Source organism: Mercurialis annua, linkage group LG8 (assembly GCF_937616625.2).
Source record: "Mercurialis annua linkage group LG8, ddMerAnnu1.2, whole genome shotgun sequence".
NCBI lineage: Eukaryota > Viridiplantae > Streptophyta > Magnoliopsida > Malpighiales > Euphorbiaceae > Mercurialis > Mercurialis annua.
Genome location: NC_065577.1, coordinates 32885409 through 32957497, shown reverse-complemented (window position 1 = coordinate 32957497; position 72089 = coordinate 32885409). Strand labels below are relative to the sequence as shown.

The 72089-nt window shown below is 32.9% G+C and overlaps 6 protein-coding genes across 8 annotated transcripts in view; 3 read left to right on the top strand and 3 right to left on the bottom strand.

Moving 5' to 3' along the window:
• Window positions 1-1375, bottom strand: part of LOC126660746 (acyl-CoA-binding domain-containing protein 4) — a 6449-nt gene extending 5074 nt beyond the window's left edge. Inside the window, exons 1-2 of one of the 2 annotated variants that reach the window (XM_050354404.2) lie at window positions 1203-1375; window positions 1-61 (exon numbers count right to left, since the gene is read on the bottom strand). The exon at window positions 1-61 is cut by the window's left edge and continues 97 nt beyond it. In XM_050354404.2, coding sequence (XP_050210361.1) covers window positions 1-20 — 20 coding nt within the window. In that variant the 5' untranslated portion in view covers window positions 21-61; window positions 1203-1375. The remainder of the gene's footprint in view (window positions 62-1202) is intronic. The other variant, XM_050354405.2, reaches the window with a different exon arrangement.
• A 33338-nt stretch (window positions 1376-34713) lies between these two features.
• LOC126660877 (putative glycine-rich cell wall structural protein 1) lies at window positions 34714-35651 on the top strand. The gene has a single exon (XM_050354577.2). The coding sequence runs from the start codon at window positions 34847-34849 to the stop codon at window positions 35465-35467; it is 621 nt and encodes a 206-aa protein (XP_050210534.1). The 5' UTR covers window positions 34714-34846; the 3' UTR covers window positions 35468-35651.
• A 1338-nt stretch (window positions 35652-36989) lies between these two features.
• Window positions 36990-40210, top strand: LOC126661926 (PKS-NRPS hybrid synthetase cheA-like). The gene is made up of 5 exons (XM_050355807.1): window positions 36990-37070; window positions 37379-38727; window positions 38813-39036; window positions 39123-39506; window positions 39600-40210. The coding sequence occupies exons 1-5, from the start codon at window positions 36990-36992 to the stop codon at window positions 40208-40210; spliced, it is 2649 nt and encodes an 882-aa protein (XP_050211764.1).
• A 440-nt stretch (window positions 40211-40650) lies between these two features.
• On the bottom strand, window positions 40651-43282 carry LOC126660189 (protein MAIN-LIKE 1-like). Its single transcript, XM_050353538.2, has 6 exons — window positions 43244-43282; window positions 43003-43167; window positions 42474-42711; window positions 41425-42389; window positions 40930-41343; window positions 40651-40824 (listed from the first exon to the last, which is right to left on the bottom strand). Exons 1-6 carry the CDS (start codon window positions 43280-43282, stop codon window positions 40651-40653), a joined length of 1995 nt encoding a protein of 664 aa, XP_050209495.2.
• Window positions 43283-52680: 9398 nt separating this feature from the next.
• LOC126661923 (pentatricopeptide repeat-containing protein At1g52640, mitochondrial-like) lies at window positions 52681-54651 on the top strand (the record flags this gene model as incomplete). Its single annotated transcript, XM_056104164.1, has 2 exons — window positions 52681-53335; window positions 53593-54651. Coding segments are annotated over 2 exons (1542 nt in total), but the record flags the coding sequence as incomplete, so codon positions are not given.
• Window positions 54652-54981: 330 nt separating this feature from the next.
• Window positions 54982-64203, bottom strand: LOC126660660 (protein BTR1). 2 transcript variants are annotated; one of them, XM_056103967.1, is made up of 9 exons: window positions 64078-64203; window positions 63855-63989; window positions 62794-63032; window positions 62599-62705; window positions 59949-60142; window positions 56525-56589; window positions 55721-55807; window positions 55573-55634; window positions 54982-55484 (listed from the first exon to the last, which is right to left on the bottom strand). In XM_056103967.1, exons 2-9 carry the CDS (start codon window positions 63940-63942, stop codon window positions 55388-55390), a joined length of 939 nt encoding a protein of 312 aa, XP_055959942.1. In that variant the 5' UTR covers window positions 63943-63989; window positions 64078-64203; the 3' UTR covers window positions 54982-55387. The 2 variants fall into 2 exon arrangements, with proteins under 2 accessions (XP_055959942.1, XP_050210213.1); XM_050354256.2 differs by lacking the exon at window positions 64078-64203 and having other exon boundaries at window positions 63855-64031.
• Window positions 64204-72089: the final 7886 nt, after the last annotated feature.

Genomic DNA, 72089 nt, shown 5'->3' with positions numbered 1-72089 from the left:
TTAATCTCCTCTGTTCCCATAGAGGCTGTTTGTTTTTAATCAAGCTCTGTCACCTGAAATTCTATACAAAATCAAAAGCATTAGTTTCTGAACGATTTAGCAACTTGTTTAGGCTTATTGCATAGTATCAAAATGCCAAGTTGTACTTCAGAACTGGGATACTTTACAGTAAATTTATCAGGATTTCGAAAAGGTGAGCTAATCGCATAAGCTCACTCAAAGCCGAACTTTATCTTTAACCAACAAACATAAGTTAATGATTATGAAAGAAGATTAATTTCCGAAATTTTAATGCTTATGAACTTCTAGATCAATAACATATAGTTCTTTTGTCCATTTCACAATTGTTCACAGATCCAATTCCCCATCTACAGCATTTTAACATTATTTAACAACTATAAACTGCAATAAAACAAACTAAAGATTACACAAAAGTACTCTTTAAAGCGAAAAAGAGAAAACAGCCACCAAACGAACTAGCCTACAACAGCCAGGAAAAACAACAATCTCGACTACCATGAAATGGCATTGCGATGGATGTCTATGCATATGTTGTGTTAAATTAAAATAAAAGAACTGGACCAAGATTTATCTGACATACCAAAAACCAACGGATTGTGAGTGTGCAGTTAATTGAATTTTCTTCAAACGTTTAAATTAGTTGCCATATAGTCACCAAAAAACATGGTTTCTATATTATAATGCAGTTGGTCTTTCTGACCCATATGTAAGAGCAATTTCCAAAATCAAAAACGCATTGCCCCATAATTTCCGCAATTAAGCAAAAGACAAGGTAATTCACCTACTTACAAGTTATTAACTTCATAATTCCATTTATATCCTGTCTATCCAAAACTATTCTATATTCACCACTAATAAAGCAAATTCTCATAAGCTTTTCTATATATCTTCAACAATGCAGCAAGCAAATGCTAACTCATAATCAAACCCCTCTATAACATGCTGATTAAAAGCTGGCTATACAATGCTTTTTACATAATTGAGCATTTGAATTAACAAATTATATCCCATTAATCTTGTAATCAGAGCTAGAAATATCAAATCAGTAACGGTAAAGAAATTCATATGATAAATAAGCTAAACGACAGCTCGTACTAGATCCGATAACAGCAACTTCAATCTCAATCTCAGTAAAATGATGACTGATCAACGAATTAAAAGCACAATTGAATTGCATTTACCTGAAAATAAACGAAATCAGGGAGAGAGATCGGACCAAAATGTCCAGCAGATCTGACACTCAGACAAAATAAATGATTTGATTTCCGTTGAATAGGTTATCAAAATATTGGATCGGACACCGATAACCGTTTAGAGAGGTAACTAACTCAGGATTTTGGGATTTTTTATTTATTTACTCTACTACACTACTATTTAAACATCTTTCTTATTTTGTTCCACACAAGAAGACTAAATAATTTTATTTTAAAAACAAAATGTATACCATGTATAGGGGTGTAAAGGAATCGAGCTACTCGATGTTCGTCTCGATAAATATTTGATGTGTGTTTTTTTATCATAAATGATGAGGCTGAATTATATTTGTTTGTTTAAACGAGATGAAAATGCACATCAGGGCCGGCCTTAGATGAAATGAGGCCCTAGGCGGAGTCTGTTTAACACGTATAAATATATATTTAATTTTTTAATAATAATAGATTTTTTTACAAATAATAATAATATATAACATGTAATTTATTATACTAAAATAAATACATAAAAAGTTCAAAATATAATTATAATTATTATTTTAAATACTATATATAGTTCTAAATTAATAATAAAAAAATAATGATAATAAATAAACTACAAACACTAGTTTGTAAAATAGGTAACGGAGTTAGGAGAATATTAAAAACATTTTGAGAAACAATAGGGATGATATATATATATATATATATAATGTTTAAAAGTAACAATTTTTATTAAGGTAATTTCCATTAAAATTGTCTTGATTTAAAGATTTGGTAAAATTTAAGGCTTCTAATAAATTTTTATTGACATTATAAAATATGTTAAGATTTGATACCATTTAAAATAACTATGTTGACATTTTAATTTCACTAAAAGAAGATATGTTAGACTTTTAATTAAGGTATAATAAATTATATGTGTATAAAAAATTTATGTGGCCCTAATAATTGTGAGGCTCTAGGTCTAGGCCTTAGTGGCCTAGCCCTAGGGTCGGGCCTAATGCACATATTGGTGTTCGGCTCGTTTACGTTTACAAATACCTTATTTAATTTAAGTTCGTATAAGATCTCGATAAAAAGTTCAAGAATTAGTTTGTATAGAAATTCGATAAAAGTTGGGAACTAGCTAGTCGTATTTAAAGTAAATATTAAATATAACTTTAATATTATTATAACTATATTGTCATAAATAAAATTGCAATTTTGAAAATAAGAAAAAAAAAAGAAAGACTACGTAATTTCGGTCTATGCTTGTATCTGTTCGTTTAGCTGCTAAACGAACTACTTGTACTAAAAGAAATTTAGTACTCATTTAGCCGATAAAGGAACGGAGACGAGCTAAACACATACCAACATGAACGTTCATGTAACAAGTCAAAATGAACACTTTAATGCAGAGGCGAGGTCAGAAGTTATATTCAAGGGGCGAAATTCTACTTGGTTTAACAATATATGGTGCGATTATTTTTTAAGATTTCTTAAGCCAAAAGATTATTCATTTTCAATTGTTTAGATAAAATAACATGTCATTTGATATAATATTTTTTTAATAGATCATTTGATTGTTTTAAAATTAAAAAAAAAACATATATCAATTTCTTACCAATGTGAGTAGAATAATTTAAATTAAATAAATGGTAGTGCAACTTTTTTAATTTGATGGTGGAAATTGAAAATGAAAAAAAAAATCTGCAAAAACACGATAATTAGCAAATGTAATCCTATTTTTACAGTCAAAAGTTTGATTCTTGATAAATACGATTTGCACTTTTTCTTTTTCAGTTTTATTCTTTTAATTTTTGATAAATACGATCTCTGGTAATTCTTACCCCTAATTCCATTTCTTCTCAAATAAAACGGCAACTGAAGGCAGAGAAGCAAACGTCGGACCACTCTAACAGTGACCGCTCCAGACAACAGCAATGAACCGCTCCTCCAGACGATAGCGGTGGTGCTCCAGCTAAAACTGGACCAATTGGCGGTGGAGGGAGTCAAAAACACCGGAGATAATGGCGGTGGAGAAGCATTGATACCACCACCGTTACTACCGTCGCTGTTATCTGGTGAGTGAGGAAGAGGAGGAGTCCAATTAGAAAATTGAAAGAGGTCTGCCATGAACAACCTTACACTTTACTTTAATCCACATAAGAAGAACGAATTGTAGAAGTTGAATTATTATGGCATGTTTGTTGATTATTGGTGATTCAATCTCATTAATAAATTTTATTTTGAATATATCATTAATAAATCGTTAGTAAACTGTTGCTAAATTTCATTTGTTGTGGTTAACCAATGGTGTACTGCTAGTACTACAATAACCTTGATTTTAGTACAATGTTAGTAGACGTTGGGTCAACCGTTGGTAAACTTTGTAATATTTTTTATTTTAAATATGGTTAATAAATAGGTTGTAAACCCTTTGATAAACTTGAATTGTGTATTTTAAACAAATTATATTTTTGTAAAATTAATAATTTTGCTTTTAGAATACCGTTAGTGAACCGTGAGCAAAAACTTATAGTAGATAATTAATTTTTAGTATATCGTTAATAAATTTTTAGTAAATTTGAATTGTGCATAAAAAATATAAATTATTCTTTAGTATACTGTTAGTAACCTGTTAGTATATTGCTGGTTAACCAAAATCGTATTTTTGAGATTAAAAAAATATTTTTGAGAATAATAAAAGTTATTTTTGTAAAAAAAAACTACAAATTGTATTTTTCGAAAACAAACTTTGACATTGTATTTTTGAGAATATTTTAGTTTCTTATAGGTACTTATCTAAAGAGGCGGAAAAAAAAAAGAGAAACATCCTATTAAAGTCTGGCCGAAGTCACTAAGACTCTTCAATGTATTTTTGAGTACCGTTTTTGAATCTAATAGCTTAAGGCCAATTAAAATTTAAAAATTTAAGGCCAAACTCATCGAGGCTCCTGTACTTTACACTTTTTTTGCGTAGGTCCTTATATTTCATTTTTGTATTATCTGATCCCTCTACTTACCTATTTTTTATTTTCAGTTCCTTTTTGAGTTTTTTCCAGTCCTTTTGTATAACTGGAGGAAAAAAAGATTATAAGTAGAGGGATTGGATGAAAAAAAAATTGTAAGTACCGGGACTGAAAAAAAAACTCAAAAAGAACCTGAAAATTAAAAATATATAAATAGAAGGGCCAGATAATATGAAAATAAAATATAAGGACTAAAAGAAACAAAGTGTAAAGTACAGGGAAGTGTAGATGGGTTAAGCCAAAATCTAACTACTAACTCAGTTAAAAAGAAGAGAAATAAGGTGATGACCCATTAAGTTATTTATTCATATTTTCAATTTTAAAATTTATTCTAAATTTAAATGTATTTTTAATAATAGTTAAAAGGATAGATTGGCCCATTTGTCAAATAAAAAGTGTAAGAAAATTAACTATTTTTATGTAAATTAAAGGCTTAATAACCGAAACGACCAAATATTTAGCGCAAGTTTTAAATTTGTCTAAATTTTTGAAACGTCAAGATAGTAGCTAATATCGTATTATATTGTTTCAAAAAAATCTCAAGTCGAAAAGAAATGTGTTGATGCTAATATGTCATTGACCTGAACCCACATTTATTTGACTTGTATAAAACAAAAAATGTAGATAATGATTCAAAAGAAGCAGACGTTTAGCAAAAGTTTACACTATGTCCAAATATTTAGCATAAATTTTCATTATGTTCAAATCTTAACATATTTTCCATACATGACATATATGTGGGTGTCCACGTCAGCAACACAGCATTATCAGCACACTTCTTTTTGGGTTGAAATATTTTTGAAACGATATAATATAATTATGGACATTATCGAGAGATTTTAAAGATTTTGATAGAACATAAATTTTCGTGAAACATTTGAATTTCCTTGGCCATTAGGCTTAAATTAAAAGAGAAAAATTTATAAAAACCCAACATGTGTCAAAATATTCTCAAAAATACTAATTTAAAAATCAAAGTTGAAAAAGTGAGTAGCTACAAAAATTTGCCAAAATAAGTTAACAAATTGCAGAAATACGGTGTCCTTTCAAAAGGAAATAACAAACTGAGAATCAAAATCTCCTAAAATATCTACCAATATCAAATTGAGATAATATTGTAAAATATCTACCAATATCACATAAGATCTTTGAAAATCATTGGTTGAAATAATATTGAATCAAAGAAAGAATTAGCAGATGTATCAATTATAAAAAAATCAATTTGATCAAAAATTCATAGATGATGGAAACCTAATTCTACATAGTAATATTATAAATCGAGTCCTTTGAGATTCACCCATCGAATCGAACCTCAGGACTCTTCGAAGAGTAATACGTCAAGACCTTAGTTCATGCTAAGTAAGACTGAGTCCCATAAGATTCGCCACTTAGAATAGAATCCATGCGGATTCACCTAAAGAGCAATGACTGAATCCCACAGGGTTCGGTAATCAGACTTGGTAAGGATATTCAAAGATATAAAATTCGAACACGATTCAGCCACAATACCGATAATAACAGAGATTCTAGAAGATCCAGATTTTCTAGAAGAACAAAAGATATTCTCCTATTTGGAGTTATATTTCTATTCAAGAGTATGATCATATTTAGGAGACTTATTTCTAAATAAGACTCATATACTAAATAGGAACCCCTTTTCTATTTGAATTCATACGCTAAGTAGTAATCGCTTTCTTATTTGGACTCTACAAGATGTTCCTCTATACTCACTATAAAAGGACTTGAGGTTTGCCTATATCTAGATTGAATATATAATTATAAATAATACTCTTTTAACATCAATAACGACTTAAACATCGGAGTGCTCATTGGACAACCACTGTTCGATCAACAATCTAAATATTATTCTGCAAGTTTACACCCGTTCAGAAGATAGACTCCATCAATTGGTGCCATATATGGGAAAAGCTTGAAAAACTTCAAATCAGAAAAGCTTTTCTAAACCAAAATACACATTAAAGAATGAATTCCAACATGACTAACCCCAAGAACGACCAACCAACGAGAATGAATAACTCATATCTAATAATCACAAAAGAAGAGAAAATCCAGCAAATGGAAATAACGGGAAAGATGATAAAAAAAAAAGAAGTCCTTTATGAAGAAACTCTTCTATAGAGAAAAGCAGCAAAAAAATTAAGAAGAAACAAAAGTATCACCATCTAGAGCAACCCATATGATAAAAGGAGGAGGAATGAGCAATTACCACTACGAGAAAAGACAAAGAAAGGAGACATATGACACGAGGGAATTCCCTTTACCAAAAATAACATTTAACGCATAAGATTTTGGGCGCATTAATGGCCCGCATAACGATGCTTTGTTGGTGATAATGACCATTGAAAACTGAAACAAAGAAAGAATCTTAATAGACGAAGGAAGCACAATAAATTTAATGACATAAAGGCATACAAAGGCCTCGGAAGAACAACATCATAATTCAAATGAATCGCCATCCGACTCACGGGATTCGGAGGATCGCCCATTAACCCCATGGGTATAATTGTCCTAGTTGTGAAAATTGGAAAGGAAAGGAAGGATAAAGATATCGCCATACTATTTAACATGGTGGATAACGATCTACCTTACAATGCCATCTTGAGGAGGTTGTTCCTTCATGATTCGGCAACTGTGACTAGCATAAGGGCATTCACCATGAAAATCCCAACTGAAAAAGGAATCATCACAATAAAAGGAGACCGGGAGATAGCCAAAAAGTGTTATGACAGATATGTAAAATAATCCTTCGAGATGCTACCGATTGAAGAGATCCTAAATCATCATGTTGACGAGAAGGATTGTGAACCCAAAGGTCAGATGCTGAAATTGGAGTTGGGTGAAGAGAAAAAAGTAAACTTAGGGGTCGGCATAGCCCAAAGTTCAAAGATTAAATTATAGTAGTCTTAAAAAGGAACGCATGAACATTCGCCTCAAAAGCCTTAGAAATTATTGGGATTGATCCACACATCATAATCCATGAGCTTAATGTAGATGAAAATGGAACTCCTGTGAAGCAAAAGAAAAGAAAAATTTTAGCAGAGAAATAAAAGATAATCCCCGATGAAGTAGAAAAGTTGATGAAACCAGAATTTATAAGAGAAGTACATTTCCTCGAATGGGTAGCCAAAGTAGTAATTGTAAAGATAGAAAACAGAAAGAATTCGATGTGTGTGGACTACACCGATCTAAACAAAGCATGCCTAAAGGATAGTTATCCGATATGCATCATAGATCAGCTCGTAGACTCAACCGCAAGACACGCCATGTATAGCTTGGGTGATGTTGCACAAAGCTACCACCAAATTCCAATAAAACATGAAGATCAAGGAAAAACATCATTCATCACCGATGGGGGAACATACTGCTGTGAGCGGAGCAGGGTTCGGGGGCCGCTCGCCCAAGGCTTATGGCTGACTTCTCAATCTGGAAATGGTTTGAAAAATGAATTCGCCACCTAGTTCAACTAGGAAATGTCTTTTAACCGACTAGATAACCTTACTCGCCTCCGGTAAGATTATCATGCATCGGACCAAAGACTAGAGTTCGTGGACCTCCGTGAGACTCTTGTGCTTGGCTTATCTGTTACCGGCTTTATTTACTGGACATATTCATATTTATCTCATCTCAACAGTATATGCAGTTCACAGGATATGAAAGTTGTAAATAAACATGTATGAAAGTAGTTAACACGTTTGACGCACATATGACTCGATCTGGACCGACATTTGAGGCAAGTAGTAGGTACTCCTAAACATACATCTAACATTATAAGTTTCTAGTAAGTAGCAAAACTCTGGCTGGTCTGGATATTTTACATGCGCATAACCTAAACCGGTTGCAAACGTTTGATTGATTGATTTTACTATGTGAGACTTGAAAAACCTATACAACTGTTTACTACTTTTTTGTATTAGTCCTATGATGTCTAAGTGATGGGCTGGAATTGCATTAATGGGTCAATTTTAGGTGATTAGTCTTTTAACCGATTATTATTTGATTTGGAATGCTTTTAGAAAGCGATAAACAATGCTGACATGCTCAGGGCAGTTTGATATACATACAAGGTTAGGAATACTTTTAAACCTCGTTGACTTTGAGTGTCTTGCACTCGCGCGGGTTTTGACCATCGGTCTGGTCGGAATTGGTTCTCAGTCAGATCACGGGAGTTGTGCTTCTCGTTAATCCGGTTCTACTGGTTTGATCCGGAGTCGAGTCCGAGTATGGGTTAGCCCAAAATTGGCTCTAAAAGTTGATGGTTTGCTGGACCTCGTGCTCGTGGGTCCGGTTAATATACTATTTTACATATTTGGAATTTTGGGTCCGTTTTACATCGGGTGTGATATGTTACAATACAGAATATTATTCTATATTAAATTATCTACGTCTGGGTTCAAACTGGGCCTGATTTGGAGTCCGGATGAGCTCGGAAACATATTTTGAAGTTCGGATCTAATATAGAATGATCAGGAATCGAATCTGGGAGGCTGAGAGCGACGCACACGGCGCCATTTTAAGCTACCGGCATCGGAAGGATGAAGTGGCGGCGCCGCCAGTTTGTTCTGGTGGTACCGCCGGTTACAGCGGTGATGGCGGCGGTTTTTGACAGCAGTTCTGGGATGTTTGTTTTGCTTCGTTCTCACTCGTTTCAAGTTCGTTTCTCATGCAAAAGTAGTCAAAATCGCATAAAATCGAATAAGGAATCCAAATATGGCATAATCAGAGTGTTTAAAGCGCATTTAAACAAAAATTATTTCTGGACAGCAAGAACAAAATTTGGTTTCACATGGCTAACAGAGCTAAAATCACTTAGAAACATGCATTCTAAGAGCTTTAAACTAATTGGGTTTCTATATTTGGGATTAATCATGGTTAATTACAGTAAATTAACATGTCTATCATCGAATTTCACGAAAATTTATTAAAAACACCGAATTGATTAATATAGCAATTTTGATGGAAAATGCAATAAAACTATCTAAACATGCATACTAAGCGCAGAATCACAAAAATTATGGCAATTAGACATGTAAATTGATGGCAAATCAAAGGAACATAATAAGAGGATCCTCGGAATTACCAGTTTGAGTCCTTGGCTCGTTTGCTGGCGAATTGGATGCGGAATCCAGGGTTTGTGTGCCACCCTTTGCCAAACTGGCTTAAGGTTGTATTTATAGCTGTCTAATTAGGTCTTAGGGCTTCCTAGAATCTTCTAGAATCTTTTAGGATGAAAGTATGTGAAGTGATATGTCATGGGGAATCAGGATTAGCTTTAAACTTTATTTAATCAATTAAATTCGTGTTATGGCTTGATAGCTAAGTAAAAGAGTGCTAAAAGTGCATTTTGGTGTCTAAAAGCGTTAAAAAAAGGTTTCTTGGGCCCTATAGGTTTTGTCATGGTCAATTCCGGTCCGTAAAATTTGCAAATTGACCATAAACTTCTAAGACATTGCAATTAGTCCAACTTCTGGACTTAGATTACAATCTCTTTAGATTTTTATAGGCTACTTACGCCTAATTGCGTTTTAATCCTCCAAGTTTACAGCTATACACAAATTACGCCTGCTTAGATTCTAGCAAGCAAATCGAAAGCTCGTCATCTGGATAGATTTCTCTGGAGATCATCATTGGACGCTTCAATTCCTTATCACTTTTTACCTGTCCGAAAAATAGGTATATACAACTGCTACAACGCTATGCCTTTCGGTTTGAAAAATGTGGGTACAACATACAAAAGACTCATGAACTTTATGTTCAAAGATGAGATTAGGAAAAGAGTCCAGATGTACGTGTACGACTTAATAATAAAAAGTGAAAAGGCATTAAATTATGAAAAAGACTTTGAAGAAACATTCAAGATTCTAAACAAATACGGGATGAAACTCAACCAGGACAAATGCGCGTTTGGAGTTAAAGGAAAAAAAAAATTTGGGGTTCATAATATCTCAGAGAGGAATCGAGACGAATCCATAAACAAATAAAACAATAATGGACATAAAACCCCGAAAAAATATTAATGAAATCCAAAAATTGAATGGGCGATCACTGACCTCGAAAGGCTCATGTCCTACTCGGCAAAGCGATGCTTGTCCTTTTCCAGAGCTCTTAAAGGCTCTCAGAAATTCAAATGGGATGAAGAGTGTCAAGACAAAGAATTAAAATCAATCTACTACATTAGCTGAGTGCTAAAACGAGCAAAAATCAAGATATCCATATATAAAAATGGCACAATGGTAGCAGCCAAGGCGAAAAAGCTAAAACACTACTTCTAGAGCTACATAGTGGTGGTAAAATAAATTAACCCCCTAATAAAGGCGCTACAAATACCCTAGTGCAACACCCCCGTAAAATTAAAGGATTAAATTATTCCATGTAAAGAATAATTAATAGGACAGGAGAATGTAAATTAATTTATGGTGTCTCTGAAAATATGAAATAGTTATATAAGTTAAAATATTAAATTTGGATATTCATATTTTAACTAACGGGAACTAAGAAACACTTATAAATTAAAATAAAATAATCTATAAGTCCCGAGTGAATGGAGTCAATATTCTCTGAATATTTTTAGGAAGTTACTCTTAAAAATTTATAGGATTTGGAGATAAAATTTTATTAAGTAAGACTAATTTAACCCTAATACATCATTTATGATTTATTAAAAATAAAATATAGGTTCCATGAGAATAAAAGTTACGCTTTTATTCTTATTATGAATTATGGAATTTTTGGATCAAAATTTCATAAAGTTTGGAGTTCATTGTCCGTTTTAGTTACAGACGAATATTTAAGAATTTGGATTAAAGTGACGCATAAGTCACCATGGGTTAGTTTGGCTTTTAACCAAACTATATAAGATTTATCATTTTATTTGAAATGATGTTGCAGAAACTAAAACTTAAGTTTCAGTTACTCTTTTTGCTTCAGAGACGTGTGCGACCTAGGGTACCGATTTCTCGTTTCTAACTCGAATTTCTTCGTGAATTTGATAGTAATCGAGGTAATAACCATTATTTTGAATTCGGTTCTATAGAAATTGGATTATAATTGAATATACAACGGTTATCGTATCGAATCGATCGAATATGAACCGATTTTATGTTTCAATAGCAGAATTGAATCGTGTAGTGTGTGAATTGATGTTTGGAATAAAAAATAGGCGTTTTAGCACGTCTGAAAGCCCGGGAAATCGAATTTCCCAGAGCTGTGCACACGAGGTGCACGAACGTGCACCAGCTGAGGTGTACGAACGTGCACCAAGCAGCACGAGCGTGCACAAGGTTGCACGATCGTGCTACCACAGTTGTCGAAGGGGAAGGGCTTTTGCCCTAAATTTCGACGCGTGTGTCCGTCGATTTGAAAAAGATTAAACCTTAACCAAGACATTTAACTGACTGAAAAGGACTTGGATAATTAAGGACATTCAAATAATTAAAAATAGAAATGTTTTAATTAGGTCCGATGTTAATCAAAGTGATTAATAATTAGAGGACCATAAGTTGATAGCGAGAACGAGAATAGATTTTATACTTTATAAGTCTAGTAATGTCTATAGAATCTACTCTTTAGAGTTAGAATTCTTATTTGAATTGTTTTTAACAATTGAATTCTAACTAGATCTGATAGGCCAGCGGGCTACCGGACCAGTGGAGTAGGGGACATTCATATCCTGTTTTGGGGATAGCGGTTCTGTGAGTTTGCATTTTACTTTTGAATATTGATACCCAAAATGTTTATAACTCAAAATGCTATTTAAATCTCATTGCATTGTGTCGGTTTGAAACCGATATAGATCCATTAAACATGCTACCTATTGAGCCGCAATAGGGCTGTGTGATCACCGGTAATGATACTATAGACTAAGCATGTGATTATTTAGAGAGATAGGAATGATTATATCAAGTCATTGGGAAACAAAAATGTTGGTGACCCTGACTTAATGGGTAGTCTTGAGGCGGCAGTAACTTGTTTACAGCCTAGATAACCAGTACAGAATTTGAGACGGCAATGATTAAGTTCACGGTCTAAATTGCTGCATCAGACTATGGTGTGAGATATTGTGGTTCATACTGTTCTTTTACCCATTAGGGTTTGACATTTAGGGTTTCATCAAAATCAGTTGTCTGGCTGCATAATGAATGTTTGTCATGCGATTTCTGTTTTATTAATATTCATTAAGTAATTGTGTAAACTCACTCAATATTGACCATGTTGATATTTCCCTTTTACAAGTAAATAGATTTTGAAGTGACAAGGCTTCCTATTCTTTCTTCGAAAGCCGTATCTAAATAAGGTCACTCTAGAGCTGCAGAGTAGTTCGGTCTATCCCACAATAGTTCACTTGTGTATACGCTTTGCTCTGATATGAAGCTACTGTCTGGTATTTGTGTTTTGAAAAAATGATGCATGTTCGTACAACGAGGGCTTTTTCCAGTTGTTTATAAAGAAATTGGATTTGTATTTAAAGCTATGTGTTTGTACAACTGTTTTAACCGGTCACTTGATGTGTGAACTGGCTTACGCTGTTGGCATTATATTCGGACAGGGCTATCATATGATGTATGATATGCACGCGTACTACCCTGAGTCCAAGAAATGCAATCGCAGGGTTTTGATTACATGTTTATTTAAAGGTTTTCAAATACTTGTGAAAAGAGATTGAAACCTTTTATGTTTACACAACGCGAAAAGTTTTTACTGTTTTTCCTAGGCTTGCTACGGGTTTCAGAACAACCATTCTCATTCCCTAGCGTCGGTCTCACTCAAGTTTAGAAGACTTGTGCATTAGTCAGTCCAAATAGGCGAACACGACATTCGCTGTGAACCAAGGAAATACTGAAAGTACAAGCCCTGGCGGATTTCGTGGCCGAAATCATACCAGGAGAAGAGAAAGAACCAAACCTAGACCTCCTTTGAAAGTTATATGTTGATGAAGTCTCAAACGAGAAAGGAGCCGGAGCCGGGGTCATCTTGAAAGGACCCGGTAAACTCAGAATAGCATATGAAGTACACATAAAGTTTGATGCAAGTAATAATGCAGCAGAATACGAAGCGCTAGTCACAGGGCTCGGCCTAACACTAGAAGTAAAAACTGAAGTCCTAAAAATCCACAATGATTCATAGCTTGTGGTAAATCAAATCAAAGGATAATTCCAGGCTAAGGAAGCTGGAATGAACAAAAATCAAAAAAAAATCAAAAATTAGAAGAACAAGGAGGACAATGAAAGATCCACTAGATCCCAAAGGAGAAAAAACACAAAAGCTGATTCTATAGCCAAATTTGCCTCCGAGTTAGGAGATTTATTCGGCAAAATGCATTTAATAGAAAGACTCAACTCGCCAAGCACTGAAAAAACAAAGGTCATGAAGATCGACGAAGAAGAGACATGAATGACTCCAATCATCAAGTACTTAGAAAGTGGTAAATTTCCATCAGAAAAAAAATGAAGCCGTCCGTCTCATCTGAAAAGCGGACAACTACTCCTACTACGACGAGACTCTATACCGAACGTCCCTGAATCACCCATGGTCGAAATACGTATTGCCCAAAAATGGGAAACTCAACTTATAAGAAATTCACAATGGAATATGTGGAACCCATGAAGGGGCTAGCACCACAGCATAAAAAAACAATGTTGCAAGGCTATTACTTGCGCATAATAAAGGAAGATGCTAAAACATTAGTAAAAAATGCAGTAAATTCTAAAAACATGATAACATCAGTCATCGACCTGCCATACAACAAGACTCTTTGGAAAGCCCTTGTCTATTCGCCATATGGGGGATGGACATAGTTGGACCCTTTCCAACGGGTAAGAACCAGAAGAAATTCCTCATCATTGCAATCGACCACTTCACCAAGTGGGTTGAGGTAGAGGCAATCTCAACAATAACTGAAGCAAGAATATAAGAGTTCCTTAAAACAGGAGTAATATGCATATTTATATACCTCACACTTCGGTAACCACCAATGGCAAACAGTTCGATTGTCAACGATTCAGAAAATTTTGCTCAGAGCTCATGATAAATCTAATTTTTTTATCTATGGCACATCCTCAGACTAATAGAATGACAGAAGTCACTAACTGGACCATAGTACAAGGGATCAAAAGGAGGCTAGACGAAGCTAAAAGAAATTGGGTACGAACTATTTAATGTCCTCTAGGCATACCGAACTACGCCAAGCAAAGGAACATGAAAGACGCCTTTCAGACTCGCCTACAGCACAAAGGTTGTAATTCCAGTATAAATTAGAATGTCGAGTCTAAAAGTGAACCACTTAGATGAATCTTCAAATGAAGCAAATATTAGTCTCTGCCTCGATTTACTTGAGGAAATGAGAAATCAATCTGGAATAACAGACGAATTTTACAAAAAACAAGCCGCTCGATATCACAACAAAAACGTTAAGCCAAGAAAATTTGAGTTAGGATAGTTGGTTCTAAGAAATGTCGAGATTAACATGGTCGAAAAACTCCAACCAAACTGGAAGGGAACTTACGTGATTGAAGAAACAACTGAAAGAAAGGCTTACAAACTGAAGACTTTAGGAGGATCGCCAATGCCAAAATACTGGAACATTGAACACTTTTAAATTAGTTTGTACACATTTTTATCAATAATACAAGATTATTTGCCCTCGATCAAGTACTGAAAATAGACTTGCCGAAGTCCAAACAAATAGACTCACCCAAGATCAAAAAAATAGACTCTTTGGAGTTTGAAATGAATGGACTTGCTGAAGTTCAAAACGAATAGACTCGCTGAAATCCAAAACTAAAGGTTCGCCGAAATCATAAGTTCAAATGGAATAAAAGGTGAAATCTAAATTGATTTCAAATAAAAGGTTTAAATTAAACCTTGAAAAAATTTAGAGTTTAGATTAATTCTAAAAACTGATAAAAGATGAGTTTTTAAAATTGAATTCGTTCAAATTTTTGGATAATGAATCATGTATATCCTTAACTAACCAAATATAACCATTTATTTATTTATTTAATTAACTAATTAATTTAAATGGTAAAAAGTATTAGGTAATTAGTAAAAGGATAAAATCAAAGAATAATCTTTGAAGCTTTTTAAAAAAATTAATTAATTCACAAACATTTTTATTTTGTAATTTTGTCCATAAAATTATCAATCGACTCCGTTTTAAAAGACGGTTTGCAATTAGATGCACATAATTAAAATTTGACCCCTGAACTTTTTAAAAGAACCAAACTCCAATTTTAAAACTATAAATTGATTGAACATTTTAAAACATTCAAATGGAAACACGTCAAATTATTTCTAAAAAATCATTGTTTCTAAATTGAACGATTTTCTATGACTATTATAGGCATCGGCGCATCCTTAAGAATCTGCATCAAAATTGTTGTGCTATTATGTATATTATACGATTTGGGTTATAATTGAGATTTTTTTAAGGAACCAGGTTTTACAACCTTGAAGTCCTCGGAAAAACTATAATCCAAAGCTAGTTGGATGATTTGATCATGCAAAAGGGAACAATAGGTGTGTTCCACATCGTCCCGAGCACCCCAAGCCTATTCAGTTTCATCAGACTTTTTTTAAAAAAAATGTCAAAATTTCAAAAAACGGGAAACAAAGGAAGATTGAAAATTTGAAGATTACAAGGAATAAAAACTCGATGAAAGGTTGAAGAACACGAAGAACACAGAAATGAAATTCAAAGAAACCTGAAAAAATCACAAAAAAAGACCCATTAACAAGACTCAAAATACCTGAAAATAAAAAATGCCACGTCGAAGTAGAGAAAGTGAACAACTCTAAAGCGAGGAATCTTATAACTAAATGATCAAAGGCAAAGAAATTGCTAAAAACTCGAAAGAGAATAATGGAGAAAGAAAATTAGAAAGAAGATGAAGATAGAGAATATATACACATTCATGAATCACAAGAACAACATAATTACGGTTGAGAAACCGAAGGGTCGAAACATAAAACAAAAACAACAGATGAACGCCACATATCAAACAAAACAACCCTTGGCAAAATCTAAACAAAATGGGCAAACACGTGTCGCAAAAGCAAAAAATCAAAAAAATCAAAAATATTCAAATGGCAGGTGAAACGACTCGCCAAGAATAAAGAGCGACTCACCTAAAAAGAAACTAATACGAACAAGGCGTAAATACCAAAGGTTTAGCTCACTTGCAGGGGTCTAATAATGAAAAGCGAATTCTACCATAAACAATAAAAGCACCGAGTCGTTCAGGATCCACTCACTCTAAGGACTCGCCCAAGACGAAAGCCCAATGATAACAATATTCGAATCCTACAGACATCGCCATGCCCAAAGACCAAAGAGAGGATTCGCCTGAATCCTCAACTATGCCGAACCCCTCAGGATTCGGCAAGATCCGAAATCAAAAGCAAAGCACGTCACCAGAGATCTGATCATGCGAAATTGGAATAATATCGAGAAGACTAGATATTCTAGATTATCTTCCTTAATAAAAGTAAACTTATATCTGGGAAGATCAGTCTATTTAGGAAAACACTCCTAAATAGGATTCTAGTTGAATAAGTAATCACTTTCCTAATCAAAGTCTGACCAAACAGGAATCACATTCCTATTCAAATTCATATAAGGTATTCATCATGCACTATATAAAGACATGAGATATACCTACGAACACACCTAATTCAATAAGAAAATACACGATGCTTGAGCTTAGACTGATTTCAGCATCAGAGCGTTAATCGGACAACTACTGTCCAATTAGCCATCTACCCTCTTTTGCAGGTTCAATTGTTGATTAAGAGTCCATACTCCATCATTTATGATTAAACATTTTTCTTTTTAACTTTTTTAATTTTTTTAATTTTGATTTACAAGTTGTTTTCATCCAATTTTTTTATTTTTTCTAAACATATCTTTGATTGCTTTTATATTATTTAAATAGATAATACGTTATATCAAAAATTATATATAAATATAAATTATATATTTTTGGTAAATGAAAAAAAAATATTAGAAGATTACAATCGTATTCAAACATTGTAAAAACTGAATCACCAACTAAAAAGCAATCAAAATAAAAGTAAAATACAACAAGAATAAAGAGCAATTAAAGAGCGACGAACAAACTACAGCCACCAATAATAATCATTACGCTAGAGCAACTAACGAGCTATTAAAAAGTAATTAAAGAGCAACTAATTATTAGTTAAAAACCAACTGAAAGCAACACGAATGATAAAAAATCTTATATAATAATATAATTGTTTGTAATTAATTGGTGCTTTTTGACACTTTTTAATTGTCAATTGGATGTACTATTTTTTCATAAATTTTCAATATTGTTTATTTTATAAAATATTGACAAATTTAGTAAAACTCTTGGTGTATTTTTTTGAGTGTTTCCATATGCAATATGGAATTTTATCCATTTGAAATTTTTTTGTAAGGACAATATTAATCAGACAATAATTTATTTAGTTTAAAGTTATTAAGAATAAGGTCATCTTAATATCTATCATGTTAATAAAAAAAATTATAAAAACAAAAATTATATAAATTATAAAATATAAATATAAAACACGGATCAAATAAACGAAATTGAATAAAAAAAATACTAACATATAGCAATCAATACAAACGAAAGTATATTAATGAGATGTCAAAAATATATGTAGATGGTGACTTGCAGAAGGAGTAAGTTTCAAAAGAATTTAAGTTAAAAAGGATGGAATATTGTTTTTGAATATACTAAAGTTTTTATTTAAATGAAGTCAGATTGAGAAGAGTCAGTCACCACTTATGTTTTTTTTTTATCTGATTATAAGGTGTTCTGAACGAAATTATAAAACGGCACCTTTAAATTTTTCACATTCAGACTAATTTCCCGCTCGAGTTGAATAGGTCTTTTGCGGGAGATAAAACTCTGACCTCAAACTTTTAACGACTGGATATATAAGTAGGGTTCCAACCTCTCATTTAAAATAGAAAAATGTCTTATCAACTCATCATTAGTCCACCACTTATGTTGTGATAAAAGATAAATAATGCATAGACATTGCTATAATTAAAAGCAAAGCATGCATGTTAATGCTATATGGAAATAGACACACCCCAACGAAAAGTAGAAGAAAGTAAAATGCCATTTGTCATTCGAAGCGTACATCTCAAGTATAAACACAAACCCCACTCACTAACATTCTCCCATCTCAACAGTCCTATTCTGGGTTGTTGAGTACTTGGTTAGTGGGTCTTTTTGTTTTATTTATTTAATTCATTTTCTGTGGCATGGGATTTCTTGTGTTTTAGGGTTTGGATTGCAGCCAATTTCATTTTTGCCACTTCTTCTGACTTAATATAAATACGAAGGAAATATACTAAAGTTAAATATAAAGTGAATTGCAAATTGTAGCATGTTTTATTATTTTTCTTCAACTGTCAATATTAACAATTTTAAATATGAACTATCATTCTTTTATAGTTTAAAATATTATTTTTACTAATATAGATTTCGGAATAATAAAAGTCAGAACATACTTTATTGATATTTTTTATAAAAAAAATTGATCAATATTTTGTAAAAATTTGCAATTCATGTTTAAAATAATTAAAAGTTAAAATTAAAATTAAATTAACATTTTCAATAAAACTTTGACTGTAGAACAGTAGAATTTAACATTTTCAATAAAACTTTGAATGTTATTTAAGAGAACTTATAAAGTAAAAATAGTAATTATTAGACTTAACATAAGGTCATTATACTTTTATTTATTCTTTTACTTCTTTCATTTCTATACGTTTTTATTTGTACTTTTGAATACAGTTTTATAAAGGATTTATTGTTTTGTTCATTATAGAAGGACTCACTCTGATAAATTAATAAGGAAAAAAATTTCAAGGAAGTACAAGTTAAAGAAAGAAGATGGAAATGGAATTGGAAATTCTATTTTCGTTTTCTTGTAAGGCGTTCAACTGCTCTATCTGGTTCCCCCCGACTCAGCAGTAGTTCCCCACAGATGAAAAATAGGAGTTTAGTCCGTAAAAAAATTTGTTGGTATTTTGTATTCGAGTTTTTTTATGAATCCATTCAGTATTTTGTATTCGAACCATTGATTCTCGCCCATTTCTTTTTGCCTAAGCCTTTAGCGTGCCACCTAGTGTGTGTCGCTTCTTGTGCGAAAGCTTAAAGTAGTGGTTTTACCACTTATTGTGCCTTTAATATATATTTATTCATAAAAAAAAAGAAATTTGTCGGTCCCTGATTATAAATTCTCTTTGACCACGGCGCTATATCACTTTTACAGATAAATAGGGGGAGATCTGAAAAACTCAATGGAGAGAATCTCTCACCAACATATTTTTTTATATTTAATTTTTGTATTTTTAAAAATAATTGTATTTAGTCTCCGATAATGCACTACACTTTATCATTTTTTCACATAATGACTTATAAAACTGTTTTCGAAAATATAAATAATGGAGTCTGCTTTCTGATCGGTGGATTAACCTGCAAAACATGATAGAAACTAACCGGACGGTGGTTGTCCGATTAACTCTCCGATGTTAAAGTCAGTATTGAGATTTGAGCAGCGTTTCGAGTATATGAATGTAATTTTCTGTTTAGACATACCTCAAACTCTTTATATAATTGTTGAATGTATACCTTATAATTTTGAAATAGGAAAGTGAATCCTATTTGGTAGTTGACTCTGATTAGGAGTGTGATTCCTTATTCAAAAGAGAGTCATATTTAGGAATATCTTCATAAATAGTATCGTCTTCCTAAGTTGAAACCTATCTTTTTAAGTTGCAGCTTATCTTTCTAAGTTAGAATTTGTATCCAAATAGGAAATTTTTTGCAGATTTGGTCGTTTGGCCGAATTCCGAGGTCGACGCACTTTTTCTGAATCCTAAGGATTCGGTCTTATCTTTGTGGATTGAAGTATTATTGCAGTTACAGCGAATCTCATGGATTCGGCTGTTGGTTTTGTCTGGTTTAACTCTTTGGACGGAAGCCTAATATCGTCTGAAGATGAATCTCCTGCGACTCGGTTTTATAGTACTCATGATAAAATTTGATATCCATCAATAAGGATCATATAAAAAAATTATAAAAGTAAAATAAAAAATGCAGAAATTTGAAAATAAGTTTAAATATTATCAAATTTCTTCTTATAAATTATTTAATGGTTTATTTATCTAATTCCGAACTTATTCATATTCATATTAGCATTTGAAAATAAAGATTATTAACTTATTCATATGAATAATCATTGTTATTGTAGATATATACTGAAAATGATGAAGAATATTTGTATATTAAATTTTATTTTATTTTATTTTTTTATTTAAATATATCCTCTAAAATTTGGCATAAAAAATCCTAATCTTTTTTTGACATAAAATATTGCAATCTTTTCTTTCTTTAGCATTTTAGAGGCCAATATATTATCTGATGTCGTTTTAATCATTTAAAACGCCAACACGATATTTTTTTGTGAAAAATAGTCTAAAACGATATTCGAGTACGATAAAAAATTAAAAAAAATTGAAATATGTAGTACCATTTTTTTAAATAATATTCTTATATAGTAAAAAAAACACAAAAAATAGAAAAAAATTACTACAAAACCTAAAAGTAAATTTAGTTTTTAGAATACGGCTGGTCCATCGAAGGTCCTATATTGTTAAGAGGCCATCATTAAATGTAGAGCAGTACTCATTTGATGTCAGAAATGGAAATAAATATTTTAGATGGGAATCCCCTCATGTTCTAGTAAATGTGATGGATTATATTCACTAATTTACGCCATTCATTATTGCTGGATTTGGCTTTCGTGACGGGTCATGAATTTCTTTTGACAGTGTTTGATCTGCAAAACAGGGATTAGACTGCTCATCAGACAGTAGTTGTCTGATGAACACTCTGATATTTAAGTCAGTATTAAATTTAAGAGAGTATTGTAGTTGTAATAATCTTCTGTGTTTAGGCATATCTCATCATCTTTATATAGTAGTAGTGAATGAATATCTTATAGAGTCCAAATGGGAAAGGGATTCCTATTTGTCATGTGAATCCAAATATTCATAGTGTTTATTTAAGAATAAATCTCCTAAATAAGATTATTTTTCTTAAATAGAAGTATGAGTTCAAATAGGAATGTATTTTCTTATCTATCTATATCTATATCTATACTATATATAAAAGTACGGATAGGGGGGACAGGCACTTTTATCTAATAGCCCTTCCTAATTTATTACTAATTTTTTATTTAATTAGAGGTTTTATGGTAATTAACAAATAACCCTTCCCTAATTTATTATCAATTCCTTATTTAACTAGAGATTTTATCGTAATTGTATAACAATTTTTACTTTGTGTACAAGTCTAATTTTTACAATCCTAATACAATTGTAATTGTGAGAAATTAAACGATCATTATCACCAACTCTATGTGTGTGGGTTTAATGATTTTATTAGGCCATTTATATAGCACAAACAATGTTAGACATTACATTTGAGTACTTCTTTATATGAAGAAATTACTACTATTCGATGTTATTTAATTTAATTATTAACTAAAAATTGGTAAGCTACTACATATTTAATAACAAATTTGTATGTGAATATCATAACTTTAAAAAGAATATAATTATCATTTTTAACAATTAAATTCTTTTAATTGTTATTAATTTTAATCTAATAATTAATTACAAAATATTTTATTAATATTGACGTGTTACAATACGAGCCACGTGCAAAGCACGTAAAGCGAAACTAGTTCTTATAAAAGATCTAAGTCTTTTAGAATCTTCTTTTATTATTGATATCTAGATTTTTGAATTTTTGAATATCCATATCCGGATCTGATCACCGAATAGGATTCGGTCTTCTGTTTATTATGGCGAATCCGTATAAATTCTTCTTGATATTGGTTGTTTTTAATATATCATTTTTCGGCGAGTCTCCAGGTCCTCTTCGGTGTGGGAATCACACAAAATTTGGTTCATAATATTCTGATATCCATCAATTATAAAATGAATTTTGTATTAATTTAACTATAAATTTAAACTTTTTCTTATCTACACCATATTTTATAATAAATGGTGTAGATTTAATGAACATGACCCCTAATGTTAATCCCAATCTACATATTTTTTACATTAAATATTTTATTTTTATTTATTAAATATATATTTCATCAAGATTTTGTAAGTATTCAAAATTATTTTATGCTCCATCTATTTTCTTTTAATTGTCTTTCTTAACAAATCAAATACAAAGATTAAAATACAATTATTAAAATTTCATTAAATGCCAAAATAACCTTATATAGATAAAGTCAATATATATATTAATAGATATTAACTCTACTTCACTGATTAAACTAAAAGACAATTATAAAATTTGTTCAGAATTTCTGATTGAAATTTATAATGGAGAACTATTTAAAAAACATCAAAAAGAAATTATAATTAAAATGGAATAAATACGTATACATTATAAAGAGCAAAATAATCTCAGATCCTATATATGTCATAATTTACATATGTGTCTCTCTTATTTAAAATCAAATGATGTAATCTTTTATTTTATTTTCCTCTAAATATTTAGTCGTTTTTCAGTTGTAGTGTCATCAATTAAATTCAAAAGATTTAACTAAAAAAAATTAAAGTTCAATCTAGTCCTTAAATTTATATTTTTAACATATACATAAAAACTTATATTAATGATTTAAGGACTTCAATTTAATTTTTTAAAAGTTATTTATATATAAATTTTTAATTATTAGTTTTTAAAAGAAAATATAGTGAGAATTAAAAAAATTAGGAAAAAAACAGTTTAGATATTAAATGTATAAAAAAGTAAAAAAGATAAATTGAATCTCAACAAAATATAATTTTTATTTATATTTACGTCACAAACTAATTTAAGGACTAAAGTGAAGTTTAATTTTTTTATTTAAATAATTTAACTTAGTTAATTAACACCGAAATTTAACGGAAAAATTAAAATGTTATATAGAAATAAAAATAAAAAAATATGGAAGCTTAAAAGTAACTTATTTTAGAAGATCATGTGTTTGTTGAATATGAAGATTATGAGGAATGGGTTTCACTCGTAAATGGGTTGCCCAGTCTTTGGTTTCCTTTTGGTGCGTTAGGTTAAATGCATGAAGCTTCCATTTGCAAGTTTATCCCTTAAACTTATTGATACGTGTCCTTTACAAATCAAAGATAATGAATTAAATAATAGCATTCTCACTATCAGTCTCTTCTCTTTGAGAGAAGGAAAAAAAACGTTTATATAGGCAACATGATGATGGTTAACTAGGGGGTGTATACATTCGTACCAAAGTAAACAGAAATTTTTATTTTTAACTTTTTAGTTAATTCGGTTTGATAATTTTAAAAGTTTCATTCATTACAAAAAAAAAATCTAGCTATTTAACCCTCATTTTTAACCCACCTTATTTAACCCATCTGATGTGACAGTATTTAATTAGTCTAATTTTCCTCCAAGAGTGTATATCTCAAAAAACAACTTTAAAAACATCCACTATTTAATTGTCACGTCAGGTGGGTTAAATAAGATGAGTTAAAAATGAGGATTATATAGCATTACTCTCTCTCTCTCTCTCTTTCTCCCTGTCTATATATATATAATTATGTATTAACATAATCTATAATGATGTGATATCGTGGTTTACAACTAATAAATTATGTAGCTTGTCTATGTTGAGAAAGAAAAATATAATGGTGATTAATTAATTCTACAATTTCCGTCTCTATATATATATATATATATATATATATATATATATATATATATATATATGATCTCTATAATAATTTATACACTTCAAACTATTGTTATATTTATTGTTATATAATTTATAACAATTTTATTAATACTATATAATATTTAAAATTTTATTAATAATCAAATACATAATGAAATTAATTTATAAGTGAGTTTATTATCAATTAAATTAATCCTTATCAAAAGAAAATTATATATGAATTGAAAAATTAGGTACATTAATTTAAATAATAAATTACTACTAATATTTAAGTACATTAGAATCCATTAAAGAGTTAATAATTAAATAAAGAAGGTAGCTAGCTAGACAGACAGACATCTGTAAACATAAAACACCACAAGGACCTAGAGATGCATGAAAACTGAAAGTGGGGAGTTGTAATATGAATAGATTGACAAATGTAAGATTTAAGTGGGAAGGCATAAGTCAATGTCACTAGTTTACTCTCTTATTTTACAAATACACTTCTAGTCAAAAGTGGAGATACATAACTATAGTAAAATTTTAATAGATTATGGTTTTGACCAGATTTTTCGAAATAGCTAGCCTCTCCCATGACATGGTGTTTTTTCTATGTCACTAAAGTTTCCCCTAGGGTTAGGGTTTTTCCTTCTCCCTTGTGAAGCTATTATATATCTTCCAATATTCCTTTCTCTTTTTATCCCTTTGTATTCTTTTTTTATAACATACTAGAGGCGACCCAACTTTAAAAATCTTAAACATAATAATCAAGTCTAATGTAATACGGAGTCCGGCTCAAACGTGCGTATTAAGACAATAGCCCGTAAACCTTTAATAGAAGAGTCTGCCCGCAAAATACAAAAACACAAACATCGGATTAACGAGACCCGATAACCATGGAGACAATCATCATGGAGTACTGAGATACAACTTAACTGTATTTCGGACCTTAAGTCTAACAGCGTAAGAAACTCTACAACGATCACACCCTTTTTAACCGGGATACCCGCAAGTCACATATTACTTGGAGGATAAGTCCCACATTACTTGGAAAATTAGTCGCATATGCCACGTTAAGTGTGGGAACCACGGGATATTCCCTGACACATGCAAGGCACATTCTCGCGCTTTCCGCTTCTGACACCAACTTCTCTCATCTGGCTCAAAAAGGTCGGCTTAACTTATAATCTAGAAGGGACGCCTCATCAAAGAATAAAAGATCTAACGGTAAGAAAGCCACCTATATGGACAACCTTATGACCAAACCCTAAAGTATTTCTTTTATATTTCATACTTTACACCAGTCTTTCTTTTCTCTTTTCTTTTTTCCACCAAATATTAACTTGAACATTAGAGTGAACGCCCGAAAACTTCCTTCAGCATTATTTTTTATCGGTATTCTTGGTTTTCATGTTACCTAGTTAACATAAATGTACTGTGGTGCTTTGGTGATTTATAAGTTAGAGCCCTCAATGGAAAACCTTCATCTTTCTTGTGTTTAGTGTTTTAGTTCAGAGTTTCGTTAGTGCTCGGGGAAGAAAGAGTGAACGAGGAATGAATCATGTAACAGCGCAAACCAAACCGTAGAGCTCAATCAATGCGAAAGTGGAGATAAATGTCTCCATCAAAACTGATGAAATAACTATTGAAAGACCCAACTAAACAAGAGTCAAAAACACTATATATGGGGGCACAGTGAATTCATGATACATAAGCGGAGATAAAAAAACAAAAACTAGTAATCTCAATCTTCGAAAATGAGCTATTACTAGAGATAACATTTGGAGTGGAAGATGGGGCAGGGATAACACTTTTCCACCAAAATACTCTAGTGATTTTGGCAAAAGTGGTGGAATTTTTTATTGAAAGGGTATTGGTTGGAAAATGAAGTCCATTCAACTTGCTTACGTTGAAAGTTTATTTAAGAATCGGTGGGACTAGAGAAAACCTCGGGTCTATCGGCACACTGCTCGTCGGGTTATGAGCAGGGCTTGTCATACCAGAAAGAATGATAGAGCTAGCCTTGGAACTGAGGGAAGAGATAAAAAATACCCGCTCAAAAAGGCGCAGGGGCAATTAAAGGAAATCAATAGCTAGCTCGACAATGTTATTTGATTTCAGGAGGGAAGGTAGTTGGAACACTCATCATTGAATCTCATCAACATTTATTGGAAGATGATATGAATGCTAAGAATGAACCCCGTGGGGAGTTAAATAAGGGTAATTTGGGAGGAGAAGACCCAAATACAGTGAAATTGGGAGCTAGAATACCAAGGGTACCTCGGGCGGAAATTGTCGAGGAAACTAGAGCTTAATAGAGAAAAGTTATCTAGCTGGCCTGAAGAAATAGGAGGATTGGATCTCTTTGTAGTGTCACATAAGATAAATGTAGATCTAGTTTGTAAGCTAGTCAAGAAAAAGAAAAGAACTTTCCCGATGAAGAAGAATATAGCTATCAAAGATGAAGTAAAGAGGTTATTAATAGCCGGATTTATCAGATGGTATACTATCCTGAGTAGCTATCAAGCGTTGTTCTTATCAGGATGCCAAATAGAAATTATTGGTTGTGTTTACATATTTGAACTGGCCTGCCCAAAAGATAGTTACACATTGTCAAGTATCGACTAGTTGGTAGATTCGATAAGTAGGTAGGAAGTGTGCGCGTTCGAAGACACGGCTCAGGGTATTATCAACTTCCCATGCATAAGGACGGCGAGGATAAGACATATTTCATAACGGATTTAGGCACTTACAGTTATAATAAAATGTCATTCGGTTTGAAAAACACAGGGGCTACTTATCAGAGATTGATGAATTTTATGTTTAAGGACCAGTTAGACCGGAATTTGAAGGCCAATGCGGATGACATAGTGGTTGATTTTCTTAGAATTGAGGTCCACGTAAAGGATCTTTCTGAGATGTTTACAAAGTTAAAAAGGCTCAATCTAAAGTTTAACTCAGAAAAATGTGCGTCTGGAGTCAAGGCAGGGAAATTCTTGCGATACTAAATATCTTAATGGGGATTGAAGCCAATCCGCAGAAAGTTGAGGCAATCATGAACATGCAACCTCTAAAAACAATTAAGGAGATCTATAAACAGAATGGAAGAGCTGCAGCGTTGGACCGGTGCATGTCCAATTATGCTAAAGATGCTTGCCCTTTTTCAACATATTAAAAATAAAATTGTTGTTAAAAGATATTTTGCAGCATTCGTCTCAAACATTACATTTAATGTGGGTGATGGAAGTTTGATATCGCTTTGGCACGACAATTGGATGGGTAATGGTTTGGCTTCAGTTATTTTTCCTCAAATTTATAATCTCTCAAATATGAGACGTGCTAAGATTCGAGAGGTTTGGTTAAATGGGTGGAGATGGAGGCGTCGTCTACGTGGGAATGAGCAGACTTTATTGACAGCTTTTAATACGATTTTTTCACGTATTAATCAAAGAGTCGATCAAACGGATGAGGTATCATGGAATACGACAAGAGGAATTTATACTGCAGCTTCGTATTGCTCCTTTTGTTCTGGTTCAGTTATGGTTGAAGGATTAGTTGATGAAGACATGAATGTATCTCGACCTCCTGTGTTCAATATTGTTGTGAGTGATGCTGCTGACCGTGTGATTTCTTCAGCTGCTGAGCGTGTAATTACTTCAAGTGTTGTGCATGGGTATTCGTCTATGGCTGCGAGAGTTCCTTTGGCAGATAATGGGTCTTCAATCGAGTATGATTTATCTGAGGAGAGAGAGCTGATGGGTCCCACAGCCAGTGTTTTAAAAACCGAATCGGTGGCCGAACCGGAAGGCCACCGGTTTCCGGTTCAACCGGTTGAACCGGTTCACTGATCGGTTCAACCGGTTTGATAAATTTAAAAAAAATTGAAAAAAATACGGTTCACCGGTTTTTTACCGGTTCATTCCGGTCCGATCTGGTTCAATATCCGGTTTTTACCGGTTCAATCCGGTCCGATCCGGTTCAACATCTGGTTTTTACCGGTCCAACCCGGTCCAACCAGAAGATCCGGTTTTTTACAATTTCAGACCGGACCATTGGCCGGTTCGCGGTTCAACCGGTCCGACCGGCCGACCCGGTCCGGTTTTTAAAACACTGCCCGCATCAGGTTTTTTGGGTTCAGATGTTCTACGTTGCATGGAAGGGCAACTTGTAATATCCCTAATTTTCAAAATATGGAATTTTTGAAAATGCGGTGAATTGGAAATTAGCGGCGGTAGAGTACCGGCTTAGAAATTAATTTTCGGTGTTTAAAATGCATGTGATTGATTTATTTGCGATGTGTGATTAATTATTTAAATGTTTACGTGTGCATGGCTACGTAAATCGATTTATGGTGCATGGGTGGCATTTTTGTAATTTTCGGTCTTAAATGATAAAACCGATTTAAAATTATTAAAACGTTAAAAAAAAAAATAGATTACAAATATAATTGTTCGAGATTTGATTTTCCGAGAACTTAAAATTTACCGGAAACGGATTCCGAAAAAGATTTAGTATCTTTCTCGAAAACCGCCTAATGATTGCAAATAGATATTAAATGATTTATTGTCTTGTTCTAGACAATTAAAATTAAGAGAAAAAGACACATGGGTGTACAAGTGTCACACATGCAATGAGTTAGAGTCTTGACCTCCAAGCTAAAAGCCAAATATATCAAATAAACCCCAAAAGAGGAAACCTTTCCAATTCTTCTCTCAAAAGAAAAAGTTAGCAAAAATCACTCTCTTCTTCCTCCCATTTCTGCCGAACCCTAGCAAAAATAGGAGTCTCCATTTTCTTTTCTTCTTCAAGTATAAACTCTTATATATTCAAAAAGGTATTTAAACACTCTTTTTAAGTTTAAATGGTGTAGCTTGTGTTCTTGGTGTTATATGTGTGTATATTTTAAACCATTTTCTACTTGAATAATTTCTTACAAAAAAAAGAGTTACCTAGCATGATTTTAAAATGGGTTGTGGTTATTTTTCCTAGATAATTTTCGGTTTGGCTAAAGATATGATTTTTAAAGATCAAAACCTACATGCAATGGTACATTTGAGCTAACTAAGATGATCAAAAACTTGGGTAAGAGTTGTTTAAAGAAAAATCAAAGTATTTTTCATACTTAAGAGTAAATTCAAGATCAAAATCCATTTAAGCTAGGCCGAATATTTTTGGTGGCTATTGCTAAACTTTGAACTTGAAAAGTTTGTATATTTCTCTTATTTAAAATTTTATGTATGATTGAAAAGTTTGATTCTTTTAGAAATGTGTTTTAAAATGATCAAATTATGGGTATGGTTTGATTATAATAAATTTTGCTTCTTTAAGCTAAAAATCAAAATGAATAAAAGGTAGTTGATATTTTCGGAAATTATAAAGCTTTTCTTAAGGTTATGTTGTAAAATTTGGGTATTTTAAATTTTATAGAAACCGAAAATATCAAGATGAAAATAAAACAAGTTTAGTTATGAAATGATTAAATTTTGAGAATTTAAAAGGAGATACCGAAATGTGTGGGTTAGAAATATGTGAAAAATAATTGAAAGTTTTAAATTGAAATTGTTTGATATTTTATTAATGTTGCCGAAATTTATATGTGTGATCTTTTATGATTATTGTTATATGGTTTATAGAAATTTTCATGTTATATGTGTTGTTTTAGATGAGAAACTTAAATGTGATGCATGATAGAAATTTGTAAAATGTGTTAGTGGTTATTTTGTTGAAATGCCGAAATATGTATGTAATTTTTCTATGATTGTTGTGGCATATTTTAGGTAATTTTTGTATGTAATATATACATGTTAAGTTGTGTTGCATGCTATGTTGAAATGAAATCAATGATAGAAATTTGTAGCATGTATTGATTTAATTTTATTATGGCCGAATATGATAGAAAAATTATTGAGAAATTTTAAATGATGTATTGTGATTTACATGTTGATGGTATGGAAATTGTTAGATAAATTGTGTTGGTTGTGAATTGCATGAAATGGTGTAGGTATATGCCTAGGATGCAAATGTTTAAAAATATGTTTGAGTGATAAATAGTTGTTGGCCGAATAAATGGAAAAATGCAAATAAATGATTTTTATTGTTTAGATGGCATGATATTTGGTGATTAAATGAGATTGAGATTGTGTTTAAATGGTTATGTGGATTTAAAATGTTCAAATGCTTAATGTTGGCTTGAAGCCGAATAAACCTATGATTTAAAAGAAATTGTACTTTTAAATTCCTTAATTTAATATTGAGTAAATAAGCATACCATGAAAATGTTTTATTGTTAAAAATTGTGATATATGGTATTTTTGGTGTGGTGGCCGATTAGTTGGCTATTGATGTTTGGTTGTGTAAATTGTTATGTTGTGATTAGAGTTGTAATATTTAATCAAGTGTGATTAAATATTTTAATAGAATTAAATTTCATTCAATTTGAAATTGATTGGCTAATTTTGGTATAGGTGGTTTAGAGAGTAGGGTGGTGGTCGGCGAACCACTACCGGCCGGTAAACGGAGCACGGTGTCTCTGTTTAACCGAGCCAAGATTTGGTCGGGTTGAAACCGAACCAAAATGGACCGGGGCCAAGAGGGGCCGAAACCGTAATTAGATCCCGGACTTAGAACTTTGGACTTTTATTTAGACTTGACTAAATAACTTGGACCCAAAGTTAAAAAGTTAAAAAGGTAAGTAATAATTTAAAAATTGGGTAAAAGGACCAAAATGAAAGATTTGAAAGTATAAGGACTAGTATGTCCTAAATGGATTTTTGGTGGACTTGAAAGGTAAGTGGAACCTTGGAATTATTAAATTCAAAGTTTTCAAGTTTTAAAATTTTAATTTGGGCTTGGACCCAAAAGATTTATATTTTTAATGGGTAAGAATTAATTAGTTAGATATAAAACTAATTAATGTTTTATTTAATTAAAATTGGAAAATTTTAATTAAAGGATGTATATATGTATATTGTATTTTTATAAAAGAGGATTTTGAAATAAGGGTATTTTGGAATATGGAAAATTAATAAGGACCGAATAATATTTTTTTTTTAAAAAAAAAAAATATATGTGGGAATTTTTCCGAAAGGGTAAAATGGTAAAATTTACCTAAGAAATTAGAATGGACCAAATTATGAATTTAATTGGATTCCTAAGATTGAACCCGATACGTAGTATGTGTACGGGCCACGATGTCGATCGTGATGATTAGTGGGAAACGTTTTGATTATCAAATGTTTAGAGAATTGACGAAAGGTCAATCTCGGAATGCGAGGCATTCACGGGGCAATGATTGAATAATTGCCGAGGAGCTAAATGTGGATTAGCGTGCGTAAATAATTGTGGAACGACAGTCTGTGAGTTTGCATTATTACATGCATACATTAAAGTAATAAAATTACTATTATTACTTTAATGTGGAAAATTAATATCGTAAAGCATTTTAAATATATCGTATATTTATTTTGAGTAATTAAAATTATTATGGAATGAGTCTACGAAACGTGCCATCCTATTTGGGCTATAATAGGACTATGTGATCACTAGTTATTGCATGCATATTTATTTTTATGTAAAGTGGAATGTACTGTGTGAATCTAGACGACGGTCCAGACATAGCGGGAGAGCTTCTAAGACGACGGTCTAGAACCCCGAACAAGTTAACGGTGACGGAACGTTAGAGTTCGGCCGATTAATTTAAGAACTAACGGCGTCATGGAACACTTAATGTTATCGGTCGTTGAGTTCATGAGAAAAGTTGGGAACAGTCTAAACAAAAGTTTAGAACTGTAAAGGATAGTGGAAAATAAACTAGAGTCGAGTGAATTTACGGGTTCAGCCGACTAGTTTATTAATCTAAGTCTGAAAGGAGACTTAGAGAAATATGGATTAGAAATAACATATCATTTCAAAAGCTTTACGTTTCTGTGATTGAACCGGTAGTAAATATTTAAATATACCTATTTTATAAAGAGTTAAATTATTTAATGTGTGTTCGTAAGATGTCAACTCACCAGTTAATCTGACCCCGTTGTTGTACCAATTTTTCAGGTACGTAGACTGTCATTTTTGGTGAGGCTTCATATTCTTGCTCATGAAGTCTCTGTTTTGGGCGATGTGGTATTTTGTAAATATTTTCCTATCTTAGCGCTGCAGTAGTAATGTCTAGATAGACGGAACTCTTTAGTATGCTTTATTTTGCGATGAACTGCCACGATAATACTCTGTTTAATTATCATCGCTTTGTTATTATTATATTTATATATGCATGCTTATTATGGTATTTTGTGATGCCTCTCGAGTATTTGAGATACCGAGATAAATGTGGAAAACAGTAAATGAAACTGTTGGCATCGAGACAAAAATGTGTATGTGGGCCCGACGTGGCATATATGTGATTTGCATGTCTTACCCTAAAAACGTTTTTATAAAGGGTTATAAAAATTGACATGTTGTGAAAATGGAAAAGAGGTCCCGTGAAATGGTTGACCTAGTATTTACGTTTCGGAGTTTAAAGTGTATGATTTTATTCCGCGAAAAATTTATAGTGAATTTCGAAACAAAATTATAAGAGAAAACTTTTTAAAGAAAAGTTAAATTGTTTTTAATGAGAAAAATGGATTTTATTTTAGGCTTGCTACGGGTTTCGGAGCAACCACTCCCATTCCCTAGCGCCGGTCTCGATCCGGGAATCGGGTCGTGACACAACTATACATTATGTGTACTCAGCTGAAAATAGAGAAGCTACTGGTCATTTTTTGCAAAATATAAGAAACACAGTGGGTAATTTAAGGAGGAATAATAACGGAGTTGAGGTGCGAATGGCAAGAATTATGGTTAATATTGAAAGGCCTCCTTTTATTCAGATTTGGAAGTCTAACGCGCCTCCTAGAGTTAAGTTTTTTATTTGGGTCGCTTTCCATGATAGGGTGTCAACGCTTGATTTTTTAGCTCAAAGATCGATTATTCTTCGTGAAAATGATAAATGTTCAATTTGTGAGGTGGAGGAAACGCAAGCTCATTTATTTATTCAATGCCGATTTGCTAGAGAAGTGTGGTATAGCATTCTTAAGAAACTAGACATCATGTAGGTCTCTCCGAATTCCTTTGTCAATTTTATAGGCAATGGATGAAGATTGTTCCTAAGGGACAATATTACGAGTTATGGCAGATTCTTTGGTTCTTAATTATTTGGGAGATTTGGAAGCATCGTAACAATCGCATTTTTGGGGGGAAACAACTTCAAGCACAGAGATTGTCTATAATAGCTTTTCTAGAGTGGTCTTTTTATTTAAATGTTTTAATAGGAGTTTTTCTTATTCTGGAATGGATTTCTTCAGAAATCCGATCTGTATTCTTTTTCGAGATTGTTTATTTTAATCTCTTCTCTAAGTCGTAGCATCTAGTATGTCATCTTGTATGTGCCACTTCTTGTGCGAAAGCTTTGTGTAAGAGTTTTTCTTCCTCTTTTTGGAGTTTTTTTATAAAATTTTCGATTCATCAAAAAAAAATTGTTGCCATGAATTAAGTTATAGCAGTATCTTACAGCAAATTTTATTACCAATTACTTAAGACACGTTTTATTAGCAGCAACATGCCACAACTTTTTCTTATTGCTATATGTTTATAATAACAATTTTAGCAATATTAGCAATAAAAATATTTGTTACTAATTCTAGTATTTCATGTACTTAATATCCAAAACCATGATCACTAATATATTTGATTTAAACTTTATGCATGTAAATTTAATAAATTTTATATTATCTGATTGTGCCAGAAATTCAGGGTTAGATGCTTATTTAGGACTCTATGTTAAATGAGTTTAATGGAATATTAATAATTATGTTAAATATTGTTAAACATGTAATTTATGATGACCTATTTTAATAAACAGGTTAAATAATTTCATATGTATTAATTTGTTTTATAAACATATCGTATTTGGATTTAATATTTTGACACAAATAGTTAAATTGATCATGTTTTGAGGAAAAAAAATTGTCCATTTTTGAATGAATACATGAAACATTTATAACATGCTAATACGAATTGCTAGCCTTACATTTACATATACAACCAAAACTGTTAATTTATTGATTTTGAAGAGAGAATGATGAAAAGAAAAAGAAGACTGTCCTCCACCACCACTGCCACCCCCACAATCAATAACCGCACAATCACGTTTCTATTTTCCTTTTGTCCTTTTAAATTTTTCTCTAACTTTAATAAAAAGCCAAATGTACCATAAAAAATTCAAAATAGCACATAAAATTTATTTTATTTTCCCTTTACCACTTAAACTTTTAATATTTTTAAATATTATAAAAAATTTACTTTATTGTATTGTTTATTTTATTGCTATGATTTTATTAATTTTTCAAAAGGAATATTTAAAATTTTTAATTTATTTTAATACTTAAATCTTCACGTTTTTGTTATTCCTATGATTTCTCCACACTTTTCTATTTGCACTATTTAAAAACATCAAAAGTGCAAATAGCCAATAAAAATGAAATAATTTGAAGGACCTTTGTGTATCTTTTGTCTTAAGAAAGTAAACATCATGATCATATCATCTAGATGAAGACAATCACTTAAGCAAAAGAAGCTACTGGAAATTCAATAAAACTTTTTTAAACAAACAGTAGCATTTCACCAACTTCACAATGCCTATAAATAGGGTTCATAACCTTAAAACATTTCAACTCATCAAAAAACTTTGCCTTCTTAGAAGTTTATTCTCTTTATAATCATCAACTAAAACTCTTCTACATACAAAATTAGGGTTTTTTCTTGAATATATTTACTGTTTCATTGAGGAAGCTTGTGAAAATGGCTAGTGCAAGAGTGCTAGGAGCTGCATTCTTGGTTTTGCTTCTTGTGGACATTTGTTTTGCTGCTAGGGTTTCCAAAGCCATAGGTGGAGGAGGTGGGGGAGGTAGTGGCGGTGGCGGTGGTGGTGGTGGAGGTCGTGGTTCAACACTTGGCTCTGGTTCTGGTTATGGTTCGGGATATGGTTCTGGGGGTGGTGAAGGTTATGGTGGTGCAGAAGGGTATGGTAGGGGAGGAGGAGGTGGTGGTGGTGGTGGAGGAGGAGGTGGAGGAAGTGGTGGAGGGTCTGGTGGTTCTGGTTCTGGTTTTGGGTCTGGTAGTGGGTCTGGGTATGGTTCTGGTTCTGGTGGTGGAAGAGGAGGTGGTGGTGGTGGAGGTGGTGGGAGAGGAGGAGGGGGCGGTGGAGGCTCCGGAAATGGAAGTGGAAGTGGGTCAGGATATGGTAGTGGAAGTGGATCTGGATATGGCAGTGGAGGAGGAAAAGGAGGTGGCGGTGGTGGTGGAGGAGGAGGTGGAGGTGGTGGAGGTGGTAGTGGTGGTAATGGTTCGGGCTACGGAAGTGGGTCGGGTTATGGGTCAGGATATGGAGGAGGGGGAGGAGAAGACGATGGATATCCATAAGCAATATTTGGTATTTAGGCAGTAAATTGGCATTTTGTAAGTTGGGAGATAAAATGATTTGCAATTTAATTATGCAAGTACGGTATTTAGTACTTGACCTAAAATTAATCATTGTTATTATTGTCACCATGTAATTTCATATATTCCATAATCAATTAATAAAGTTATAAGAATATTTTTAGCATCAACTTTGTTTTCTTTTTTAATTTCAATTTGGTCCAACGTTGCCCTAATCAACCCAATTGATATTGCTTATTTAATTTATAGTATGCTAGTATCTCATATGTTAAAATTTTATAGGTAAACTCCATCTTTAAGCTCTTTGTATTTTTAAAAAAATTATAAATATGATCATTTTTATAAAAATATTGGACGGAAAAAAAGCATGCATACACTATCATAAAACGCACATAAGATTCAACTAAATGGTCAAAGTAACTTGGTATATAGGGAAAGTGAGATAAACGCAAATTTAAAAAATAAAACTCTTTTGTTATTTCCGACGACATGAAAATTATTAATCATTTAACGGTAATTAAATCATACATTCATAATCCATCAATAAAAGAACCAATTAAAAAAGAATGTAATATATACATTTATTAAATAATAAATTTTTAAAAGGATTAACTAAATAAAAATTGAAATAAATAAGCTTTTTGATGGACTAAGCCAACTTTTTATTCCTAGCAGCAAAATGATATCCTGAACAAAAATAAAGCTTTTTGCACTTTTTAGAGTTCTAATAAAATATATAAGGCTACATGACATTTAATACATCCCACTTTAAAAAGGTCATACAAGATAAAATTTATATCATTCTCTTGTTAGCAAATGTACAATTAGGATGGTGGATTCGGTCATTGAATTGTACCAAATACATATTCGTTGATTTAAAAAGAATACATTTTTCTTAAACTTTTTTTATGAATGAATTTGTATATTAAAAATTACAAGAAATGGCAAAACCAAAAAAATTTGCACAAGAAATGGTACATTTAAATGGCACACTAGAGAGAAAAAAAAAGTTGAAAAAAAAAAGTTACTAACTTTCTTTTACCTTTTTCACTTTAAGAAATACAATCAACAATTTAATAAGAAAAGCAGTTGTTATCAAAATCTTTCCAAATAAATTAAGGGAATGGGATTCTCTCAAGTTCATTTAAACTTGAGAGGGTCATGTTCACGATCTACACCGTTCATTATAAAATAAACGGTGTAGATTAATTTGATCAAATTTATACTTTTTTATCTACACCGTTTAATAAACGGTGTAAATAATGCCATATGACCCTCTCAAGTTCAAAATAAACTTGCGAGAATCTCAATCCTAAATTAAGATCTTTTCAATTAAAAATCTTTTCAAATGAAATCAATTAAGATCTTTCCAAAATAAAAAGGGTGTTGTTAAATACCGCCGTAATTTATCTACCTACCGCACAAATTATTACAATTTTGACCTTTTACTAAAAACTGAAAAAAAAACACATTCTCTCAACTTATTCGAATCTCAAAGAACGCAATGACAGATAAGACTTCAAAATCATCGGAATATGAATATGAATATCAAGTACCGGAAACAAATTTCCCGGCTTCTCCTGAGGTATTTTTTAAGTTTTTATCGTTTTTTTTAGTTTTTTCCGTTTTTTTTTTTCGGACTGTTCATCTTCCGGACGTCCCGAGGAAACGTCCGGGAAGTGTGGGACGTCCACGAAGGACGTCCCGCACGGTTAAGGACGTCCTACCTGGACGTCTTTATAAGGTAAGGACGTTCCGCATGGACGTCTTCACCTAATAAGGACGTTCACGTCCTTAACCGTACGAGACGTCCTTCGTGGACGTCCCACACTACTGTTTTTTTTAAAAAAAAAAATTAATTAATTATTAATATATTTTATGTTTACTTTACAGGTTCAATTTGAAGTTTTTAGTGATGATAGTGTCGATTACAGTGGACAGTTTAATCCCGAAATTAAATTTAAAAGCGACGTTGAGGCAATTCAGTGGGCGAAACGAGTTGCCATTCATATTGGGTTCGAGCTGGTTATTTCTTCACACAAAAATGGGGGAACACGAAAGCTTTTGAAATGTTCTCGGGGTGAGCGGTATAGAGGGCTCACAAATTCAAAATTATTTAAACGGAAGAATACGAAGACGAAGGCGTGTAAATGCCCTTTCGCGATTATGGTGCAGTTGAAGGGAGTTGAATGGAAAGTCGTTGCAAAATCTGGGAGTACTAGTATGCATAACCATGACTTGTTTGTCTATCCCGAGGGACATCGTCAAATGAGTGGACTGAGTCCCGCGTCCAAACAGATTGTGCGAGATATGAGCACGGCACAGGCTAAGCCGTGTGCTATTTGGGCGTCCCTGCAGGAGAAAAATCCATCTGACAATCCAACCAGAAGACAAATTTACAACTATAGAGATAATTTGAGGAGGTCGGGTTTTGAGGGCAGGGACGTGGTAGGCCAGTTTTATCATATGGCTGTGGAGGGCCGTTATGTGCATTGGACGCTTGCCGATTCGGAAACTAGTGCGTTGACTCACATTTTTCTGGCGCATCCAGATTCAGTGAGGTTACTCCGAGACTACCGCTGGATCATCGGTATGGATTCCACCTACAAGACTAACAAATACAAAATGCCTTTCTTTGAGATTATCGGGATGACTCCGTGCAACAAGAACTTTATTATTGCGTATGCAATTATAAAAGATGAGACTCATGAGAGTTATAGATGGGTATTAGAGAGACTGAGGCTCTTGATTGATGATGATGTCCACCCGACAGCTATTGTTACTGATCGAGAGTCAGGGCTAGTTAGACCAGTGGGAGAGGTATTCCCACGTACTTCTCATCTACTTTGCACGTGGCACATCAACAAGGATGTGGAAGACAAAGTTTTCAGATTATGTGGGTTAGATAGAGGCTATGCAGAGGCATTCAAGAACGGAAGGTGGAAAAACATTATTGAAGCTCCCACCGAGACAGAGTATAAGGCGGCTGTGATTCTCATGAGAAATCGAACTAGAGCATTTCCGGCTGTGGCACAATATGTTGAGAAGACATGGTTGGCACACAAAGAAAAGTTCTGCTGCGCGTGGACGAATAATGTGATGCATTTTGGAAACACCACTACATGTAGAGTGGAGAGTGCACATGCTCAGCTGAAGCAGTGGCTTAACTCTAATACCGGTTCACTGGATACAGTGTGGACGAAGGTGGATATGGTTATACAGTCACAGCTCAGCGAGATTCGGTATGTTACTGTTACACTTGATACTACCATTGGTAATTTTTGATAATTATAGTATTTTTAATATATATGTTATGTATATTGGCAGGTTCACACTCGAGCAGTCAAGGCGGAATGTAGGCTCCCGACGTCAGGGTTTTCCATTCAACTACCTGTCGTGCAAAGTCTCACATTATTGTCTGGATTTAATCGATAAGGAATTGGAGCGTATGATAGATTTGAGTACCGATGTTCATGATCGGTGTGGCTGTGTGCTGAGGTCGACACATCAGATTCCATGTGCATGTGAGCTGAGAGGAGTGATTGATTCAGGTGACATGCAAAACTATTTTTTCACTAATGCTAAAACATTTTTTTTGTTATTAAAAGTTAAGATTTTTGAGATATTTTATTATCAGGTATCCCGATCAGTGTGGACAGTATCCATCCCTTTTGGATGCAACTTGTTATTAGTGATGGGGTGGACACATCCAAACAGGCTGGGTGTGTTGTTGAGTCAGAGGATCTCCAGTATTTTCGAGGGATCGTTGGGGAGGTGATGACTCAGGATCGCTCTGTGATTCGCGATATATCCCTTATGATCTACGATCGACTCCATCCAGAGGAATCAAGTTACGGTGAACCCGAGGTGAAAACCGATGTCAAAGGTAGACCGAAGGGGAGTTCATCCACCAGGCGGAACCCGAGTCGGTGGGAGTACAGTTTGAAGGGCCGTGGGCGTGGGCGTGGGCGTGGGCGTGGCAGTTCATCTCGAGGCCGGGGTTGCGTCACTCCTACATCAGGTGTTTTTTTAAATACTAATTTTGTCAATATATTTACTTTCAGCATATCTTTATATTTATGTTTAACAATATTATTAATATACTTTCTCACAGATTCTATCAAGTTTGAGCACCTTATTCCGGAATTCATTTTGCCGTTCGTTACAGCGTGTACTGATGTAGAGCCGGACGGCAACTGTGGCTTCCGTGTTGTGGCTGATTACATATACAGGAACCAAGAAAGCTGGGAACTGGCAAGAAAGAACATTGCAAACGAATTAGCTGGCCACCGTGAACGGTACAACCACGCTGGTATTTGCCTCGAAGGGATCGACCGGGCCATCACACGTATCACGTGGGCAGGCGGTCATTGCGACCTTTCACACTGGATGCATGTAATGGATGACTTGTTCCCTATTGCCACTCTTTTCAATGCAGCAGTGTTTTTTATACACGGGGGGAAACGCGGAGAGCCACATTGGGGTAGTTGTACCGTTCTGCCTTTACATGCTTCCGAGCGCCACACACGGCCTATAGTAGAGATGGTCATCCTACAATTAGGAAGTTACGCTCACTTTGTTCGTTTAGATTTACTTGGCGATTTTCCTGTCCCACCTATACACTCGTTGTGGTCTAGGCACTGCGATCAGACTGTTGCAACTTGGGGTACATTGTATGAGAGTAGGATAGCCCAGTGGAGGCGATTGTCAGGTGCTTCTGTTTGAGTGGATTTAGACATGTTTCGTATTCTGTTTGATTGGATTTAGACATATTTCATATTCTGTTTGATTGGATTTAAATATATTTCATATTCTGTTTGATTGGATTTAAACATATTTCATATTCTGTTTAATTGGATTTAGACATATTTCATATTCTGTTTGAGTTGATTTAGACATGTTTAGTATTTTATTATACATTTCAGTGCTATTTTATTATATATTTCAGTGTTATTTTATTATATATTTCAGTGCTATTTTATTATATATTTCAGTGCTATTTTGTGACATGATTCAGTGCTATTTTAGTATTTTTATGCCATGAAAATGCTGAAACATTAATATAAAGAAAATAAACTAATCCATAATGGAGTGCAAAATACAAAATAAAAAATACAAAATACTTATCCATAACATAGTGTAAACTACAACATAGAAAATACATCTCAATCAGTCAGTCTAAACTCTCTCATAATCTGCTCCAACTCCTCTGCATGCGCAGCTATGGCTTGCTCCATCTCCGGAATGCCATCCACCACGCAATGTTGACTATGCTGCGCGTGAATAGTACTCATGGTGCACAGAAAACGCTGGCTCAAAGCAGTAGAATGAGCAAGCCACTACAAAATAAAGATACGACTGTTTTAGTATAACTAAAATTAACAATTACAGTTAAACTTAAGAACAAATTTATTAATTACTAACTAAAATTAAAAAATACTTACATAATCGGTGTTCGAGCGAGAAGGACGGGCTTGTGCAGGTAATGCATTAGTGTTGAGCAGGCGAGGATGCGAATGTCGGGCGTACCACTCCAAGTACTCTGGAGCACACGCGCTGGGAGAAACAGCCACATCATCTAATCTTAAGAACGGAAGCATGTGATCAAATGGGAACATACCCCATCTGTCAGATGCAGCAACCCTGGAGGTCTGCATCACGTACCGAAGTGAACTCCACGGCCTCACGGCCTTCTCAGGCCGATAAATAGGAGGAGGTATAATATGCACGTAACCCAGCTGACGAAGTACCCTAACAGGCATATATGGTTCTGAGATGTCCCTGTACTGTATCCAGCCCATGTATGCAGTCCTGGGAACGGTGATAGCAGGATCTATGCCAAAAGGCAGCCACGTCACCTACTCAAAAATTAAATAAGAAACAAGAAATTAGTACAAATACAACTAAGAAATTAGAATTTTTAATTTTAATTTACATACCTCGTCCGCAGTAAGCTGGTCTAAACGGGTGCGTAATGCAAAAACCCGGGTATCCGCTCTCTCAGAAGATGATACGCTCCAAGTGCTAGCTCGAGGAGAAACAGGATCGAGAATCAGTCGCTCACGGTTTGGTCGAAAGCATGAAAAGTACTCATATATCCATGCCTGAAGTAGTGTCAGACAACCAGACAACCCCTGGCAATCACCCCTAGAAGCCACTCCTAGCTGCCGATACAGGTACGCCAGTGTAGCGGAGCCCCAAGAATGAGAAGGCGCGTCCCCTAACCCATCCCTAACCTCCCAAAGGCATGCCGGTCTGAACCTGTGTCCACTCTTATCAACAAATAAGGTGCAACCTAAAGTCAACCAAATCCAAGCAATGGCCTCAGTCTCAGCCTCACCCGCAGCACCCTGACTACACAACTCGATTACCGACTCAATCAAAATCCCTCCCTGCGCCAGATGCCCCCCAGAAGCTAATCTCTCTACACTGATACCTAAAATCTCTGCACAAGAACGCTGCAAATCTAACTTATCTGGGGTATCAGTAATCAAAGATCCCTCGACTGGAATGCGGAGTATATACCAAACGTCATGCAGCGTAATAGTCATCTCCCCAAATGGCATGTGAAAAGAGCTAGTGTCAGGCTGCCAACGCTCCACAAATGCAGAAAGAAGCGGAACGTCCAGGTGAGCATACATAGTATCTGGGAGATGCGCCAAACCGGTAAGGTTTATCAAATCCCTAACTTCTTCTGATGTTTCCTTATACCACAGCACCAACTTCTGACAAGCAGAGTATCTGTTCTGGCACTTCAACATGCCTCTAAACTCCCCCTCCCATATCTTGGAAGAAACATGACCAAGAAAACTAGGAATCACAGTGCCGTCACGGGGTCCACCCGGCACTGGAGCACGAACGATCCAGTCGTCAACAGGGTTTACCTGAGATCGTCTAGTCGACTCTGTAATTATGAATTCAATGATTAATACAAATTTATATTTTTATTAATATTATCAAATTCACGTAATAATTGAATTATACTTACCTACGGACGATGAATCGGTCCTACGACGGGAGGGAGGGCGGTGTGCTGGCTCGTCTAAACTCTGCGGATCATCATCACTCTGGAAGATATCGGGCCAACCATCGTCTGAATCAGTAGTCCTCGACTGGTCTCTCTGTCGTCGTTGTGAGGCGGCCACATTACGGGTCCGGATATGTCGAGCTCCCGACCCCTCAATATCCATAGGTATCAATGGACCCTTTCCTCTACCAGGTTGTCTCTACATTTACCAATTTAGAATAATATTAGTTAAATAAAAAAATTTGAATTAAATAACTAAAATTAAATTCGAATAATTAATTTACCGACTAAACTAAATTTAAAATACAAATATTAATTAATTAACCGATAAATTATATAATTTATTAATAAAATAAATACCGATAAACTATTTAATTAGTTAAATATCTAATTTACATTAATTAAATATTTAATTAATTAAATAACTTTTTAATTAATTTAATTTTTAAAAAAACAATTAAAAAAAATTGAAGAAGGGGACATGCAGCACGTCCCCTTCTTCAGCACGCCCACCGTGGGCGTGCTGTTGCACGCCCACCGTGGGCGTGTGGCGGACGTCTCGGACGTCCGCCGGAGACGTGCGGCTTACCGCCGCACTTCTCCGGCGGACGTCCGCCGCTGCTGCGGACGCGATCCGAACCCTTTCGGATCGCGTCTGCAGCAAAAAAATTTAAAAAAAAAAACTAAAATTCTTACTTAAAAATCTACAAAAACTAAAAACGATTACTAACCGGTTGTTGTTGTCCGCTTTCCTGGTTAGAATCCGACATTTGAACTTGATATAATGATTGTTGTTCTTCGGATTTGAATAGAGTTGAGAGAGTTAGATTTTCAATATTTTTAGCTAAAGGATAGAAAGGTAATATTTAAGGCGGTATGTAGTTAAGTACGAGCGGTATTTAGCAGTCCACAATAAAAATAATTAAAGATCTTTTCAAATAAAATCAATTAAAATCTTTCGAAAATTAAATTAAACAAAATCAATGATAATATTTTGTAAACGTTTATTTGAAAATTACAGTTCACTTTTAAACAAAGATCACGGATCACTTTTTTTAATCTCAAAATATGATTTTGGTTAACCAATGGTATACCAACAGGTTATTAATGATATATTAAAAAATAATTTATGTTTTAAACGCACAATTTCAATTTACTAAAAAATTAATAAAAATTAATTAACTATAAGTTTATCAGCGGTTTACTCACAGTTCACTAATGGTATCCTAAAAACAAAGTTTTTTTTTAAAGTACTGTTTGTTTAAAATATACAATTCAAACTTATCAACAGTTTACTAACAATTTAATAACGATATATTCAAAATAATATTTATTACAAGTTTACCAATGGTTAACCCAAAGTTTACTAACAGTGTACTAAAAATAAAATTATTGGTGTACCATTAGTTAATCACTGGTTAACCAACAAACCATTACAGATACATAAGTGAAAAAAAATTACATCAGAAAATCAAGAGCATCATTGGAGAACGGCCAAAAGTTCATCCAAAGTTAACCATTAGTGTTACCACTAATACACCACTGGTTAACCAACTAGAAAATCAAGCCATAAAATATAAAAATTGTTGTTGCTTCGTGGACATAAAATACAACGATTACATCAGATTCAAAATGAACAGAGAATACAAAAAAATCGAACACAAAAAATACAAAAACTCCATGGAACAGTCCATAACACCATCACCTTGGAAGCCTTTATGCTCATCTTTATCATAATTGCATTCGGACTAAAAGGAAATTTTGCCACAATTTATCCTGAGATAGATTTGTTATTGATCTTGATTACAGAGATGAATCAAATCTATTAAAGAAAAAATAGCACTTTTGATTCCATCTTGTTGTTGCAAAGAACGAATCATCTCTCCGCTTTGAAACTATCAGAGCCGCCGTCGCTGCTGCTGAGAAAGACAGAGAAGATGGAGTTGGTACTTGGGGATGGCGAGACTTAAAGAAGATGGAGTTGTTGTGGTGTGGCCGGTGGCGGATGGGACCAGTGGTAGCTGATGAAACTGGTGGTAGTGGAATTGTCGTAAGGGTCATTTCAACCTAAATTTAAAATAAAATGGAAAGATTTGGTTAATGGAGAGAAATCTGGCAAGAATTTATGGAAAATCTAAAAGAAATGAAAACATGCAAATCAACTATGAGAGTAACAATAATGGCTCTTTATTTTTTCAATTTCAAAAATGTATTTGTGCAAACAAATAGTTGATAAATCAAATTTGAAATTTGATAACCGTATTTTGTTAAATTGGTTTTTGTCAAAGTAATATTGAGATTAATTATGCCCAACACAGTACCTGAGCTAATTATCTCACATTTAAATGGCACAATAGAGGCTTAGGAAATGGGTATCGTTACAAACACAAATCCACACTCTAAAGAAATTCAAATCGAGTAGGAAAAACTCATATTAAATAAGGATTCCAAATATTTTTTATTAAAATATAGCCAAAATTTGTATCAACCTGAAACTATTTAGTTCGATACATTATTTTAGTAATTTGAATAACATAATTCTATTAATATTAATTATTAAAAATTTAAAAAATTAATTTCGGTTTTTATATACAAATTTATAAAACAAAAATCCTTTAGAAAATAATAAAAATACCTTAATTTTTTTAAAAAAAAATTTAAGAAAATAGCATTGTGCGTGTGTATAATATTTGGTTAATTCAAAAACTTCAGACTAAAAGTCAAACCAAACTTAAAGAAAAAAAATATTAATTATAATCAAATTATACTAATAAAAAAACCGAGCTAAACTAAATTTTTAGCTAGGTTTGGTCGGTCCATTCGACTTTATCGAATACTGCGTTACCCTTGTCTACAATGGTTATTTATCGCTATTCAATAAACTTGTAAAAATTCATCAAAAAAAGCTTGTATAATGAATTATAATTATTTCTTAAAAAATAAATATTTACTGTTACATGGGAAGCAGACAGTTATCTAAACAAAATAAAAACTGAATATTTCTTTTATAGGAAGTATCATGCATATAATAATAGAACACTACGAGAAGAGCTATTATAAACAATAAAATAAAAAATTATATTAAGATATAGTTTGATTCAATTATAGAGTGAAATTTATATATTTTTAAATTAATTCAATTTGATATTCAATTCCAAATGAGTTTTTATGTTTGGTATCACAAATATTAAATATCAAATTCAATTTAAATAAAATGAATTTGTCATGACTCGAAATCTCGAGCCGCGACCGGCGCTAGAGAATGGGAGTGTTAGCTTTGAAACTCGTAGAAAACCTAAAAACGGATATAAATTTTTCGCTATTAAATCTAAATAAACACATAATCATATATAAATACGTTTTCATAAAAGCTTTTCAAATCTTGACGTATACAAACGTCTTGTTCAAAATCTAAAAACGTTACATAGAAACCTGGACCTTATAATGCGATGTCTCACATCCAGCATAACCCGTTCCACATTAAGCAAACGGTTTAAAGTGCAGTTTTCAAAACATTTATACATATCAGAGTAAAAATAAAATATACAAAACGGTTTGACAGATTATATACATACTAGAACTCGACTACTGCAGCATTATTAATTGACTCCTTCTTTCTGTACACACAGACTTCTGAAACAAGGATAGAAGTCTGTCACATCCAATTATACAACTTAAATAAAACACTGTTAGGGGGTCAGTCAACGCTGAGTGAGTTTGCATTTACTTATGATATTATGAATATAAATTGCGTAAACATATATTAAATCAACAACAATATTAGATTCGATGAAATCCTAATCTTAAACTTATACAATTTCCTACCTATAACATATTTGTATCATATCCATCTCACATCGTATCAAATTGATCGATTCTTATGGTACGGTCCCGAGATAGTTACACCGAGTTAACCGCCACCATGTGGCATAGTCCCGAGAGAGTTCGACCGAGTTAACTCATGCCACTACTTAATCCCAAGTTGTGAGTCCCAAGATAGTTCATCCGAGTTAACTCACCAGATACAGGTACCGAGATAGTTCCACCGAGTAAACACATTTGGGAGATTGTAAATTTGAAGCCTACTCTATGGACAAATTGGGTTATAGCAAATAAACTCAAAAATCTAAGCTTCTGGGGCATTACAAAACCTCATATGACTGTTTTTGGGCTTGGAGAAACATGCTAAAGATAAGGTCTGAAGTTATCTTTTTTATTATAAGTTGGGAAATGGAAAAAAGTTTAACTTTTGGTAATGATCCCTGGATTAATGGGGAATCCATAGTGGAAAAATTCTCTAATATTTACATAGAAGATGTTGATATATCTAAGTCAGCAAAGGTGTGTAGCATGTGGAGGAACAATGATTGGTCTTTTCCTGATCCCAAATATGATCAAACAGCTTCAGCTTGGGAGTGCATCTCTGATAATTTCAAAATTAATAATCATAGAAATGATGAAGTCCTTTGAAAACCTCAGAAAAATGGCTTGTTTACCATAAACAGTGCCTCGAGAAATATGATTCCTAACCAAAGGAAAGTTTGCTGGCATATTGTGGTTTGGTATCCTGGTCAAGTTCCAAGATGTTCTTTTATAGTCTGGCTGGCTATTTTGAACAGGCTCCTCACCAAGAAAAAGTTGAAGGATTGGGGAATTTTGAACAGGCTCCTTTCATAGTTAGGTTCTGTTTTTGAAACCCCTGCTGCATATAAACAATCAGTGAAAATGTTGCTAAGATCACTCACAGCAAAACCCAGACCCTTACACTAATAGAGATAATCAGCTTTTATAAATCTCAGAAGAAAAGAATTGAAGAACAGATCAAGTCCAGCCAATGAGCATACAGCATATGCAATTCCTGTTTAAGTTAGTTATAAAGCAAATAGCCGTTGTATTTGCATAAGAGAGACCAATAAGAATAGAACACGTGTAAAGTAGAGTCAAATATAAGAACATGCTTTATGCAATGTAAAACTCACTGAGAATTATTCTCAATTTTATTGAATTAATCTTTTCGTCAAATCTCTCTTCTTCTTCTTGTTCAAAGTTCTTCATATTCTATTATGGTATCAGAGCACAATCTCTGAAAAAACTTCCGCTACACAAATCTCTGTTACAATCGTAAAATTCATCATCTTCTACATTTTTCTGATTCAATAAAATCTTGCTATAGTTTGCGGTTCATTTTGAGCTTTTCTTTAACTGATTCAATTTCTTTTCCTTTCTTTAAAAGAAACCCTAATTTTTTCTTGAGAAATTTCTCTGTTTCTTTCAAGAATGTCATTGTTTACTGATTCAGACAATATTTCTAGTCCGTTTTACTTACATCCTAATGAGAATCCATCATTGATTCTTGTTTCACCTCCTATGAATGGTCAGAATTACCATACTTGGTATAGATCAATGAGAATGTGTCTCTTGTCAAAGAACAAACTTAAATTCGTAGATGGAAGTATATCTGTTCCATCAAAACTTGAGGATATCTATCCAGTATGGGAAAGGTGTAATACGATGGTCTTATCTTGGATCTTGAGGTCACTATCTCCTTCAATAGCACAAAGTATTTTATGGATTGACAATGCAGTAGATGCTTGGAAGGATCTTTATGACAGGTTCTCTCAAGGTAATGCTATAAGAATTTCTGATTTACAAGAGGAAATTTATGCTTTTAAGCAAAATAATCTCAATGTGACTGATTACTTTACTCAATTAAAGATTCTTTGGGATGAATATTCAAATCTAAGAATGATTCCTGTTTGTACTTGTAATCCCCAATGTACTTGTAATGCCTTAAAGATTGTAAAAGATCATCAAGAGGGAGATTATGTTATCAGATTTTTAAAAGGTTTAAGTGATAATTTTTCTGTTGTTAAGACTCAGATTCTGATGTTAGAACCTTTACCAAAGATTAATAGGTCTTTTTCTATTGCTTTAAATCATGAGAGACAAATAGGATCAGGAGGATTAGATGTTATTACACATGGTTCTGAATCAAATGTTTTTGCTGCTCAGACTTCTGGTTTTAACAATTCTTATCAGAAGAATTTTCAGGGTTATAATTCTGGTATGAGTAGGGGTGTTAGACCTACTGGTAATGTGTTTAGGGGAGGAAGTACTGGAAGCTTTCGTCCTCAGGGGGGACAGAAAAGGTTTTACAATAATACAAATATGAATAAGCCTTTATGCAGTCATTGTGGAGGATCAGGTCACACAGTTGATATTTGTTTTAAAAAGCATGGCTATCCACCTGGTTTTAAGCAACCTAGATACAGGCCTCAAACATATGTTAATCAAGTAGGAGAATTGGTTATAGCTGAGGATCGGGACAATGCTTTTTATTTTGATCAAGAACAAGAGTATTCAGGCAATGAGTTTTATACAAACAACACTAGTTCTGGGTCTGCTTCTAATGAACAACAAGCAGGCAATGCTCAAACTTCTGGAGCAGCACCAGTTATTACACAAGAACAATATTCTCAGCTTATGAATTTGTTGCAACAAAGTTCTTTAAATGAGTCTGCTGCACTACCAAGAATCAATACTGTTTCTGCTGTGTCTACTGACTTTAAGGAAGAATCAAAGGCAGCAGGTACACATTTCTTGCTCTCTCTTCATATTATTGCTTGTTTAAATGATAACAAAGTAGTTGCAAAAGATAAATGGATTATAGACTCAGGTGCTACTGATCATATTGCTTGTTCTTTAGATGTGTTCACTAATTATAAATCACTTCATAACATGTCTGTCACTTTACCTAATCATCAAAAAAATTCAGTTACACATATAGGATCAGTTAGTTTTAATAAAGACTTAATTTTGCATGATGTTCTATATGTTCCTGGTTTTTCATTTAATATCCTATCAACAAGTAAGTTAAGTAAACAATATGATTATTGTTTTATTCTTTATAAAGATAATTGTATCATACAGGATCCTTTCAAATGGAGGATGATTGGATTAGCTAAGCAATTTCAAGGTCTTTATCATCTTGATAAAGCTCAATTTGTTGCTACTGATTCTTCTGTTGTTTTTTCTGCATCTTCTTGTAATTCAAATAAGAATGATTCTGTTATTGGTTCTGTTGAGAACAATGTTTTTGATTCTGTTAATTCTGAAACACTTTGGCATTTCAGATTAGGTCATCTAGGGAATTCTAGTTTAAGATGTTTACAACCTATTGAATCAACAATAAAAGTTCCTTTTGAGAAACATTGTAGAACTTGTCATTTGGCCAAACAAAGAAAGATACCTTTTTCATTAAGTCAATCTGTTGCTAGTGAATGTTTTAGTTTAATACATGTTGACATTTGGGGTCCAGCCAGAGTTGTTTCTATATATGGACAAAGGTATTTTCTAACTATAGTAGATGACAAAAGCAGATTTACATGGTTGTTCTTAATGAAAAATAAATCTGATGCTAGGTTGATAATACAGAATTTTTATGTCTTTGTTGAAACTCAATTCAGTACCAAAATTAAATGTATTAGGACTGATAATGGACTTGAGTTTGATATGGTTTCTTTTTATCAATCTAAAGGTATCATACATCAAACTACTTGTGTATATACTCCAGAACAAAATGCAATAGTTGAAAGAAAACACCAACATATACTTAATGTTGCTAGAGCTTTAAAAATTCAATCTTTTATGCCTGTATCTTTTTGGTCTGAAAGTTTTTGAACATGCAGTGTTTTTAATAAATAGAATACCATCTCCTGTAATAGCTAATAAAACTCCATATGAAATCTTGTATGGAAAACTGCCTGTGTTTGATAATTTGAGAGTGTTTGGTTGTTTGGCATATGCTAACACTTTATCACATAATAGAGATAAATTTTCACCTAGATCTACACAGTGCATGTTTATTGGTTATAAACAAAATACAAAAGGATATAAATTATATGATATACATTCTAAACAAGTTATTGTTTCTAGAAATGTTAGGTTTTATGAACATTTGTTTCCTTTCAAAGAATTGAAAACAAATGCAGAATCAAATGACTTAGTATTGCCAGCTTATATTGATGCAAGTTTTTTATATGATGATGTTTATGCACCTGTTTGTGCTAATCCTGCTTCTACAGTATCTGCTAATCCAGTTTCTGATATTGCTTCTGATGTTTGTTTTAATTCTGCTCCTGTAGAACCTATTATTTCAGAATCAGTCGAACCTGTTATTATTGAATCTAGGAAATCTAGTAGGATAATCAGTAAGCCTGCATTCTTAAATGATTATGTTTGTTCATTATCTAAGTCTAATGTTTTTAGTAAAGTTAAATATACTACACCACATATTCTTTCAAAGGTTTTTACTTATGATAAGTTAAACACAGCTCATAGAGTCTTTAGTCTTGCAATTGATAAAATAGCAGAACCTAAGTCTTATAATGAAGCCATTAAATCAGAACATTGGAAAGAAGCAATGCAAAAGGAATTAGATGCTTTAAGTATTAATAACACTTGGTTTTTGACAAAACTTCCCCAAGGTAAAGTACCTATAGGATGTAAATGGGTCTATAAGACTAAATATAATAGTGATGGATCTATAGAGAGACATAAGGCTAGGCTTGTAGCAAAGGGGTATACACAACAAAATGGCATTGATTACAGAGAAACTTTTTCCCCAGTTGCAAAAATGTCAACCATTAGAGTTTTGTTAGCTGTAGCAGCATCTAAAAATTGGTTTTTACATCAATTAGATATAAATAATGCTTTCTTACATGGAGACTTAAATGAAGAAGTCTATATGCAACCACCTTCTGGCCTTGCTGTTTCAGATCCAAGCTTAGTTTGTAAATTGACCAAATCTTTGTATGGCTTAAAACAAGCTAGTAGGCAATGGAATTTAAAACTTACTACTTCATTAATTGCACATGGTTTTACTCAAACTCAGTCAGATTCTTCTTTGTTTGTAAAACAAGAATCTGATTCTTTTACAGTTTTGTTAATATATGTTGATGATGTAATTTTAGCAGGTAATAACATCAATACAATTAACACAGTTAAGTCTTTCCTTGATAAAGAGTTTAAAATAAAAGATCTTGGCAAACTAAAATTCTTTCTAGGATTAGAAGTAGCAAGAACAACATCAGGAATAAATTTATGTCAAAAGAAATATACTATTGATTTGTTGACTGAGACAGGATACATAGGGTCCAAACCAGCTACAACACCAATGATTACAACAACTAAATTGACAAAGGCAGATGGAGCTCCCTTTACAGACATTACAGCATATAGAAGGTTGGTTGGGAAGCTTATTTATTTATGTAGCACTCGACCAGACATTTCCTATCCAGTTCAGCAGCTGTCTCAGTTTCTGGATTGCCCAACACAAACTCATTTTGCAGCCATTTCAAGAGTCCTCAGATATTTGAAAAAATCTCCTGGTCAAGGTCTTTTCTTTCCTTCTTCTAACAGTCTGGAATTAAAGGCATTCTCAGACTCAGACTGGGCTACATGCCCTGATAGCAGAAGATCCATATCAGGATACTGCATATTCCTTGGCAAGTCACTTATCTCCTGGAAAACAAAAAAGCAGGCTACAGTTTCTAAATCAAGTTCAGAGGCTGAATATAGGGCATTAGCCAATGTAACATGTGAAGTACAGTGGCTGTCTTTTCTGTTAAAAGATTTACAAATTCATACAACAGCTCCAGCTTCAGTGTACTGTGACAACCAGTCAGCCTGCTATCTTGCTCACAATCCAGTATTCCATGAGAGAACCAAGCACATAGACATTGATTGTCATATTGTGAGACAGAAAATCATTTCTGGTTTGATTCATCTGTTCCCAGTTAGCTCTTCTCAGCAATTAGCTGACTTCTTCACAAAACCCCTTCCTCCATCTCAGTTTCTGCAGTTTGTAAGCAAGCTGGGCATTCATGATATCCATGCTCCATCTTGAGGGGGGATAATAGAGATAATCAGCTTTTATAAATCTCAGAAGAAAAGAATTGAAGAACAGATCAAGTCCAGCCAATGAGCATACAGCATATGCAATTCCTGTTTAAGTTAGTTATAAAGCAAATAGCCGTTGTATTTGCATAAGAGAGACCAATAAGAATAGAACACGTGTAAAGTAGAGTCAAATATAAGAACATGCTTTATGCAATGTAAAACTCACTGAGAATTATTCTCAATTTTATTGAATTAATCTTTTCGTCAAATCTCTCTTCTTCTTCTTGTTCAAAGTTCTTCATATTCTATTATACACTCCATCATCACCAATCTCCGCAATTTAAACTCATACACTCTCCCACCAAACCCATCATCACCGGACCTCGTAAACCAAATCTGCCGCATTTTAAGCGACCACAGAAACCCACATCACCACCTAGAGCTCTCTCTAACAGCTTACTCTGCCCACATATCAACAAATTTAGTCGAGCAAGTTTTAAAACGTTGCAAAAATCTCGGATTCTCTGCACAAAGATTCTTTCTTTGGGCTAAAACAATCCCGGGTTTTACTCACAGTGAAGTAAGCTATCGAATTTTGGTGGAAATTTTGGGTTCTAGTAGACAGTTTGCTTTGTTATGGGATTTCTTGATTGAATTGAGGGAATCTCAAGAATTTGATGTAACCCAAGAGATTTTCTGGCTTGTTTTTAGAGCTTATAGTAGAGCTGATTTGCCCAGTGATGCTTTTCGAGCTTTTGATCGAATGGTTGAGTTTGGATTAAAGCCTAGTGTTGATGATCTTGATAAATTGTTGTATGTGTTGTGTAAAAGGAAACATGTGGTGTATGCCCAGCAAGTGTTTGATAGAGTTAAGGTTAAATTTGAAGCTGGAGTGAAAAGTTATACTCTCTCCGTCCCACTTTAGAAGTCCCATTTGATTTTACACACAGATTAAGAAAACATTAATTATTCTTGTCTTTTCATGTTTTTTCATGTTTTGCCCCTATTAATGATAGTGGAATTTTCCATAAAACTCTTTTAAGATAACTAAACTAAGGGTAAAATAGGATATTCAATGAAAAAACATTCTAAAAATAGTAATGGGACTTTTTAAATGGGACATCCCAAAATAGAATATGGGACTTCTTAAACGGGACGGAGGGAGTAGTATTTTAGTGAGGGGGCGATGTTGGTGATTCGGTGTCGGCGCGTAAGGTGTTCGATGAAATGTGTGAGAGGAATAATGATGTGGATGTGCTTGCTTATAATAGCTTGCTGGAGGCTTTGTGCAAAGGTGGGAAGGTTAGTGAAGCTTATGAGATTTTTCGAGGAATGGGTTTGAGAGGAATTGAGCCGGATGCTTGTAGTTATGCGATATTCATTCGTGCCTATTGTGAAGCGAATGATGTTCATTTAGCTATTAGAGTGCTTGATGAGATGAAGAGATGTAATCTTGTGCCGAATGTGTTCACTTATAATTGCGTAATCAAAAAGCTTTGCAAGAACGAAAAGGTTGATGAGGCGTATGAAGTTTTGAATGAGATATTTGAGGGAGGAGGTAGACCGGATACGTGGAGTTACAATGTGATCTTAGCTTATCATTGCGAGCATAACGAGGTGAATAGGGCTACCAAGGTGTTATCTAGAATGGTGAAAGACGGTTGCTTACCAGATAGACATAGTTACAACATGCTGCTTAAATTGTTGATAAGAATAGGGAGATTTGATAGAGCAACTGAAGTATGGGAGAGTATGGGAAACAGGGGATTTTATCCTTCAGCCTCTACATATTCTGTCATGATTCATGGAATGTGTATGAAAAATGGTAAATTAGAGGAGGCTTGTAAATACTTCGAGATGATGATTGACGAAGGGATACCGCCATATTCTACTACTGTGGAGATGTTGAGGAACAGGCTGATAGGGTTAGGATTATCGGATTACACTGAGATACTTGCAGGTAAAATGGAGCGAAGCACTGCTTGTTCTATACAAGAGTTTGCAATGCGAGGCGGTAAGGCTCATGGAAGATCAAGAACCGAAGAAACAGAGTCCGAAAGTGACTGATAGGTCGAATGCTATCAATGTGTAGTGTACGTTTCAGGCTTTTTTCACAGTTTAAAGGATATAAGTTTAGAAATTCTGCATTTAAGGTGATTTCTAAAGTATGTCCAGTTAGGATGATTTTGAAAATAATCTCCAGTTCAAGAAAGTTATTGGCTGAGATGGTTACAATTTATACGGAGAAATGAAAAGATAAGTTTTTATTACAATTATAGCCAAAACGATAGTCAAACTTGTTATTTTTAATAAATAATAATATATTAAAAGTTAAAAAAATTGGCAAAATACTCAAAAAAAAACTCAAAAATTTTAACACAAAATACAATTTGGCCATAATTGCAAAAATTAAAAGATTTAATTTAAATTACAATAAGTCATAAAAATTTGATTTTTTTTTATTCCCTTGAGGCTTTTAGGAACTGATCCTTTACAAATATATCACTTTTCCAGAACTGATCCTTTTAGCAAATCAAGATTCAAGAATGAAACCATAAACAGAAAAATATTCCCCAGCAGTAAAATCCACACTTTTATGACAAGAACATAATAAGAATCAATGAACAGATAGATCAAATGCAAAACTTGGTACCTTAGAGATTACACTGTATCTATCACCATACAAATGAAACTAATCCTACTACTCCTATGCCCTAATCCAACTTCTTTTCCCCAGAAAAAAAAAAAACAACATTTAACACTGCAAATAGTTTTCTACAGATCTCCTCTCTCTCACTCTATAATAAAAAGAATCCCATCCTTTTGATCTTCATGTAGTAGTTTTGGAAATCGCTAACCAGCTCAATTTGGATAAAGTATATGGACAACTTCAAATATAACCAAAACTATATAAATAAAAAATTGCTAGTTCCACCAAAACATTTCATCGAGAATTTTTTAACTTCCTTCACAACTTATTCCGACCCTCTCTCCGAAGCATAGGCTACCTTCTGCATTATCATGCCCTCCGCAGACTGAATAGCTCTCGGCGTCCCCGTGATTGTGATTTTCCTGCCATAAATTGAGATGGAAGGAACAGTGTCAGAATTATTCTTTCCCTCAAATATCCTACATGATACGTTAAACATCTTTATGGTACCTATCACTTGTTCCGGACATGAAATCCCCTCTATCTGATATTTTAATCCGGGCCCCACTAACCTGCCAAAACAAACAACCCCATTTGAGTGCATAGACAATCGTTTGATATTAGATAATTAATCAGAACTCTTAAGTTATTTAACAACCTGGCTTATTTCCATTATGTTCCTTCCACCACGACCGACAATCAATCCAACATGCTCGTCTGCAACACCGATCGTCATCGAGTCCTCCTGGAGAATATCAGAAGGTCGGCCATCACAATCATCTTCGTGTCAGTGTTTTATAGAAATAAATTACAATCTCAATGGCTATCAGGATGATATATTATGAGCATCACTTAACAATAAAGACATTGATGAAAGAGAAATATGCAGACTCAGATGAGGAAACTACTCTAAAGATATCAGTTAGGTTTGAAGAAATGCGAATTTGTTGACAATTATGACCAAATTTCAAATGAATCGATGTATCAGGTATAAATGTAAAGAGAGGTGTACCTCACTATAAAATTGCACGCTAGAATATGAAAACAAAAAATCATTAAATATTTTAAATATTGGGGACCTAATTCTCAGCATTGCAGCTCAATTTTTCGAAAACAAAATCCCGAAAATATAGGCAGAAAAACACTTGCTGAACAATTTTTTTGAATTGCTCAATAAAGAAATTATAACACAGGAATACATACTAGAAGTAGGCATTGCAGCTCAAAATTTTAGCAAGCAAACTCCAGATAAGATAAACAAAAAAAGACACTCACTGAACAAAAAATAAATTGATCTCATTAAGATATTTGTACACAGGAAAACTAGCTAGAAGTGAGTACCGAATCAATTTGTTCATATGATGACAAAAACAAAGTAACAAATAATTTGTGTCATAGGAATCAAAATAGCACAACACTAAATAATGCAATTAAGAGTAAGGCATCATGAAATAGAATAAACCTTGCTATTCTGATACTTTCCAGCAGCTCCATTTCCTCCATAGTTCATAGTGTTACTGTTATATCCTACAGTTGTGAAAAGAAAGAAGCATACATGCAGATAAACTACTATGAGAACGAAAGAACAAAACATTTACCAGTTTAAGTTAAAGAAGTGCCAGAAAGAATTAAATTTATTAAGATAATACAGCTTCAGGAACTAGAAGGAAGCCATGCCAAACATGCATGCATAAATTGCAGGGAGAAGTTCAAAATGTATGCATGTGCGTTTTCAATAAAATGTGCGGTTTCTTTTCTTAAAGAAAATCATCAAATGTCATTTCAATTGTTATCAAAATCCAATAACTGACGATAGAAGTTTAGTTTACCGGAGGAGTGTTATTTACATTCAAAAGATGAAAGCATGCCGCATACGCAGAAGGAACAACACATGCCACATCAGCAAAATGTGTGCCCAAATAATGCTAATCAGCAAACCATTAACTGTGTTATGGCAACATACTACATTTAAATAACCCTGGAAATCAGATGCTTTGATATGAAAAAGATGTGGTTAATCAGGGGGATGCCTTTTAAAAACTTCCCTTGGTTCTAATTGACAGCATACTGGTAATCATGTTAAAATTGTAGAACTCGGAAACTTCAAGAGCAGGTCTGGTATCCAAGGAAATAGGAATGGAACAAATATCCATTCCTTATTTAGTTTGGTAATACTGAATTCTTTTTTAACTTTGAAATTGTAATGTCAAACAAAATACAATATTCATAATTTTAGTAAAAATAAATACTTATTTATATTATTTTTAGAAAAATGATTAAAGTTTATTTGATTATTTTAAAGCATTGATTCCATTTATACTTATATTCCAATTCCTTGTTACCAAACATGTCCCAATAGAACACTTGATGAAGCACACGTTGGATACAAGTCTGATAATTGACGAGCTAAAAACTGTCTTAACGTGCAAGCACTAATCTGGAATATGTGGGCTGATGGAAAGGCTGAACAGAAAGTATGTTAAGTTTTAGATTCTTTATTATTAGTTGCAGGGATATTTTAATAATTTAAAATTTCTGCAGGGACAGCAGTGCTGCAGCAGAAAATTCAGTTATTTTATTTTTCTTACTGTGTGCTTAAGAGTCTTATTTGGTTTAAAAGCTATAAAGCACCGACACTTCTTCGGGGTGCCGTATCTAGGGGGACACGGCGGGGACACGTACCGACAGAGCAAAATTATGTCTCCATAATCATATTGTTATCATTTGACATCAGATGTAATGATACTTTAAAAATATATATATATATTATTTGACAGACAGTATGTATCAACAACCATACTCAATATTATTTTTGATAACAATTGATAAATTTTTATTTTTAATAATTTTGTGATAACATTTTAATGAGATATTTGAATTTTTATAATATAAAAGTTCTACAAAAATTTCATTTGTTAGTTGTTATGATTATACTTTATAGTATATGTAACTTTAAAGTGAATAAAATAATTAATAAAACTGTTAACTTTTTCACTTCATATGATAAATAAAATAATAGTTTGAATTATTGTGCAAACTGAATTCAAAAAAATTATCAAATTAAACTAGTTGGTTTGTCACCTAATTAGTTTGATTTTGATGTGCAAAATATAATTGGCTTGAATTAGCATAAGAAGACTAAATCAATCGAACCAAACAATATATATCCCTATTGCCACATCAACATTCCTAATAGATGTTATTTTTTCAACTGCAAAAAATTCATTTAAAATTACTACTATAACAAATAGGGTAAAGCAAAAGAGTGAGATGCTTCATATCAAAATGATTCCTTTGATCATGGCAATAACTTGCACCATAGACATAAAGCACCAAGACCAGATACACAGCATATGCTACATGGGCAAGGAGAAAGGTTCTGTGGAATCAATTTCATTACCAGCTATTACCGACAGTTTAACATTTCATTGAATCTTAATTTGCTCAGGATTTAACATTCAGTCTTGCTATAGTCTTCTTTCTTTTCTTTTCTTTTTTCAACACTCTTATTACTTTATTATGATTCAGTGTTAACCCAAAACAATAGTTTATTTAGGTTGTATGGTTGCCAGAGGCAGATATAGAGTCTAGATTCAACTAAAAATTTCTTAATACCTGACACTAAAATAAAAAAAATTAGCACATCTGGTTCTTTTTTATGTCATCCTAATTTACATCTTTAAAAACATCTTACCATCTTACTTTTCAATAATCTATTTTCCTTCCAACTAGTAAAAACAAAAGAAAAACATAAAACAGAAGTGCAACGCATGACTTGTTTTATGAGTGAAAAATGTTATCCATCATTTCTTTATTTTATATCACAGCATTTAGAAGAAGCTCAAGGAACTTTCTAGTTGTTAAGTAGAAGTGTTCTCCATGTTTCCTTCCCCTGATTCAGTACGCATTGGACAAATATGATGAGATTCTCTTCTAAGTCATCCATTATATGCATAGTTCTTTTCCCAACTAAGCAGGCTTTTTCTAAGATCCCCAAACTCTTTACTCCCTAAGAGAGATCCCTGCCTAGAGACATTATTGAAGAGGAACCGAATTGCAGTCTACGTACAATAATAAAAACATTTTTAAAATATAGACTCATGAATCCTTAAAAAATATCACTAATTTAATATCCTGCAGAATGTTAAGAAACTAGATTCTGATAGTTATTCTGATAGTTATAACAACCCAATAATTAATTAATTTTACTTTGCATCAAAACATTATCTTTTAAAACAAGTTCATTAAGTAAAGAATAACATGCACTAATCTATACTACTCTTTGGAAAGATTTTAGTGATTTTAGTTTAAGAAATAATATGGCCATTTTTTCAATTTGAGAAGTTAAAACCAATATCTTATTCTAAAACTAGACATCAGAATCACTTTAGCGAATTTTTTTGCTAGATAATGGTTTGTGGTAATAGTTTTTGGAAAGCAATAAGAGTAATACTGGTTTGAAAATTTGACTATTAGGAGCCAAAATTCATGAGAAGAATTAATTAAATATATAAGTCTTATCCAACGTCTGGTGTAACTAAGTATATTCCTCGCTTTGATTCAAGGAAGAATATGGTATATGGCTTTTGGTTAAAGGCATATTTAACTACTGCAGACTGGCTCTTCTACCTATTGTTCTCTATCCTGACGATGCAGATTCCTCTTTTTGCTACCTTTTTATATCTGCATAACTAACCAGCCCGAACTGGATTGCAAATCCAAAAAGACAACCCATCATTTTTCTTTTTCTAAAAGTCAAACCATAAAGCAGGATACAGCTCATGATGCCCAATCAGTCCATGTTTATTCTATATCTATGCATTCAACTAAAAGCAGCAGTTAGTGCTACAATGAGTATGACCAATAAGCTAAGGGCAGAGACAGACCTGCATATGATAATGGAGCATGCATTGTCTGTGAGTAATGAGAATCTTCATATAATTTAGACAAAATGAGATCAATGGCCCGCATCTGCTCCTCAATTGTTCCAGTCACAGTCACCAGCCTATCATTCAACCCATAAAAATTATTATCCTGAGGAGATATCTTAATGCCAGCTTGGGACTCCTCAATAAATGACCTGCAGACAGGTAGATCCACATATCAGCATGCATCTCTTTCTCTCTCTGCTTAAGAGAGCAGACGATTCATCTTTAAAAGTAACAACAGAAATGAAACTAATTATGCTTTATTGTTGGAACTCTTTTCAAAACTATGCCACCATGAAAAATGTGGATTAAGAGAAGACGACAATAAACTGAAATACTACCACAGGATATCAGAACATGTGTAAACTGCAGGCAGGAACAAAAAAGTACAGAAAAAATTTGTCACACTTACTTCCAAACATGACATAAACGGTACAAAAGCATCGACAGATGTTTGTATATACCACCCAATGGTTGTTTAGGAATATGGAATGGCTAATCCTAGATTTTTTTACAAAGTTTACATAACAAATGACTAGAAAGAAAAGGCAGGACTAGATCATATATAAAGCTTATAACAGTGATCATCAACAGCTCATTTAGAAAACCAAAAATGGGCAAGAGAGAACTCATTATTAATAAATAAAATATTTTTAAGAAAAAAATGAAGAAATTTCACATCTTCCTTACTAGGTTGATATCCATCCACCTGGGAATCCCCAAAGAATTAGAAGAATAAAGCCACCCAGAATTAAAAAAAAAAAAACAAATATAACACAATTAGCACACGCAAAATTTTTTAGGAAATAACTATAACAATAGACGACATCCTAGACTTAAATGCTTATTAGAATACCATCCATGATCATGACTTCGAATTTCTATATAACTTGATGTCTGGGTGGGTCCAAAATCAAAAGAGCACAATTTGGTTTAGTTATTTAGAAAAAAAAGTACGTCTCATTGACTAGTAACAAATAGATGAGAGTAGTTGTCAAGCAAATGATGATTAAATTTACATGACAAGTATGGTCAACGAGGACTTTCAATTTTTATGTTATATCAAATCCTCTTGTTTTATCTGCCAAAAAAGAGAGAGGGAAACAATAACATAATTCGGCAATATCAAAATCATTCTTCTAAAATATTCAATTAAATAACTTTAATCACCTCTCCAAGTCAAAATTTTCAAATCATATTAACTTGAGCATTAGTTCAAAACAATTTCCCAACTTCTCATGCTTGTTTTCAAACATAAAAATTTTGAGCACATAAAAGATCTATCTAAATAGGGTAAGTTTGAAAAGACAAATTAATCTGGTGTGTAATCCAGAATTCCAAATTTAGAAAGCTTTTCAAGGCTAACAAATGATGAAATATAAATGTATGATTAAATCAACAGCTCCTAAAACCTCAACGACAACAAATTCTGATTTAGATAGGTAATCAGGGCGATCATTTGGTTCGTTAAACCGAATTAATCTATTTAACTGACCAATTTTGGTAACTTCAGTTAACATTTTGATTCATTCAGTTAATTCAGTTTGGTAATGCAAAAATTTGGTTCGGTTACGATTCAGAGTTTTAAAATTTTGGTTAACCAAATATTTAATGCAATCCATTTCTTTAATTATTATTCTTTATATTTTATCGATTTAACTGAATGGACCAACTAATTCAGTCAGTTTGGTTTTACATATTTAAAAGTTTAGTTATTTCAGTTAAACCGAATTCGGTTAGCATCAACAATTGATCAATTTGATTAAATAGATAAAGTGATTTGGTTAATTTAATTTTAGTTAAATTGGACAGTTCTTGACCGAACTGACTGTTGGCTCACCCTAATAGATAACAAAAAGCCACTCTTCTGGCCTATTTATTAAGGGTTTTAACATATGTAGCTAAATAAAGGACTTCCTAAGCCTGCAACTTCAAACAGCATAACATCAAGGACAGGGCCCACTAAGATGAAAGGGTCCCATACAGCCTCCCAGGGTAAAATCCAAAATGCAAACCAGAACACAAGTTCACATAAAACCACATCTACAGAAACCTTAAGATCACATATACAGTAATGATGATTGGAAAAGAAAAGCAGAACAATGTCACAAGAAATCATAATATATAGCATCAACTAACTGACCAAGAATTTTGCGTTTGAACTCATCAAAGTATAGTTCATGAAAGACCTACTAGATACAGGAAGAAAACTTTCTTGCAAAAATAAATTATTAGTTGCAAAACATTTACTAAATACGCAAACCATGAATCATCACACAGCATCATCATAATTGGGACTGCAGAAGGTCCTCAGAGAGCAAAAAAGAAAACCAGAGCAGCATTGTTTTCTGGATAAGCTACTGAAGAAGAATTTTGAATAATGAAAAAACTTCCGGTCTGAAATATAAGAAATAGAAAATGGTGGTAAAACAAACCCCAAAAGAGTCACCATTATTGCAACACCTACCCTCCTTCCAACCATTATCAAGGGATATCATAAATCAATGAAATCACAAGGTATACTTAGATTTAAATTTCATCTTTAACTTTTTAATGTATAGCAAGCAGTTAAATGGTATCAGGATAAAGAAAAGGCAGTATCACATACTTTATAATACATCCTCCCTTTCCGATTATGCTACCACAAGAGCTATTTGGAACAACTAGTCTGACTTTCAATCTTGGTTCAACATCATCACCACCTTCAGTATGAAGCTAACAAGCAAAAATAGACCAAGGAATTAGCTTCAGAAAACAAATAGAATATATAGATAATAGAACAAGCCTGTTTCAAGATGATCACCTCGCCAAGTAGTTTCTCAATAACAAGCTCCACACCCTTTAATACATCATCATAGATTCCCGATACCAAAATTATCCTATCAGATGTTCCTGGAAAAAATTCAAAATTACGTGACAATTGAATTCTTGCTCCGGATTGTGACTGAAAATCAGTGATTGTGGCACCACCCTTTCCAATCACTGAACCAGCTGCGGCATTTGAAACAAGAAATCTAATGTATGTTGGCTTCTCAGCTGAATCTGCAGCAGCAAATATTACACAAAAATGAATTAGCATGGAAACTTATAACCAGAACAAATTCATATGCCAACGCATAAACCAATTTTTAAACATGCATGTTTTCAAGATAAAAATGAAATTGTTCTTTTCCACCCAAAAATAATCGAGAGACATAAATACAAGTACCATTGATCTGCTTGATTTCTCTTTGGAATAAAAAAGAGCATAAGAAAATTTATGAATTTGTTATATTTAATTCCAAACTGCTTTTTCCAAATCCACGTTCTGAAAAATTATCTACCTAGTTTTCAAAGCTAAAAAAAATGGATGAAATAAAAATGGAATAAGTGTTTCTCCAAGCTGTTATGCCAAACATGCCCTATATATGTAAAGTACGGTCTCAATAAATTTATCAGTATTAACTTCAATATGGAAAGAAAATACAGAATGGCCAGAATTACCAAAACAAAACTTACTTATCAAGATTCAAATTTAACTTTTTCTATTTTAATACGCATAACATTAACGAGTATTCTATTTTTAATTAATCATTACAATTTACAACTACAAATTCTGTTGAGGGACTTGGCATACAATCTCAGCCAAACCATACAGAACTATGCATCAATTATTTTCTACAATGTGAACATTTTCCGAAATAACAAACAAAAAACCTAGAATTAGGGTTTCAATTCAAAAACAGCTAAAATTCAAACCAGCAGAACAATCACATACAGAAGCAATAATTATCTGATAAATTACCACATTTTATTAGTCAAAACTTAGCTCAAATAACAAATAAATTAAAATTTCAGAGAGATGGAATAGATCAGATCATTTACCAGAAGTAGGCGATTTAGGCGGAGGCGGAGATCTATCACGCGGAGCCGCCTCCGGTGACGACACGTAAGACGATTCCGTCGATTCCATTTCCACCGGCGTTATTTCCGTTACTAATTCTTCTTATACTTCACTTCCTGTAAGTAATCCACAAAAAAACAACAAATCAGTAACAAAAACAAAATCAAATCGTTAATTAAAATGAAGAGCAAATGGATGAGTTACAGTGTTGGTGGAAATTTTTGAGGTTTTTTCGTGAAGTGAGCAGTGAAGGATAAGCTGTGTTTGTTGCGGCGCGGTGCGTGTAATTTTCTGCAGATTTTGGAATTTGTTTCTGTGAAGATTATTATTATTATTATATGCTAAGCTAATGTAATAAGCTTATGGTTTTTTCTTTTTTTTTTCTGTTTGGCACCGTTTAAGGCTGAGTAAGAACCTCTTATTTATTTTATTTAGGATCTCTATCTACTTTCTTTTATGGATAAATTACGTAAATGGTGTCTCAACTTTTTAAATTTTTTTGTTTTAATATATGAAGTTTTATTTTATTTAAATTAGTGTTTTACTTTTTAAAAAAGTTTACTCATTAAAAAATATTTCACTTTTAAATTTTTTTATTTATGGCATAAACTTTTAAACTTGTCCATTTTAATTTATTTTTCAATATTCTAGTTATTTGTTCAAATTAGAAATAAAAAAATTGAAGTATATCTTCATGTTGTTTTTATTAGCCTTTTTACCATATGAATAATAAATATGAGAGTGTATTTGAATTTCCGCTTTTTGTATTAAAAAGAATGCTAAAACTAATGATTTTGAAAGCTTGCATTATAAACAAAATAATTTAAAAAATATCAATATATTTTGATAACTAAGCTTTTTAAAAATATATCAAAATAGTGTTTTAAGCTATTTTTGGGTCACCGACTACTAATAATATCAGAAATATTTTTTAAAGTTGACGATACGGTTATATATATATATATATATATATATATATATATATATATATATATATATATATATATATATATATATATATATATATATATGAGTGTATCATTTGATTTAAAATAGATATAGTATTGCATAAATAGCCATTATTTTTTATTAATATAACATCTAAATTTAAGTAATAAGGGAGTGATTTTTGTTTTTTAAGCACCGCTGACCAAAAAAATGGTTAAAAGTATTTATTTAATATATTTTAGAAAAGTTAAAATATTAGTATAAAAAAATAAAAGTTACAACACCAATACTTCCATTTAATGAATACTTTATTAACTCTTTGGATAGTTTCAACTTTAAACACGTTATGGCACATTGGCACGACTAGGATTCAGGTTTGACTAAAATTATTTTCCATTAAAAGATATACTAATTATTCCCACCTGGCATTAGAGCCAAAAGTATCAAATGGTTTAATGAATTATTTAAGTTCATAAGATCCACAGTTTAACGAATCGAATTTAATTCTTTATATCTATTTGATTTTGACTTTTTAGTGTTTAAATTGAAATTTTAGAAGATTTCCTTACTTTTTAAAATTAAAAGAATGTAAAATAATTTTAAAAACATAGAAAATCGAAATGTTGATAAGTATATAACAATTAAATTTAATTTAATAAATTTTATGAAAAATTATAGATTTAGTTTTTATTCACCGTAAAAGCCTTAGTTTTTTTTTTGAAGAACGTAAAATGCCTTAGTTAATATTTATAAGTTCAGTTGAGTGAATAAAGAATGGGAAAAGAAAAAAAGATAAAAGAAAGGACTAGAAATCAAATTACTAACTACTACAGTAGACAGGAGAGCCAGGCAAGATCATGGAAACTGATAGCATACCTTAAAGGAAATTATCTTTTATACCTCATTTTTTGAAATTTTTACAAGTTTTATCTCTAATTTATTAATGAGTTACGAATAATCTACTAAAAACTATCAAAAAGGAGAATTTCTGCAAAAATTTAAGGTATTTGTGTTTCCCACCGAAAACAAAGGAATTCTATAGCCTTGCATAAGGCGCAGATGCAAACCTGTGGATTTTATAGAACAAAGAAATTCTATAGCCTTACCGAATCCAAAATCAAGTAAAATGGATGTATGTTGTAATATTTATGAGTGTTTTCGATTGAAATAGTCGGCTAGGGTTTTTATAGAAGTGAAAAAAAATGATCAGGTTAGGTTAAGGGGTCTATTTATAGACCTCACATCGATTTTTACTCGCAGGGCGCGATGGCGGGCGCGTCGAGAGGCGCGACGGACCATCGCGCCCTCTAACAAAATTCAAGACAGGGCGCGACGCGAGGCGCACCGACCCTGTCGCGCCTTCCGTCGCGCCCTGCAGGCAGAATTTGCAATCGGGCCCAAAACTGGGCCCGAACCCGACGACGAAACGAAACCGATTTCGAACTTCAAAAATGGATCATTCGAGCCCAAACACGCGAGATACAGACGATAAAACGAACGAACAACTATCGGAAACATAAACGGAAAACACGGGGTATTATATTGAATTTGCACAAAATTGTAAAAAATGATTTTTTGTTAAGAAATGCATAATTACTATGAGAAATAAAAAGTAATAAATTGTTGATATAAATTTTTATATAGAGATAATTAAAATTTAATCTAAAAATAGTTAGACAAAAGATAAAAATTGATTAGAGAAAAGATTATTTAAAAAAACGTCAATGACTAAAAGTAAATATTAAAGTGAACAATGTTTAAAAATTAATGATAATGATTTTATTTTTTACAAAAAATAATCATAATTAAGTTTTATATATAAAAAAAAGTTATATATTCAAATAAAGTCTACCCAAATAGCATCCATAATATTGTTTGGTCATACAAAATTTAAAAACATAATAAAAACAAGGGAAAATAAATACCTAATTAAAAACAATATTAGTATTTTGTAATCCTTATTTAATGACTTTATTGTCACACCTCAGCGTGTTTTTCAATTACTTTTTTACTCTGTCCATTTAATTTTTATACCTAAATTTTACTCCACCTATTTTTCTTTCTAATAAACTTCGTCTTCTCCAAAAAAACTTGTTTTCAGCTTATTATTTTTGTAAAAATCTTCATTTGTATTCTCAACGATTTATTTCTTCTATATTCTTTCAGATCTGATCGAATTGAATAGATTGATTTTTCTCATTCTATCATCACTTCTTAAAAACTTATTGTGAATTTTAAATTTAATTTTCAATCCGCTCGAATTTTTAATTCGTAATCAAATCGTTTCAAATTTTACTTCTAATTCAAATCAAACGATCACAACGTTCTATCAAAACAATGAAAACTGTAAATTATAAATTTATTTATTCTTATTAAAAATCTATTAAAAACAGTTTCAAACGGTTTCAAATGTAGTTCAAACGGTTTCAAAAAATTTATAAAACACAGTTTTATTATTATTTTAAAAAACTTTATATAATGGTTTCAAACAGCTTACAAGCGTTTCAAACAGTTTCAAAATATAATTTCAAACAGTTTACAAAGTTTTCAAACAGTTTACAAGCGTTTAAAACAATTTAAAAAGAAACAGCTTCAAACAGTTTATAAAAGTTTCAAACAGTTTACAAGCATTTCAAACAGTTTCATAAAACACAATTTGCAACCTTGATCTAAAAACAATTTCAAACAGTTTAAAAATGTTTCAAATAGTTTACAAAGTTTCAAACAGTTAAAAAAAATTTCAAACAGCTTACACAAATTTCAAAAATAGTTTAAAAAAGTTCCAAACAGTTTACAAAGGTTTTAAACTAGTTTCAAACGGATTTTAAAAACAGTTTCAAACATTTCATACAAAAGTTAAATTAGTTATAAAACCAGTTTAAAACACTTTACAAAGTTTTCAACAGTTTATAAAGGTTTCAAACAAACAATCTAAAACGATTTCTAAAAACAGTTTCAAACGGTTTACAATAGTTTCAAATATATGAACAAAATTCCTAATAAAAATTTAAAATTAATACATAAAAATAGAAAGAGGGAAGAAGAAGAAGAAGATCCAGATTTAGAGAATATGACAGTGGCGATGTAATCTTCCATTGTTTTAAATTTTCTTAGACGAACACGATTGATAATTTTATCGTTGATTTTTTATTTGTTTCAAATTTTTAATTGTTTTGGTTATAAATCGAATATATTAAATAAGTTATAAAAAAATTAGATAGAATTTGCTAAGAAATTTTATGGAAGAACATGAAAAGAAGACACTTACAGAGAAAAAAAGAAGAATAAGATGAAGAAAAAAAAGAGGAATAAGAGAAAAGGAAGAAAGAGAAAAATAAAAGAGAAAATGAGGTGTGCATGTGTTTAAAGGAAAGAGAGTAAAAATACAAATAAATTACTTTGCTAATTGAGAGTACAACTTTTAGCCTTTGATAAAAAAAAATTGAGAGTACAACTAAAAACAATAGAAAAATAGAGTAAAAAGTAAATTTTTAAAAATGAGGTATTGAGAACTGATGGATACCGAATCCTATTCTACTTATAATGAAGCCGAGTCACACGAGATCTATTCTCAGACGACATTAGACTCCCGCTCAAAGGGCCGAGTCGAGATAGACCAGCTGGCCAAATCCATAGGATCCGCCTCGACTGGAACATACCAATCAACAAGATAAAGATTGGATCCCTGAGGACTCAGACAAAGCGCGTCGACCCTGGGATCCAGATAAGATCGCCAGATCTACTACGCAATCTCGAATGTCTCTTCTATTTGGATACAAACTCCAACTTAGGAAGATAAGACCAACTTAGGAAGACGAGACTATTTAGGAAGACGTTCCTAAATAGGACTCCTGTCTGAATAAGGAAGGACAATCCTAATCTGGGTCAAACCCTACTTAATAGGAATCACTTTCCTATTCCATATCTACAAGTTATACATTCGACTACTATAAAAGGAGTTTGAGGTATGCCTAAACACACGACTTACAATAAATACTAAATATTCTCCCTTAAACCTAAACTGACTTAAGCATCGGAGAGCTAATCGAACAAACCGTTCGATTAGCCATCTACACTGTTTTGCAGGATTAATGCCGTCGAGATGCCGGAATCCATCAATTGGCGCCGTCTGTGGAAAAAGCTTAACAACTTCGAATTGAAGGAGCTTTTCTGCGAACCAAATAAAATCTCATTGAAGGATGGCATCTGACAGGATTAATCTTAAAAAAAATATATACAAGAAGTGCTAAATTGGAAGAACTAAAAAGATAAAGAATTATCAAAAACAACTAAGCAACAAAGATAAAGCGAAGCAATTGTTGGAGTGGTTGAACAAGCAGGTGACGTTATAGGTAATATCAAACTGAAGCAGGCATGTCAAACAAATTTGGTGGCCAGGAAGCATAGTTACATAATAAAGGAATCACGTAAACAAAGAAAATTGGAAAAGTAGGAAGCAAGCAGGTCACGTCCCATCAAGTATTGATGGCCAACAAGTAGATGAAAAAGATATAAAGAAGCAGTTTTTTCTAAATTTGGAGAGTCTAAAAATTACTCCAACAAACAACAACAGAGGAGCTGTCACGACCTAATAGCCGAGACTGGCGCTAGGGAATGGGAGTGATAGCTCCGAAACCCGTAGCAAGCCTGAAACCACTAATAATTTTTCGCAAATAAAAGTATAATATATAATATATATTAAAACATTTTCGGAAGAACTCTTTTAAATAATATACTTATAGATATTAAAGTATCATATCAGAGTTTACAATATAAAATACCATTTAAAGTTAAACCGTCTATCTAATACTGACAACTACCGAATACTGCAGCTCTAGAAACTCATACTTGTGCAAGTCCAATGACTTCTGGCACAATGGAGATGGCTTGTCTGATCCGACTTCTAATACCTGCAAACATCAGAGTGAGGAGTCAGTATTTGGGAAAATACTGAGTGAGTTTGCAAGTTACTAATGGTATTATCAAAATATAGTCTCGTATGCTAAATACATAGGTAAATTAATGATATAAGCAAACAGCAAACATTTTTTTTACCTAAAAGTGTGAGTCCAACTCACTAGATACGGGGACTCCAGACTACACCGTAGCCGAGTGCTCACTCGTATCGAATTCAAAGTGTGAGTCCAACTCACTGGTGGGTCCAACCCACTAGATACGGGGCTCAGGTTACACCGTAACCGAGTTCACCCTCGTATCGTATTCGTATCACATCATGCATAAATATATTAAATCTTAATCACAACGTCAGACACTTCAGACTGACTCAATACTGGTGATCACACAGCCTATTAACACCCAATAGGTAGTTGGTTTCTTCAAATCGCAGACTAGATACTTGTATTCAAAACAATGACTATAACGGCATTCATCTAATCCAATTCATCGAACATAACATCTCATGCAAGCAAATCGTATACATGCGATGTATTGATAATAATACTAATAAGGTATGAAAATAACTTTTAAAATGATAATACACGAAAGTAAATTTGCCACTCACAGTTACCGCTTTCCGAATAATAATAATATAACTATTCCAGCTCACACAACTATTCCAGCTCATCGCCTGGTAGCTCGTCGATACGTCAGTTACTTAGTCGAGTTACCTGCACGTTTAATCCATAAACGTAGGCTTAGTACTAAAATCCTAAGTTATAAATTTAGGTTAACACGATCTTATTCTAAATACGTCTTTTAACTCTGATCGTGTTCTAATACTTAGTCGAGATACTTATTATATCTCTTGTTAATCGATTTCTAATCATAGGTTCCTTATACATCAAAATCCTAATCGAATACGTCATGTTCGATATCCAAATTTATTGTTTTCGGGGTCCGTGTTTCCTTTTCAATGTCCGACACTCTTAAAGTCGGAAAACGGGGTCATAGCGGGGTGAAAATACCTTATAGGTGCTTCAAATAAGCTATGCGCCCGCATAGCCTTGCTGCGCGCTCGCGCATTATAGTTGTGCGCCCGCGCAGCATACTTACGCGCCCGCGTAAGATACATACACGCCCGCGTAAGATAGTTACGCGCCCGCGTAACATACTTACGCGCCCGCGTAACATACTTACGCGCCCGCGTAACATCCTCGGGCTATTCCAACGTGCTTAAACTCGATTTTGTAATTCTCTTATCTCATTTTAACACAAACTCAACTCCAAATTCATTAAAACGACATTAGAAATGCGATTACGATTCGTTCGATTCGTTAAACTTAAAAAAGCCCTTATTTACTAATTCCAGCAATAGAAACGTCGCGCTTACCTCAATTTGAAGCTCAACGATGATAGAGAATCGAATTCTCGTCAAATCGACATAAAGAACATGCGATTTGGACGAGAAACGGCGAAACCGCGGCGAATCGAAATCGATCGTCAAATTTCTCTTCACTGTTACTCTGATTCTCATTCTCTTGATCATTCTTCTCTTCTTATCATATACATATATGTATGTATGTATACATACATATATGTATGTATATATATATTTGGCTAATTAGCCATTTTGATCCTTCATTTCTTTAACTTAATCCAATTCCCTTTTAAACTTTCTAATTTAACCAAATGATTAATTATTCGTTGTATACGTATTATTTATATCCAAATAAATAATACTAACTCAAATTTATTATTTTCCGTCAATAATCTTTTAATTACTATTCTCGATATTTAATTGGCCAATTTTCACTTTGGTCCTTGAACTTTTCAAAAATTGCAATTTAGCCCAAAACGCATTCGCGTCCAAATTTTAAAAGGTCTCCGATTGACCCGAAATTTTTACCACTATTACTACAAAACATTTCGCGGACCTTAGCGAAATAATTTCCCTTTTTGGGACTTAACTGGTTAAATTACCACTTTAGTCCCTGAACTCCAATTTGGGACTTTCCTGACGTTTTCCCGTTTAATTTCCAACATCAGAATTGAAATATGATATTAAATTCCGTATAATGACTTTCCCAAGTCCGACCTATTAAAGACTTATTTAATTTAAATTCTCAAAATTATTTCCGATATCGCCACCATAGCGAATCAGAACTGGACACATGGTCCAATTAAATACTTAAATATTTTGGGTATTACAGGAGCTTCTACAAAAATTACATTCGGAATGGACGAATTGGAGATATTATCTTATTATCAACGGGAGCTAAATCACGATAAGTTTTTCAAATATCTTATCTTATTTTTTATATTCGTTGGAATATTATAGATGGACTTTTTCATATAATGCATGATGAACT

Excerpts from the sequence above, each read along its gene's own strand:
- LOC126660877 (XM_050354577.2), top strand. The coding sequence starts at position 34,847 with ATGGCTAGTGCAAGAGTGCTAGGAGCTGCATTCTTGGTTTTGCTTCTT.
- LOC126660189 (XM_050353538.2), bottom strand. The coding sequence starts at position 43,282 with ATGTCGGATTCTAACCAGGAAAGCGGACAACAACAACCG. Across the intron at positions 41,344-41,424 it reads ACCAGCTTACTGCGGACGAG|GTGACGTGGCTGCCTTTTGG; the intron begins GTATGTAAATTA and ends ATTTTTGAGTAG. Across the intron at positions 40,825-40,929 it reads CTCGCTCGAACACCGATTAT|TGGCTTGCTCATTCTACTGC; the intron begins GTAAGTATTTTT and ends TTTATTTTGTAG.
- LOC126661926 (XM_050355807.1), top strand. The coding sequence starts at position 36,990 with ATGACAGATAAGACTTCAAAATCATCGGAATATGAATATGAATATCAA. Across the intron at positions 38,728-38,812 it reads TCACAGCTCAGCGAGATTCG|GTTCACACTCGAGCAGTCAA; the intron begins GTATGTTACTGT and ends GTATATTGGCAG. Across the intron at positions 39,037-39,122 it reads GAGAGGAGTGATTGATTCAG|GTATCCCGATCAGTGTGGAC; the intron begins GTGACATGCAAA and ends TTTTATTATCAG.
- LOC126660660 (XM_056103967.1), bottom strand. The coding sequence starts at position 63,942 with ATGGAATCGACGGAATCGTCTTACGTGTCGTCACCGGAGGCGGCTCCG. Across the intron at positions 55,635-55,720 it reads ACATAATGGAAATAAGCCAG|GTTAGTGGGGCCCGGATTAA; the intron begins GTTGTTAAATAA and ends TTGTTTTGGCAG. Across the intron at positions 55,485-55,572 it reads ATGTCCGGAACAAGTGATAG|GAAAATCACAATCACGGGGA; the intron begins GTACCATAAAGA and ends AATTTATGGCAG.